General features: G+C 39.7%; 1 protein-coding gene across 1 annotated transcript; it reads left to right on the forward strand.

Moving 5' to 3' along the window:
• The first annotated feature begins 561 nt into the window (after window positions 1–561).
• Window positions 562–41,179, forward strand: LOC128053635 (ceruloplasmin-like). The gene is made up of 18 exons (XM_052646113.1): window positions 562–716; window positions 1,765–2,015; window positions 3,657–3,869; window positions 4,358–4,528; window positions 5,809–6,051; window positions 9,233–9,398; window positions 12,795–12,925; window positions 13,380–13,520; window positions 13,801–14,012; window positions 16,348–16,498; window positions 17,406–17,618; window positions 20,587–20,794; window positions 24,355–24,494; window positions 26,363–26,491; window positions 31,861–31,967; window positions 32,982–33,183; window positions 36,136–36,275; window positions 41,021–41,179. The coding sequence occupies exons 1-18, from the start codon at window positions 562–564 to the stop codon at window positions 41,177–41,179; spliced, it is 3,132 nt and encodes a 1,043-aa protein (XP_052502073.1).
• The last annotated feature ends 10,081 nt before the right edge of the window (window positions 41,180–51,260 follow it).

A 51,260-nucleotide genomic window follows, 5' to 3' on the forward strand; every position in this document is an offset into this window, starting at 1 on the left:
CCATTTCCTTACCTCCAATCACCTTTCCCCGTGCCTCAGACCACTCTGCTTCTTTAACTCACAGAGATCCCAGCTTTGGAACCTGTTCTCCTCTTTGTGTAAAAATCTTTTCTTTGCCACAAACCTTTGCATCTCCGTGTTTGACTTGCTGCCCATTGGACAAATAAACCTGATTCAGTACACAGTAACTTGAGAAAGAGAGGGATATCTGTAGACTAGACTAAACTGGAGGTGATTCCTATCATGCAGAAATAGATAACAATCTTAAGGGGCTGATGAATAATCTGTGTAGCCCATCTACTCAGTAATTCAAGCAAGCTCTTAATTGGTAAGGTGTACTGGGTCAAGAACCAGCATTCTCTGTGTTGTGCAACATTTCACCTCAGCTGACTAGTGAAAACTAAATGCATTTGGAATGGAAATGACATATATGCAGATGTAGCATTTGATGAGCTCTTATGCAACCCTGGCTTATGTAAACAAACATAAATAAAGGAAGAACGTGTAGATTATAAAAGGAAGGGAAACATAACTCAGCCTCTCCAGGTGCAAGGTTTGAAAATGAAGATCCTTATTTCACTGATCTATCTGGTTTTTATTAGTTCTCTAGGTTGGACAATAGATAGGTACTATTACATAGGCATTGAAGAAACTACTTGGAACTATGCTCCTAGTGGTAAAAACCTGCTCAATGGAATGCCTTTTTCAGATGATCAGTAAGTAATACCTTCGCGTTGAAACATTTGCTATTAGACACAAATGTTGGTAATTGTTATTCACTGATAAAATGCTGCTGAAGAAGTTTCCATGATAGACTCTTTAAGGGCACATTTTGCTATTAGAACTGCTTCCTTTGAGTTTTTTAGTATAAGCATAACATGGAAGCTAGCTATTAATATAAATCAGACATTGCTCCTTCCTGGGATTCCTGCCACTCTTGCCTTCACGATACATATTTCAAGGATCATCTCTAATCCTGTATTTATCATCGATTTTGTGTAAGTGGTGGTTGTTGTGGTTGTTCAGTCATGTTTGACTCTTTGTGACCCGATGGACTGCAGCACACCAGGCCTCTCTGTCCCTCATCACCTCCTGAAGTTGACCCAAGCTCATGTCCATTGCATTGGTGATGCCATCCAACTGTCTCATGCTCTGATGCCCTATTCTTCTTTTGCCTTCAGTCTTTCCAGCATCAGGGATGAGTATGAATGGTACGCAAGAGCTAAAACAACGCTTTTCTTTCTGGTATGGAGTCTACGGCAGAGATTGTAAAAGTGCAGCTCTCTGCTTGATTTTTCTGTTCAGATGATTGCGACAAAGAAATCTAAAGGTTATATGCAGGGTTCTGGTTTACTACGTTTGTCTGCCAAAATGCCCCCAATTCTACCAACAAATCCCTGAATCATGGAAATGTGTAAAGAATCTTAAATTGTAACATTGATCTAATGTTTGAGAGCTAAAGTAACCTCAAAGTAGGGTCAGAAACCTTCCATACATGGTTCAGTGCAAAGAATTTCCAAGTCATTTGAACCGAAAGGCCAGGCATATGACTTGATACATTTGCATTTCGTCTCTTCACCAGACTTTCCAGTCTTCTCCTTGCCTACGGTATTGTTTCTGACTCATTCTAGATTTTCACCAGTGTCTGGATTTTCTCTGCGAAATTAGACTGGAAAGATTCTTACTTCTAGTTTCAGTTGATTTGACATTGCTTTCTTTTCAGTAAAAATTTGTTAAAGTTCTTGCTTGTTTGTTTGTTTACAGAGAGTTTCAATCTGAAACATATCTCCAACCAAGCAAAGATAGGATAGGATCTATCTATAAAAAGGCTTTGTATTTTGGGTACACGGATGATACATTTCAAACCACCATTGAAAAACCATCCTGGTTGGGATTTTTAGGTCCAATCGTAAAAGCAGAGACTGGAGACCTCATTCATGTACATGTGAAAAATAATGCTTCCAGAATGTATAGTTTCCATCCTCATGGATTAACCTACACTAAAGATAATGAAGGTAAGTGAATTCCTATTCCTTAGGTTCCTGAGTTTTTGTTAATGAAGAATACAAACCTCAGGAAAAGCAAGGCAATTATGAACTAAAGGAGTAGTTTGGGTGAATACAGACTTTTACTTCAGATGTCTCTAATTTTTATATCCCAGATTGTTCTTCTTCAATTTCTCATTTGAAATGAATGAATGACAATCCCTCTCCCCCATTCAACTTCTGGGAAAGAAAACACACTTTTCTCTCATGTAAATAAATAAATACAGAAGTTTGGAGGGTAGGAGACACTCATGAGCTAAGTGTTATGTTGGCAGAAATATTGTCCTGCCATTTCATATCCATGTCCTGTCATCTCATTTTCTAGAGAATGAGGGTTAGCCTCTTAGAAAACATCAGTGTCAGGTAAAGTCACTATTTTCCAGACAGTATCTTCTCTCTTAAACATCCACACTCACAGCTGCTTGATGGTGTTGGGAAAAGGAAGGGGAGAGAATGCTAACACAAAATAGGGTTGGTCTCAAAAGATGATAAAGGATGAGAGGTTGGTCATGCTTCAAAGTCTCCTATTGAATGAGGGAATGTTATCCATAGTTATTAGATTCCAGCCTCAAACGGTGGAGATCTGAGGCAAAATTCTAGGATAATAAAAACGAAAAGGGCAAGGCCCCAGATTCAGAACAAAGGTAGTAAGTAGCTCAGGGTAATGTCATCCATGCTGAAGACCACTTCCTGACATCAGTGGGCAGCTTGTAGGTAACACAGACGCTTTTTATTTTGTGTTGGGGCATAGCCGGTTAACGTGTTGTGATAGTTTTAGGTGAACAGCGAAAGGACTCAGCCATATGTATACATGTATCCATCCTCCCCTAAACTCGTCTCCCATCCAGGCTGCCACATAATGTTGAGCAGAGGTCCCTGTGCTATGCAGTACATCCTTGCTGGTGATCCACTTTAAATATAGCAGTGTGTGCAGTAACATGGATGCTCTTGATGCCCTCTGGAAGATGTAGCTCAGGTAAAGCCCTGTCATGGGGCTTCCCAGGTGGCTCAATGGTAAAGAATCTGCCTGCCAAGCAGGAGACATTGATCCCTGGGATTGGATCCCTGGGTTAGGAAGATCCCCTGGAGGAGGAAATGGCAACCCACTCCAGTATTCTTGCCTGAAAAATCCCATGGATAGAGGAGCCTGGCGGGCTGCAGTCCATGGGGTGGCAAAGAGTTGGACTTGACTGAGTGGCTAAACAACAACAGTAGCTTGGATGCTCCTGATGCCCTCATTCCCAAATCTGATTTGCAATGATGATGATACAGAGTGCAACTCAGGAACTCTCTGTATCTAAGACCTACATAGATAGTATGTGCACAATGAATAGTTGTGGAATCTATCAATAAAGGTGATGATAGTTTGTTCATATGCTGGCTGACTCCTTTCGATTTAAGTCTGGAAACTGGCCAAGCTGGGCATTCAGGTAGAAACCAACTAAGGGGAATCTAGAGAGACAGGAGGCAGGAGACAGGAAAGGGGAAACACACACTTTCTAAAAATACAAATTAACACACTTTCATGGCTTAATGCAGAAAGCGTGAGTCACGTTAAGAAAAATGTTGTCCACTGGTTGCTGTGACCACAGTGCAAGTTCCATTTTCTAGGCGCTCTCTATCCAGACAACACTACGGGCCTGCAAAAGGAAGACGACCGTCTAGAGCCAGGGGCAGAAGACACTTACAGGTGGTTTGTAGAAGAAAATCAGGGGCCTGGTCCCAATGACAGTAACTGCGTGACACGGATGTACCACTCCCATGTAGACACTCTAAAAGATGTGTCTTCAGGACTTCTCGGACCAATTCTGACTTGTAAAAGAGGTAACATTTTAAAAAATCTCACTGTAGCAAATAGAGCCAGCTAGGATGTGTGGGGTCTCCTTCACTCTCCTAGTGGAATTTTGCTAACAAACTTCCTGTTTTGACCTTGATTCTCCAGTCAGAAAAGTAACGTTGCCATTTGGCCTCTGAGCACCAGATGGCGTTCTTGAGTCCAATGTCTCCATGCAAGTCCAATAGAGCAGGCTGGACACTATACGGTAGTCACACCCAGAAATCGTCATCCTAGTCACCTTCACACAAAATTCCACCACCTTTCTCCTATAGAGAAGTGTTGAACCCACAGGGTGAGGGGAAATAGGGAGAAGAGAAACTGCCTGTTGCTTGCATGCTTAGTTCCTTAGGGTTCTGTCTATGGAGGTGAAAGGTTTTCCTTTTATATTTTGAATATCAGAATCAGAATCACTAGTTTATTTCATAGCAAAAATAATTTTCGCAATGAGTAAGTTTTGCCGTTCTTTTTGTTTTAGGAACCCTGGATGGAGATATGGAAAAATATATCGATGAGTATTTCATTCTGGTGTTTTCTATAATTGATGAAAAACATAGCTGGTATTTCGATGACAACATTCGTACATACACTGAAGCTGGTCAAGTTAATGCTAATGATCCTGACTTCGAGGAGAGCAATGTCATGCACTGTAAGATTATGAAGAGATTTCTCATTCCTTATATCCTATAGTTCTAACTTCTATGACTTTATTTTGTGATTTCCTTTCATTTAAGTTTGCGTCAATGAGTTTCTGTTTCCCAGTTCTTCATTCTGGGTCTAGCAGGCTATGTTTCAAGGGGTCGCAAAGAGTCAGACACGAACATGCCATTTTTGCTGTGAAAGAAAGTGAAAGTGAAAGTCCCTCAATCATGTCAGACTCTTTGCGACCTCATGGACTATACAGTCCATGGAATTACTCCAGGCCAGAATACTGGAGTGTGTAGCCTTTCCTTTCTCCAGGGGATCTTCCCAATCCAGGGATGAACCCAGGTCTCCTCCATTGTGGGCAGTTTCTTTACCTGCTGAGCCACAAGAGAAGCCCAAGAATACTGGAGTAGGTAGCCTATCCCTTCTCCAGCGGATCTTCCCGACCCAGGAATCCAACCGGGGTCTCCCACATTGCGGGCAGATTCCTTACCAACTGAGCTATCAGGGAAGCTCAGTGGTGTTATGAAGACATCTAGAAAATCCTGCTGGTTTCCAAAGTGTCATAGCAAGAGAAGTTAGATAGATGCATTTTTTTTTTCTAACATCTGATATTGATGAAAATAGATGATGACAACAGAGAGATGTGATTTTTTAAATATTCATTTGGCTGTGTCAGATCTCAGTTGCGGCAGGTGGGATCTTTTGTTGTGGTGCGCGGGGCTCGGGAGTTGTGGCACCAGGGTTTAGTTGCTTCATGGCCTGTGGGATCTTAGTTTCTGACCAGGGACCAAAGCCATGTCGCCTACATTGCAAGGCGGATTCTTAAGCCCTGAACCACCGGGGACGTCCCCAAATATTTAATTTTAGGGTAATAAAATATTATGGAAGAACAAAGACATAACTGAGCAGATCTTCTATGGAAATGTGCTTCTACATAGAACTTTTCAGAAAGTTGCTCTTGTTCTCTCAGACCCCCTCACCTTTGTCTCCTTTTTCCACAGACTTAGCTTCTTTCTATTCTTTTCCCCCTTTTCACTGCTTCCTACCTTGCAGCTTAGTTTTCTTCCTCTTGCCTTTAAATTTGTGTTGTCCTCAGTTTTAATCAGAGATAATGTTTATAGCCTCCTTTTGGAGGGAAACAAACCAAATCCTGTTGCATATTTTGCATGAGAACAATGATGGCACTCCCAGATTTACGTGATAAGGAAATGCATAGAATATATACCATGTGGCCTTGAGGTAACATGCTTGCTCGATAGGCTAATTTACTTCTGCTTTCAGCAATAAATGGATACTTGTATGCAAATCTACCTGATCTCACCATGTGTGCAGAAGACAGGGTCATGTGGCATTTTATCAGCATGGGTAGCCTGTTGGACATACACCCCATCTACCTCCATGGACAAACTCTGATCTCTCAGAATCATAGAAAAGACACCATTACCGTCTTCCCTGCCTCCATGCGTGATGCCTTCATGGTGGCCAAAGGTGTTGGAGAGTGGCTGCTGGACTGTCGGATACACGGTAGGGATTTATTCCTTTTACATAATACAGGGTCAGGGGACTCTCAGGGTTATGACCCATAACAAACGCTAAATCTTCCAAATGGGGAAAGATGTCACCATCAGGCAGGTGACAGGATTGCCTTTTGGAAAGTCAGTAATACAGTCAGAACCAGAACTCAGGTCTCTGACACTTTTAACTTTATGGTAATAAACACTTTAGTCATATAGGGATTATTTTTGTTGCTGTTTTTACCAAAAAAAAAAGGTATATATTTGTTAGCCAGTGAGCCTTACAAGAGCCTTGAGTGTCTGACAGAGCACATATAATTACTCTTCTTTTTTAAATTGAGAAGACAACTTCCAAGAGGTTGAAACACTAATCCAAAACCCTGTGAGAGTCAGAAATTATATAGGCCCAAGTGTTATATAAATTCTGAACCAACCCAGTAATGGTTTCCTGGTTTATTTCCCTCTTCAATCACACTTCATATTTAATGATAGAAAGGCCCATTATGAAATTACTGATCTTCTCTATTCTTAAATCTGACTAAACTCTACATGGAATCATGTAAATGTTTTGCATTATTTTTCAGTCAGAAAATACAATTGTTACTTGAACTAAAGAGTTTAACTCTTCTCCCTTTTTCACAAAAATGGGATTTACTTCTCTGATCAAAACCTTTCTTATTTCTAAGTGCAATACTTTGGTTAGCATCATACTTGAATTAATTATTTAAACAACTAAACAACATGTACTTATTGGGATTTCCTGTGTGCTGTGACCCTCCCTCCCAGGGTTGTGAGAAAAGGGAGACCCACACATGGCTATTGTAACTCAAGGACAGAATTTAATGATAATACAAAAGTTCTCACCTAGAAAGGAATGTTGTTTTAAAATATGTTTTAAAGGTTAAAATGTACACCAGATCTACTCCTCCTCTTGACCTCATTTATAGATGTTGCCTTTAAGCCAGGTCTTTCCTCTTCAACTCTGCAGGAAAGATAGGGTCAACTCTGGACACAATGAAAAAACCTTGGCCTAGTGGACTACATAGCTTTTCCCTATGTTTCTTCTCTTCCCATGGTGAAGTTTGGGGTGTTTTTTTGTGTTTGTTTTGGCTTTTTTGTGTTTGTTTGTTTTTGTTTTTTGTTTGTTTTGGTTTTAGTAATTATAAGAATGCATGAATAGACTTGCTGGGAAGAAAGGAAGAAAGCAAAGAGGAAGGAGTGGAGGGAGGGGAGAGTTTGGTGAAGGCAGCAGGCAGAAAGAGCGAAAGTCTAATGGTCTAATGTGGTATATGACAGCCACCTCTTAGGAGCTCCAGGGAGCTGAGAATTAAATAAGACAGGTGATAAACTTGTGGTAGCTTCAAATTTGGCCACAGGAAAGCGTTTACAACACCAAAATTAGCACGCACACACACGCGCGCGCACACACACACACACACACACACACACACACAATCAGATTTAGCATTCATCTTTGGAGAAATAGTTTAAGAATGTGCCATTAGTCCAACCCTACCCCACCAACATCCCAGTTCCCTCTCCAGTGAATAATCCCTGTAAGCCACCTGTGTTTACACAAATGTGTATTTGTGAATACTCACAAAGCTGTTTACTATGCATTTTCATGCAATATACATGAACACTTGGAGATAAAAATGCACAGGTACTGTTTTAAATAAAGAGATTACATCCCATATAATAGGTTTTATTTAACTATTAATTTTAAAACATAGGTTATTATTTGTATATAATAGGTTTTTCTATCTTCTGCTGCTTGCTTTGTTCACTCATCCTTATATCTCAAAATCTTTTCCATGACGTTCCCTGTACTTCTAAGTTACTCTTTTATTTTTTAAGTTTTATTTTTAAAATTTTTATCATATAGTTGCTGTGTTACTTCCACTGTACAGCCAAGTGATTCAGCTGTACATATACATATACATATATGTATATACATATCCCCCCTTTTTTGGGTTCCCTTCCCATTGAGGTCACCACAGAGCACTTGAGTAGAGTTCCCTGTGCTGTCTAGTAGGTTCTCATTAGTTATCTATTTTATACATAGTATCAATAGTGTATATATGTCGGTGGCAATCTTCCAATACCTCCCTCTCCCCTCCTTCCCCACTTAGTCTCCACAGGTTTGTCTAGCTTACTTTTCTAAATAGCTGTATAGTTTTCTGTATTTGTTTGAGATGTAGCCTAATTTATTTAACCATCCAGCTATTGATAGATATCTAAATTGCTTTCACTTTCTTCGTTCACTGTGAGTGTATGTGTGTGTTAGTCGCTCGGTCGTGTCCGACTCTTTGTGACCCCATGGACTATATAGCCCGCTAAGCTCCTCTGTCCATGGAACTCTGCAGGCAAGAATATGTCCATGGAATTCTCCAGGCAAGATCTTTTCCATGATATTCCCAAAATAAAGCTACTCCTTTATTTTTTGTTTTATTTTTAAATTTTTTATTGTATAGTTTATTTACAATGTTGTATTAGTTTTTACTGTACAGCAAAGTGATTCAGCTATACATATACATATATGTATATCCCCTCCCATTTAAGTCACTAACAGTGTTATAGCTAGCCACTTTTTATTTGTATCTTTTTATGTATGTGCAAATTTTTGTCTTGCCTAACTGAAAGAAATGAAAGTTTTTAATGGAAGTGTTCTTAATTTTAACAAAGGCTGCCTAATCACCTTCCAAAAAGTCTGTATGAATTTACACTCCCACCTATGTTGCTCTTAAATCAAAACACAGGACTGATGCTCTTATGGAAATGTACCTGCCTTGGTTTTCTTCCTGCCTGCCAACTAGTTAATCTAGTAATTAATGGTAACAACTTCAGAACCATAAGGGAAGATACTTTTGATTAAACAGACTCAAATCCCTCTCAGTAGGCAGGCACCATATTCCTCAGGAGCTGGTCCAGTGCTGGTTATTAATCTCCACTAATATACACTCCTCAACATTTGCTTTGGCATCCTGAGTCTTGTACTTGCTTCATACATTTCAGGATTTTAACAGATTCCGGAAATAAAATACCTCAAATTTCTCAAAAGAAAGGGAAGTTGCAATGTTGTTGGCTATAGTTTTAAATATATATATATATATATATATATATATATATGGACTAAGAAAAATGTTTTAATGTTTTCATAACATTCTCTACTTGGATTTACTATTTTTCAGAGAGTATGCAGGCTTTCTTCAACGTAAGGGACTGCCAAAAATCTTCAGCAGACGTCACGGGGACACAAGTTGTTCATTATTACATTGCTGCTAAAGAAATTTTTTGGGACTATGCTCCATCTGGCATAAATTTCTTCAGTGGAAATAGTTTAACAGAAGCTGGAAGGTAATGATTCAGTGATTAAAATATTCATGGTTAAATAAAGATAATTGGACTTTTTCATAACCTAGCTATTCCTACAAGGACTTAAGCATTTTATAATAAAAAGATACCAATAAAATAAAGATGGGAAAATAATTATAACAATAATTGGAAACTATTCAGCCAAAGGATCATCGCTATATTACATTTTTCTCTAAATGCCTTGGAAGCCACTGCAAAGAAAAACATGCTTCTCACCTTTTTCTTAGCATTAAAATTTTAAATGGGTTTATAATTATGAGATATTTAAAAAGGATGACCCAGAGGGATGGCATGGGGGTATGGGAGAGGAGTTCAGGATGGGGAACATGTGTACACCTGTGGCGGATTCATGTTGATGTATGGCAAAACCAGTACAATACTGTAAAGTGAAAAATAAATAAATAATAATTTTAACAAAGAAAAAAAAAAGAAGACTGGAAAAATAACAGGTATAAGGGATTTGAGGCACTTAACATAATAGATAAGGAAAAAAAGGATAGAAGAATTGCATCACTAGAGGTCAGGGACTTGGGAAAGATCAAAGCTTCAAAAATTAAGGGTAGGAAGACTTAAATCTGTCCAACATATGTAACCTGTAGGTTATAATTATCACAAAACCTTAACATCAAGTACAAATAAACTATGACACTGTAAAAATAAATAAATAAAAAATAAAAACGTAGTGAATTATGTTATCAATAGCAAAAACTCAAAAATATTTCTCACATGTAATTTGTATTTTCCTGCTAAGATCTGAGGGTATAGTCAATCATTTCTTGTGTCATCCTTAAATCATATTATATATATATATATATATATGTTTACTCAATAACACCTAAGAATATATTACCAATTATTTCTTTGATAACCTAAAACTAAGACTAAAATACATCACTGTGGTATCAGCACTTAGAAGTGCACAAAAAGTTTTTCTATAGTCTGACTGCTAAATATATTTACCAACTTGAAGATTACAGGAGTTGTAATTCTTTTCGTCTATTGAATGAAAGTTTTATGTCAGAAAATGTAAAGTTCTATAACCACCAAAAAATAATATTCCCCATAGTATTTTTTTTTAATTTACTCATAGAAAATTTAAGAAAACTGAGAATGTTCTACCAAATGAATATTTTCTTTTCTTACTTTAAAGCCCATCAACAAATTATTCAATCTGTGTAATGGAAATTTTGTGTTAATTATGAAAAGCCTATCAAAGCTTAGAACAAAAATTAGATTCAACCCTCATTTTATATTGACTAAAATAAGTATGAATTAATAGATTCTTTCAGCTCACATGATTCTCCTGGTTCTGAAATTTGATGCTGTCTCAGCATTGCAAGCCATTATTTCCTCCTAAAACACACTTGTCCTCATTTTATGTTATTACAATAGAATTAAAAAGTTAAGAATGACATCTCTCATCTCAGTACTCTAGCATCTCAGCACAGTTGTTTTAAAAGCAATGTTTATTACTACCTGCCTTAAAAAAAAAATCAGTCTTAATGTTTTAAAATTTTTATTCCAAAAGGAAAATGTATAGATAAACTAATAGGTAGTCTACAGACAGAGACTTGTATACATGTACAGACAAAAGACTGAAAAGATATCCATGGAATGTGTTGATAGTGCTTATAGAGAGATGGTAGAATTATGAGGATCTTAAATTTTTTGTTATATATATATTTTTATTTTCCAAATTCTCTACAATGAGCATGCATTATTTTTATAAATACATTGCTATTGTTCAGCTTCTGTCATGTCTGACTCTTTGCAATACATGGACTGCAGTGCACCAGGCTCCTCTGTCCTTCACTGTCTCCCAGAGTTTGTTCAAATTAAGGTCCATCGAGCTGGTGATGCCATACAACCATTCTCATCCTCTGTTGTCCCCTTCTCCCCCTGCCTTCAATCTTTACCAGCATCCGGGTCATTTCCAATGAGTCAGCTCTTCATATCAGATGGCCAAGTGGAGCTTCATCATCAATCCTTCCAATGAATATTCAGGGTTGATTTCCTTAAGACTGAAGGGTTTGATCTCCTTGCAGTCCAAAAGTGAAAGTGAAAGTCGCTCAGTTGTGTCTGACCCTTTGCGACCCCATGGACTGTAGTCCATGGAATTCTCCAGGCCAGAATACTGAAGTGAGTAGCCTTTCCCTTCTCCAAGGGATCTTCCCAACCCAGGGATCGAACCCACGTCTCCCACGTTGCAGGCAGATTCTTTACCAGCTGAGCCACAAAGCTCTAAAAAGTCTTTCAAGCACCATGATTTGAAAGCATCAATTCTTTTGTGCTCAGCCTTCTTTAGTCCAACTCTCACATCCATATATGACTACTGGAAAAACCATAGCTTTGACTATATGGACCTTCATCGACAAAGCAATGTCTCCGCTTTTTAATATGCTGTCTAGGTGTGTCATAGCTTTCTTTCCAAGGAGCAAGTGTCTTTTAATTTCATGGCTGTAGTCGCCATCCGTAGTGATTTGGGAGCCCAAGAAAAGAAAATCTGTCACTGCTTCCATTTTTTCCCCTTCTATTTGCCATGAAGTGATGCCATGATCTTAGTTTTTGAATGTTGAGTTTTAAGCCAGCTTTTTCACTCTCCTCTTTCACCCTGATCAAGAGGCTTTTTAGTTCCTCTTCACTTCCTGCCATTTGAGTGGTATCATCTACATATCAGAGGTTGTTGATATTTCTCCTAGCAATCTTGATACCAGCTTGTGAGTCATCCAGCCTGGCATTTCACATGATGTAATCTGCGTAGAAGTTAAACAAGAAGGGTGACAATATACAGCCTTGACATACTTCTTTCCCAATTTTGAACCAGTCAGTTGTTCCATGTATGGTTCTAACTGTTGTTTCTTGACATGCATAATGGTTTCTCAGGAGCCAAATAAGATGATCTAGTACTCACATCTCTTTAAGAATTTTCCAGTTTGTTGTGATCCACACAGTCAAAGGTATTAGAGTAATCAATGAAGCAGATGTTTTTCTGGAATTCTCTTGCTTTCTCTATTATCCAGCTAATGCTGGCAATTTGATCTCTGGTTTCTCTGCCTCTTTAAACCCCAGCTTGTACATCTGGAAGTTCTCAATTCAGGTACTACTGAAACCTAGCTTGAAGGATTTTGAGGATAACCTTGCTAGCATGTGGAATGAGTGCAAATATAATGGTAGTTTGAACATTCTTTGGCATTGTCCTTTTTTGAGATTGGAATAAAAACACCTTTGCCTGTCCTGTGGCCACTGCTGAGTTTTCCACAAATAGATTACAAGTACTAGATTACAAGTACCTTAAAACAGAAGGATGTAGCTTCTTGCTTTCTTTTCACATAGTCATTGTAAATTTAAAAGTTCTCTGTTTCTACTTTCTCTGAACAGTGAATCCCACTTCTATTTTGAACAAGACCCAACCAGAATCGGAGGAACTTACAAAAAACTAGTTTACTTTGAATACACAGATGCTTCCTTCCAAACCCAGAAGGCAAAAGCAACACACCTTGGACTCCTTGGTAAAATTATTTTGTAGCTTGTGGGGTTATAAACACAATTTACACATATTCTGTGCCATCAAAAGAGTACTCACCAACTCACAGTTTTGGGGATTCTCTGGTGGTTCAAATGGTAAAGAGCCTGCCTGCAATGTGGAAGACCAGTATCAATCCCTGGGTTGGTAAGATCCCCTAGAGAAGGAAATGGCAACCTACTCCCATATTCCTGCCTGGAGAGTCCCATGGATAGAGGAGTCTGGTGGGATTCATCCAATTTGAAACTACATTTTTTTTGTCCCTGCAAATCCATGAGAGTTTCTAAGATACTGAATCACCTAGACTTCTTTTCGTTGGACACACTCTGGTTCATGGCATCATCCCTTTAATTTGTTCCTAGAAGAACCTCACCCAAGTAACACAACCTGAATGACACTTATAAACACCAAGGACAACTCCTAACTCTGTTGGTTTCCAGGCCCTGTCATTAAGGCAGAAGTGGGGCAGATCATCCAGGTCACTTTCTATAACAATGCTTCCCTGCCACTCAGCATTCATCCCCATGGATTGCTTTACAACAAGAACAACGAGGGCTCCTTCTACAGAACACCAGGAGGAGGCAAGTACCACAGCTCAACCCAGGCACAAGCAAGGCCGACAGCAATACAGTGTGAGCAAGAAAATCAGACTCCTCCTAAAATCTTTGGGGAGCCTGCTTTTCACATCATCACAGATCTGTGTACTCACGGTGGCAGAGGGGGTCCTTTGGCCCTGTTCAGCTGTCACCCAAGGTACCCCAGTGTGAGCAGGACACAGTTCTTGATCTCAGAGATCTCACAGGCTAGACTAGGGTACTTTGGGTCCTAGGTCTTATTTCACAAATATTTCTTTCTTACTAGGTACCCCGTCGCCCTCCTCGCATGTAAATCCTGGTGCAACATTCGTTTATACATGGGAAGTTCCAATAGATGTGGGACCCACTTCCACAGACCCAAACTGCCTGACCTGGTCATACTTCTCCTCAGTAGATTTTAAAACAGACATCAACAGCGGCCTTATAGGGCCTCTTCTCGTGTGCAGAAATGGAAGTCTTGGAGAGGATGGCAAACAGGTTAAGTGATGGGACCTATGTCCGGGTATGCCTTGGTGAGAGGTTGCCTGAAACATCTTCAGGGGAAAGGCAGTGTGCAGTGGGCACCTTCAACTTCTGTGTACCTGTGTCTCTCAGTTTTACTCTTTCCTCAGCTTCAGACCTGTGTCTTCTCATGCCCAGTGAACTCTGGGCATGTTCCAGACACTTTTAATTCTGCTGGACTGTTCTGCTACTTTTTTAAGATTTTTTTTTTTTTAATGTGGACCATTTTAAAAGTCTTTATTGAATTTCTTGCAGTAGTGCTTCTGGTTTTTTATGTTTTGGTGTTTCAGCCACGAGGCATGTGGGATCTCAGCTCCCCTACCAAGGATCAAAAGCACATGCCCTGAATTGGAAGGCAAAGTACCAACCACTGGACCACCAGAGAAGTCCCCACTTGACTGTTTTAACTCATCGTCTCCCTCTAGACAGCCACTGCCTGTCCCACCCTTCTCTGAGTCATCTCTTTTTCCTCTATCCTGTCTCTTAGAGAAGGACACCACCAAGCCCAGGACTTCAATCAACAACTCCTTGTTTCTCCCCTCCAGCACTGGTCACCAGCTCTCTGATCCCATTGCCTTATTTGAGGCAGCATCATCTCTTTCTGAATTCCTGTAACCTCCTAACTCCTATCCCTGCTTCCATTATGCTTCAGTATAGCTCCACATTCCTCCCTTTCTAATCAGATTATAGCACTCTCGACCCTAAAAATCACCCTACAGTCTGTTGGCTCAGAAGGCAACATATCAGACCCCATGGATCCTTCCAGATCCATGCTCCCCCCGCCACCCCCCCCACCCCAGCCCCACCCTGCACACTCCATTCTGGTCTTACTGCAAAGTTAGCCTGTTAGTTCTGAGTAAGGATGGCTAGTTCACATCTTTTTGATTTTGCCCTTCTTCTCTCTGTCTGGAACGGACTTTCCTCACTGTTTTACCTGCTAAAAGGGGGGAATTTTTGATAAAAACTCAGACTGAGGGTCCCTTCATTTTCTTCAAACAATATTCCCAAACTAAATTTAGTTCAAGTTCCTGCAGGTTATTGCGGTTCCGTCTGTAGATTTCTGTCAGAGCACTTGTGCTCAAGTCACTTCAGTCCTGTCTGACTCTTTGGACCTGTCTGACCCCATGGACCGTAGCCCGCCAGGTTCTTCTGTCCATGGGATTTTTCAGGCAAGAATACTGGCATGGATTGCCATTTCCTTCTCCAGGGGATTTTCCTGACCACGAGATTGAACCTGTGTCTCCTGTATTGGCAGGCAGATTCTTGATCACTGAGCCACCTGGAAAGCCCTGTTAAAGCACTTCCCCAGGCAGTTATTTTTACTGGCCTGTCTCTCCCAATAGACTCTAAGTGCCTTGAAACCACAGATAGGGTTTTATTAAATTTTTGGTAACAAACCCAGTCCTTCTGTGGCATGTAGTAGGTGCTCAGTAAATGCTTAATGAGTGAATTTCCCTTGTTTTCACTCACAAGTGAAGTAATAGCCAAGTTCTTTTGTAATTCATGTGTTGGAAAGCCTTATAAGGGCTTCCCAGCTGGCTCAGTTGGTAAAGAATCCTCCTGCAATACAGGAGACACAGGTTTGATCCCTGGGTCGGGAAGATCCCCTGAAGAAGGAAATAGCAACCCACTCCAGCATTTCTGCCTGGGAAATCCTATGGACAGAGCAGCCTGGTGGGCAACGGTCCGTGAGGTCACAAAACAGTCAAACACAATTTAGCAACTAAAGAACAACAACAAAAAAGCCTTATAAATCCCCAGTGTAAACATGTAAAATTGAATGTATATTTTATTTTAAAATATGGCTATGTATTTATAGTCATCTATATAATGAAAATCATATAGCCCCATAATTTTTACAGTACATATAATTTTTCTACTTTATCCAAAAATATAAATATATACGTATATTTCTTCATAAATCCTAAAATACAGACTTTCTAGAATCGAAAACATTTTATTTAACTTACATTTTACAAAGCTTCCAAGAGAAGCCACTATAAACATCTGTTATTATAGCGTTTAGTTTTATGAAGTTAAGATATAGGGGGTCCCTAGAGTAAGAGCTTTACATGAAAACAATGGTAGAGATTTCTCCCAACTTCTTAGTTCTGTGATAAATCTATTCACTGGGATTCATACATTTGTATAAAAAATCCGTAAGTGGGGAAGTTAATTGATCAGTTTTTCCAAGAACATTGCATGGGAAATCCTATATGAGGGCCAACCATTTGAATATGTACTATGCACTACTTTGAATATGTACTATGCATATTTTGTGTCTGTTTATTTTTTCTATTTTCATCCACAGAAAGGAATAGACAAGGAATTTTACCTACTTGCCACAATATTTGATGAAAATCGAAGTTATCTCTTAGATAAAAATATCAGGATATTTACCACAGAGCCTGAAAATGTGGATACAGAGGATCCAAACTTCCAGGAGTCTAACAAGAAGTATTGTAAGAGAACACTTAACTTAAAAGATAAATGTATTAAGCAGTTTAATTTCACTAGGCCTAAAGAATTACAGATTTTTTTAAGAGAAACATATTTTCCCCTCAATTGTTGGCTACTATGTTTCATGTTTTCTGTAAACATAATTTCCCAATAAAAATAGAGCTTACTAGGGTGATTACGGAGAAGGCGATGGCGCCCAACTCCAGTCCTCTTCCCTGGAAAATCCCATGGACGGAGGAGCCTGGTAGGCTGCAGTCCATGGGGTCGCGAAGAGTCAGACACGACTGAGTGACTTCACTTTCACGTTTCACTTTCATGCATTGGAGAAGGAAATGGCAGCCCACTCCAATGTGCTTGCCTGGAGAATCCCAGGGACGGGGGAGCCTGGTGGGTTGCCGTCTATGGGGTCGCACAGAGTCGGACATGACTGAAGTGACTTAGCAGCAGCAGCAGTAGCAGGGTGATTATGTTACATTCTATCAAATGTTTACCAATGCCTTTTTGGTGCAATACATTATTTTAGCTATTGCTAAATATGATACAGAAAAGTCACATATTTCTCTAGTGCCAAAGTAATGGAGTGGATAGGTAGGGTGTTTGTTGAGTTGGTTGGTTGGTTTCTGAAGACTTTAAAGCGTGGTGGGAAAAAAGAATGATCTAGAATGTGGAGACTTGATCTAGAATCTGGAGACTTGGACTCTGGTCTCAACAGTTTCATTCATTAGCTTCATGACACTGAACAAGTCTCTCTGACCTTAGTTTCATCAAATCTAAAAAGAAGGGGTTGGCTTGGGTAATGTTGATATCTTACATGAATGAACTGCTTAATGGATAGTCCTTGGTTGAGTCCAAGAGATGTCAAGTACCAATAAATTAAACAATCTTTTCTTTGTCACAAATGTCTTGCAGCGATAAATGGATACATGTATGGAAATCTGCCTGGACTAGATATGTGCTTAGGAGACAATGTTTCATGGCATGTTCTTAGTGTGGGATCAAGTCAAGACTTTCATGGGATATATTTTTCAGGAAATACCTTCACTTCCTTAGGATCAAGGGATGACACCGTATCTGTGAATCCCCATATCTCACAAACACTTCTTATGACACCTGATTCCATAGGTAAGTTGTGTGTCTTCTCCATCAGCCTGAAATATGCCCAAACTATGAAAAAGCAATGTCTTCATATGCACTGAATATTGTTTGTACAGGAAAAAAGGAAGTTATCCAAATAATGTTTTAAAATACTTTTGCCCTGATCCATTTAATTTATAGGAGTGTAAGTGTATCATTTTCCTGTACACAAAAACCCTTTCAGCCCTTTCCATCTTTCTCTTCCCAGGTATCAGGCTCTAAATCAACCCATACTTTTCAAAAGCAATGAGGATGCTCTGAAGCATTTTAATTTGCTTTCATTCTATTATCTGCTGCATTTCTTACTCTTCTGTCCATTTGCTTCCCAGGTCTTCCTCCTGCATCAACCTTACCATTCTCTTTTCCGCCTTCGTCTCTTATCCCTCTCCTTGCTAGTTTTGCTCCCTTCGGAAATATTTCTTACTTCAATGAGGTTGACTATTTCTGGCAGTTTTTTAAAGGCACCTTGTATCAGAAAATTGTTAAGGGAGTCAGAGGAGCCTCCCCTCTCCTCTGAATCTAATACCCTCATTTATAAAACAGGGATTGTAATAATTTACAATCCATAAAAAGCAATAAACACAATCATATGAGATAGATGCAGTGTAGTAAAGGGCCTGGTATATGTTAGATTTAAAATTTTAATATTTTCTTTCATCCCGCAGATATACCTTAACAAAAAATAAAATAAGCAAACAAAACTCTCTTTGGTCAAAAAGTACTAACACCAGTTGAATACTGGCTATACAATAAACAAGTGAAAGTGAAAGTCGCTCAGTCGTGTCTGACTCTTTGCGACCTTATGGACTATACTATACAGTCCATGGAATTCTCCAGGCCAGAATACTGGAGTGGGTAGCCTTTCCCTTCTCCAGGGGATCTTCCCAACCCAGGGATCAAACCCAGGTCTCCTGCATTGCAGGCTGATTTTTTACCAGCTGAGCCACAAGGGAAGCCCAAGAATACTGGAATGGGTAAACTATCCCTTCTCCAGTGGATCTTCCCGACCCAGGAATCAAACAGGGGTCTACTGCATTGCAGGTGGATTCTTTACCAACTGAGCTATGCAGGAAGCACTACAATAAACAAATTACTCTAAAAATACCATGGATTTGTATCTTAACTTTTTGTGATATCACAAATTCATCCGACTACATATTTACATATTTTTTTATTCTACATTCCAAACAAATAGTGCTGGTGATTATGAGTAATCAGAAGATTACTCAGCCATTTTTTAAAAAAAAGAAATATTGCCATTTGCAGCAACAATGATGGACTTTGTTGTACTAAGTGAAGTAAGTCAGAGAAAGACAAATATCATGTGATATCACTTATACTTGGAATCTAAAAAAATGTTATAAGTGAACTTCTTTACAAAATAGAAGTAGACTCATAGACATAGAAAACAAACTTATGTTTATCAAAGAGGAAAGGGGGATAAATACACAGCACTATGTATAAATAGATTAATAACAAGGACCTACTTACAGCACCGGGAACTATATGCAATATCTTATAATAACCTATAATGGAAAAGATTCTGAAATATATATATATATATATATATAACTGAATCACTTTATTGTATGGCAGAAACATTGCAAATCAACTACACTTTAAAAAATAATATTTTAAAAAGATTATCCAAAAAGAAGTAATCACAAGAAAAAAAGAAAAGTCTTTCTTCACCACTTTCTCTTCTCTGCTATACTCACTCACCTAGTGGCAAGTTATCACCCATTCCCTTCCCACTTCTTCCTCTCCTTTCCCCTGTAGATGTTTCCCTGGTCTTGAAAAAAAAAGTAGTCTGCTTTTCTTCCTCTTTCCTAAACAGTATCCACCACAGTAAACACATGGCAGTGTCACGAAAAGTAACAATAACCACAGAAATACGTACAGAGTTGAAAGAGAATGCTAGTGTCGATGAAGGTGATATCAATATTAATAGAAACGAAGTCAGAACATGAAGGGCATAAAATTACCAAAATAAAAGACAGCTGGAATTTAGGTGGAATTTTCTGGCCTGATCCACGCTGGAGTTTGTTGTTGCGGTGATTTGTTTTCATTGTGGTCACTGTTTGGGGTTCTTATTAGTAACATATTATTCTGATTTCCTTCAACTTCCTTTCACTACCTCCACACTACCCCTCTGCTCCAACCATCATCATCCCTTGTGGGTTATTGTAATAGCCTTCTAACAAGTCTCCTTCCTTCCTCCCTTGCCCTCTCTGGTCTATTCTCAGCACAACTGCCAGAATGTTCTTATGTCACTCATAGACTCAGAGTTAAAGCTACAGATTTTTCAATGGCCTACAAGGGCCTGTGTGACTTTGTCCTCCATTCCCCACCAATCCTGTTTCCTAGTACCCTCAGCCTTGCTCATTCTACTCCAGACCCCCAGGCTTCTTAGATGGCCTTCAAACACACCAAGCAGACCCGCAGGCAGGGAATTTTGCTATCTATTTCCTCTTGCTGGATTGCCCTTCCTCTGGATCCACCATCTATCTCTTATGAATCTGCCCAAATGTCACTCACCCATCAAGGCCTACCCTGATCATCCTATAAAATATTGTTCATTGCCCTCTCTCTCCACACATTCATCCAGAATTCTCAATACTCCTTACACTGTCCTACATTTTCCTTAATCCATAGCACTTATCACCTTCCAACCCACATCAGCTTTACTTACTATGTTGGTCATCTGTCTCTACAACACCCTGCAATATAAACCACAAGGGCAAGAATGTTTAGCTATTTTATTCATTAATGTTTCCCAAGTGCCAAGAAATATGCCTGGCATAAAGAAGATACTAAATAAATACTTGTCAAATTAGTGGAAGAATGAATGAACTATCTTATAGTATTTCTCTGAGGGATTTATATCTTATAGATGATTTAGAGAAAAGAAATCTGAATGCAATGCCGTAAGTATTCTTTTCTTATTTCCCCCTAGGCATTTTTGATGTGGTTTGTATAACCTCAGAGCACTATATTGGAGGCATGAAACATAAATACCAAGTGAGGGAGTGTTCAGAGCCAAACCCGGATCAAACACAGTACCAGGAGGCGAAGGTTATTTATATCGCAGCTGAGGAAATTGTGTGGGATTATTCTCCTAGCAGGGAGTGGGAGAGAGAACTGCATCGTCTCCAAGGACAGAAGTATGGCAGTGACTTCCATCTCTAATTGGGCAGGGTTTATTCTGTAGTCCTCCACGCTTTCCTTTCAGTCTTGTGTGTGTGTGTGTGTGTGTGTGTGTGTGTGTGTGTGTGTGTGTGTGTGTGTGGTGTGTATTTATTTGTGTGCGGTATGTGTGTGGCATGTGTAGTTTAGGACACATTTAATTACAAATAACTTCAAAATGTGTCTGTGATGTCTTCAGTTATAAATACATCTAATCTTTCCAAATATTAACATAACTTAATTCTTCTTTGCTGTTTCTGCTTGTCTCTCTTTTCATTTCTTGTCTTCTCTCTTCCTTATGTGTTTTACTATCCAATCTCACCACTTTAAGGTATAATAAGTATAACTTCAGCTACATTTAACATTTGGAATTAGTCAGAATTTTTTTGACTTCATTTGTTTCCGGCTATTGCTATTCTTCTTTGAACCTCAAATTGAAGACACTAATTTTTCTTTCTGTGTAAAATTTGATATCTTTCTCTGATTTTTCTCTCTTACTATTTATTCATTTGATCAAAACTGAATTTCATCCTAAAAACATGTTTTAAGGTACAGGATGAATATCCAACAATCTTACCGAAATAAATATATATATATTTTTTTAATGAAATGAATTTCTAAGGTAAAATAGACTCTCAGTCAGTCAGTCAGTTCAGTTGCTCAGTCGTGTCCGACTCCTTGTGACCCCATGAATTGCAGCATGTCAGGCCTCCCTGTCCATCACCAACTCCTAGAGTTCACCCAGACTCATGTCCACCGAGTCGGTGATGCCATCCAACCATCTCATCCTCTGTCGTCCCTTTCTCCTCCTGCCCCCAATCCCTCCCAGCATCAGGGTCTTTCCAATGAGTCAACTCTTCGCATGAGGTGGCCCAAGTACTGGAGTTTCAGCTTCAACATCAGTCCTTCCAAAGAACAGCCAGGACTGATCTCCTTTAGGATGGACTGGTTGGATCTCCTTGCAGTCCAAGGGACTCTCAAGAGTCTTCTCCAACACCACAGTTCAAAAGCATCAATTCTTTGGCGCTCAGCCTTCTTCACAGTCCAGCTCTCACATCCATACATGACCACAGGAAAAACCATAGCCTTGACTAGATGGACCTTAGTCGGCAAAGTAATGTCTCTGCTTTTGAATATGCTATCTAGGTTGATCATAACTTTTCTTCCAAGGAGTAAGCGTCTTTTAATTTCATGGCTTCAGTCACCATCTGCAGTGATTTTGGAGCCCAAAAAAATAAAGTCTGACACTGTTTCCACTGTTTCCCCATCTATTTCCCATGAAGTGATGGGACCAGAAGCCATGATCTTCGTTTTCTGAATGTTGAGCTTTCAGCCAACTTTTTCACTCTCCTCTTTCACTTTCATCAAGAGGCTTTTTAGCTCCTCTTCACTTTCTGCCATAAGGGTGGTGTCATCTGCATATCTGAGGTGATTGATATTTCTCCTGGCAATCTTGATTCCAGCTTGTGTTTCTTCCAGTCCAGCATTTCTCATGATGTACTCTGCATATAAGTTAAATAAGCAGGGTGACAATATGCAGCCTTGACGTACTCCTTTTCCTATTTGGAACCAGTCTGTTGTTCCATGTCCAGTTCTAACTGTTGCTTCTTGACCTGCATACAGATTTCTCAAGAGGCAAGTTAGGTGGTCTGGTATTCCCATCTCTTTCAGAATTTTCCACAGTTTATTGTGATCCACACAGTCAAAGGCTTTGGCATAGTCAATAAAGCAGAAATAGATGTTTTTCTGGAACTCTCTTGCTTTTTCCATGATCCAGCAGATCTTGGCAATTTAATCTCTGGTTCCTCTGCCTTTTCTAAAACCAGCTTGAACATCAGGGAGTTCACGGTTCACCTATTGCTGAAGTCTGGCTTGGAGAATTTTGAGCATTACTTTACTAGCATGTGAAATGAGTGCAATTGTGCAGTAGTTTGAGCATTCTTTGGCATTGTCTTTCTTTGGAATTGGAATGAAAACTGACCTTTTCCAGTCCTGTGGCCACTGCTGACTTTTCCAAATTTGCTAGCATATTGAGTGCAGCACTTTCACAGCATCATCTTTCAAGATTTGAAACAGCTCAACTGGAATTCCATCACCTCCACTAGCTTTGTTTGTAGTGATGCTTTCTAAGGCCCACTTGACTTCACATTCCAAGATGTCTGGCTCTAGATTAGTGATCACATCATCATGATTATCTGGGTCGTGAAGATCTTTTTTGTAGAGTTCTTCTGTGTATTCTTGCCACCTCTTCGTAATATCTTCTGCTTCTGTTAGGTCCATACCATTTCTGTCCTTTATTGAGCCCATCTTTGCATGAAATGTTCCCTTGGTATCTCTAATTTTCTTGAAGAGATCTCTAGTCTTTCCCATTCTGTTGCTTTCCTTGATTTCTTTGCATTGATCTCTGAAGAAGGCTTTCTTATCTCTTCTTGCTATTCTTTGGAACTCTGCATTCAGATGCTTATATCTTTCCTTTTCTCCTCTGCTTTTTGCCTCTCTTCTTTTCACAGCTATTTGTAAGGCCTCCCCAGACTGCCATTTTGCTTTTTTGCGTTTCTTTTCCATGGGGATGGTCTTGGTCCCTGTCTCCTGTACCATGTCACGAACCTCATTCCATAGTTCATCAGGCACTCTATCTATCAGATCTAGACCCTTAAATCTATTTTTCACTTCCACTGTATAATCATAAGGGATTTGATTTAGGTCATACCTGAATGGTCTAGCGGTTTTCCCTACTTTCTTCAATTTGAGTCTGATTTTGGCAATAAGGAGTTCATGATCTGAGCCACAGTCAGCTCCCGGTCTTGTTTTTGTTGACTGTATAGAGCTTCTCCATCTTTGGCTGCAAAGAATAGAATCAATCTGATTTCAGTGTTGACCATCTGGTGATGTCCATGTGTAGAGTCTTCTCTTGTGTTGTTGGAAGAGGGTGTTTGCTATGACCAGTGCATTTTCTTGGCAAAACTCTATTTGTCTTTGCCCTGCTTCATTCCGCATTCCAAGGCCAAATCTGCCTGTTACTCCAGGTGTCTTGACTTCCTACTTTTGCATTCCAGTCCCCTATAATTGCATATAAGTTAAATAAGCAGGGTGACAATATACAGCCTTGATGTACTCCTTTTCCTATTCGGAACCAGTCTGTTGTTCCATGTCCAGTTCTAACTGTTGCTTCTTGACCTGCATATAGGTTTCTCAAGAGGTAGGTCAGGGGGTCTGGTATTCCCATCTCTTTCAGAATTTTCCACAGTTTATTGTGATCCACACAGTCAAAGGCTTTGGCATAGTCAATAAAGCAGAAATAGATGTTTTTCTGGAACTCTCTTGCTTTTTCCATGATCCAGCAGATGTTGGCAATTTGATCTCTGGTTCCTCTGCCTTTTCTAAAACCAGCTTGAACATCTGGAAGTTCACCGTTCACAGAATAAACTGTAGATATTAATAAACTGCATTATTCCAATAAGTTATTCCATATGATAATTTGTCTAATTTAATGGTTAAATTAATTAACTTTGTGATTTTTTGTTTTTATTTCTCAAAGCAAAACAAACATATACTTGGATAGAGTTGAGACATATCTTGGGTCCAAATACAAGAAGGTCGTATACCGCCAATATGATGACATCACATTCACAAATCAAACAGTACGAAGTGAAGATGAAATACATCTGGATATACTAGGTATTGATACACTAGAAGATTGGTTTGGGGTTTGTCATCTTGTCCTCAACCACTGGAAATTGTTGCCTATATAAGAATATTGTCAACTTCTACCTCAGTGGAGAAAAGTGCCTATAATTCTAACTTTAATTTGTTTGCTGGTAGACACTTTTATTGGGAAAAGAAGAGTGATTCAAATATTTTTAAATGGACAACAAAGATATCACAGACAATGAATATGGTTAGTTTCAGATTATCTGGCTTCTTGCACACAGAATCCCAAGATTCTGGGAGGGACTTTAGAAATAATATTTAAAGATAATTTCTTTGAAATTAAAACAAATCCCAGAAACCCTCATATAGTTAGGAGGGGGCCTTCGTTGTTTAAATTTAAGTGTTTAAACAGTTAATTGCTTAAGATTTAATTTCACCTTCTGTCTAGGAGTGAGAAAAATATAGCCCATACCCCCACCTTTGACAGATCAGCTAAAAAACTTATAAGTGCCTCCCAGGCACCCACATGTAGCATTTCTATAAGTCACACAGCGTTTCCATAGGTCACACAATGTATTCATTTGTTATGTCAAATGGCATGTCCATACATTGCATAATATTTCCAGAGGTCACAAGGCATATCCATATGCCCAGATCTTATTTCTGTCGTAGTATCTGTGTGTCTATTGGAGGCCATATTCTGGCATGGCACCCTGAGAAGAAGGATGTGCATGCTGACAAGGAGGAATTTGTACTTTTCTTGGCTCCGCATCAGCCTCTTGGGCTTTGCAACCCCTGGAGGGAGGTGTGTGGTATTCAGTTTCCAGTGCTTTTGAATGGACCCTTCAAAAAAAGTAACAGTATTATATTTGTTTTCTCTAGGATTCTGGCCAAATGCACTAAGATAAATAACACAATATGACCCTCTAGATTCCTTTATTTACACACACACACACACACACACACACACACACACTTTTTAGAAAAGGAAAAGCAAGCGTAGTGTTTGAGATGGTAGAATTGCCATGGGAGGCAAAGAGGTGCTTTACTTCATTAGTATCTAGTATCTACCAGGTCTTTTCAGGGTTCTGATACTAATAGTTATAGCATGCGTTTAAGGAGAGTTCTGTCTGCTTTATTGTTGTTTAGTCACTAACTGGTGTCAGACTCTTTGCAACCCCATGGACTGTGGCCCCCAGGCTTCTCTGTCCATGGGATTTCCCAGGCAAGAATACTGGAGTGGGTTGCCATTTCCCCCTCCAGGGGATCATCCCAACCCAGGGATCAAACCTGCCTCTCCTTCATTGGCAGGTGGATTCTTTACCACTGAGCCATCAGGGAAGCCTTAGTTCATCTCAAAACCATCTCTGTTTCAGAATTTTTAGAGCCACAAATTCTATCTGCCTTCAAATAGAAAGAAGTTTTATAATAAATTGTATACCTCCAGCTCTTAGCATGGGATAAAAAAGAGAGTAAAACGAAGGGTCAATTTGTGAGAGATAATAGCCCTGGGTCAATGAAAACACCTTGCAGTTTCTCCCAATCTTCCACTAGGGTAAAGAGGGGGAAAGAATAAAAGGTTTAAATGGTGAGATTGGTCAAGAAAGAAAATGTTCCATTTCTAAATTGTGTGTTTTCATAGGCATTAACTAATGCTCACCGAAGTAAGTTTTCTAGAACTAGAGCTTATAAAAATTCTAGGTGATTTAAATTTTCCAGGCAAAAGCCATGTGTCATAAACCAGCAATGGTCCATTTGTTAAATGTGTTTGTGTTTCATTTGGCTGCATGTTAAGGAATATAATAAGTCACTGTGCATATACTTAACAGGGCAGATGACTCATAATTTAAAATAAATAACAACTATCCATCCATTTTTCTTTTTGTATTTCCTAGGTCCTATAATATTTCTCACTCCTGGTGAGAAAATCTATGTTGTCTTTAAAAATAAAGCCTCAAGACCATATTCTATTCATGCTCATGGAGTGAAAACAGACAACCCCACTGTTGTTACAACACAGCCAGGTACCTGCTTCGGGAGAAATAAAAGTTCCAAAGCTTTTATGCAGGACTGTGAGGATAACGTCTGCTCTTTCTCCCCCCCTTTTTTGTTTGTTTCTTTCTTTTGTGAAATACCTACTATATGCCATGCCTTTTTCTTTATTGAGGTATAGTAACTGATTTACAATACTATACTAGTTTCAGGTGTACAACATAGTGATTCAAAATTTTTATAAATTATACTCCATTTATTATAAAATACTGGCTTTATTCCCTATGCTGTGCAATATATCCTTATAGCTCATTTATTTTATACATAGTGGCTTGCACCTCTTAATCCCCTGCTTCTATCTTGCCTTTCTTCACTTTTTTCTCCCCAGTGGTAACCACTAGTTTGTCCTCTATCACTGTTTCTTTTTTGTTATATTCACTAGTGCTTTATTTTTAGATTGTACATATAAGTGATAGTATAGTATTTGTCTTTCTCTAGTTGACATTCCATTAAACATAATACCCTCCAGGTCCATCTGTGTAGTTGCAAATGGCAAATTTTCATTCTTTGTAATAGCTGAGTGAAGTGACGTCGCTCAGTCGTGTCCGACTCTTTGCGACCCCATGGACTGTAGCCTACCAGTCTCCTCCCTCTATGGGATTCTCCAGGCAAGAATACTGGAGTGGGTTGCCATTTTCCTTCTCCAGGGGATCTTCCCAACCCAGGGATCAAACCTGGGTCTCCCGCATTCTAGGCAGATGCTTTAACCTCTGAGCCACCAGGGAAGCCTGGTGAGTAGTAATATATATATATTCATCTCCTTCATCTATTCATCTGTTGAAGGACACTTAGGTTGCTTCCATATCTTGGCTATTATAAATAATGCTGCTATGAACATTGGGGTCCATGCATCTTTTCAAATTAGTGTTTTCATTTTCTTTGGGTATATATCCGTAAGTGGAATTGCTGGATCATATAGTAGTTCTATTTTTAGTGTTTTGAGGAATTTTCATACTGTTTTCCATAATGGGTTGTTCCAGCTTATAAACAAAATCAAAGTTAGTAGAAGGAAAGAAAACATTAAGATCAGAGCAGAGATAAATGAAATAGAGATTTTAAGAGTAACGTAAAAGATCAATGAAACTAAGAGTTAGCTCTTCAAAAAGATAAAATTGATAAACGTTTAGTCAGATTCATCAAGAAAAAAGAGAGAGAGTGCAAGTAAATAAAATCAAAAATGAAAGAGAATTTACAACCGACACCACAGCAATACAAATTATCATAAGAGCTTACTACAAACAATTATATGCTAATAAAATGGACATCCTAGAATAAATAGATAAACTCCTAGAAATATGCAATCTTCTGAGATTGAATCAGGAAGAAAAATTGAAAACATGAAATGAAACTGAATCAGTTGAAAAAACAACAACAAAGTCCAGCACCAGATGGCTTCATGGGTGAATTCTACCTAACTTTTAGAAAAGAGTTAACACCTATCCTTCTCAAACTCTTTCAAAAAATTGCAGATGAAAGAATGCTTCCAAACTTATCCTATGAGGCCAGCATCACCCTGATACCAAGACCAAACAAAGAAACCACAAAAAAATAAAATTCCAGGCCAATATCACTGAAAAACATAGATACAAAAATCCTCAACAAAATACTAGCAAACTAAATCCAATGATACAATAAAAGGATCATATACCATGACCAGTTGGGATTTATCCCAGGGATGCCTGCTAAGTCACTGCGGTTGTGTCTGACTCTTTGCGACCCCATGGACTGTAGCCTGCCAGCCTATTCCATCCATGGAATTCTCTAGGCAAGAATGCTGGAGTGGGTTGCCATTTCCATCTCCAAAGGATCTTCCTGACCCAGAGATCAAACCTGCATCTCTTATGTCTCCTACCTTGGCAGATGGGTTCTTTACCACTAGCGTCACCTGGGATAGTTTAGTATCCACAGATCAATCAATGTGATACATTACATCAACAAATCATCAACAAATTGAAGACTAAAAGGATAGGATCATCTAAATAGATGCAGAAAAAGCTTTTGAAAAATTCAACAACTATTTATGGTAAAGAGTCTCAACAAAGTGAGTACAGATGGAACATATCTCAACATAATAAAGGCCATATATGACAAGCCCACAGCTAACATCATACTCAACAGTGAAAACCTGAAAGTGTTTCCTCTATGATCAGAAGCAAGACAAGGATGCCCACTCTCACCAGTTTTATTCAACATAGTATTCAAAGTCCTAGTCACAGTAATCAAGCTAGAAAAAGAAATAAAAGGAATCCAAAACTGGAAAAGAAAAAGTGAAACTCTTACTGTTTGCAGGTGACATGATACTGTACATTGGAAATCCTAAAGCCACCACCAAAACACTCCTTGGGCTCATCAACAAATCTGATAAAGTTGAAGGATACAAAATTAATGTACAGAAATGTATTGCATGTCTATACACTGACAACAAGATATCAGAAAGAGAAATTAATGAATAAATTAAGAAATTAATCCCATTCACAATCACATCAAAAAGAATAAACTACCTAGGAACAAACCAACCAAAAGAGGTAAAAGAACTGTACTCAGAAAAGTATAAGACACTGAGAAAGAAATCTGAAGACAACACAAACAGATGGAAAGATATTCCACTCCTGGAATGAAAACAGACTATCCCACTGAAAATAAACAAACACAGCCAAGTAACTGCCTTGGGGAAAAGAAAAGCCCCAAAGCTTTTATGCAAGACTGTGGGGCTAATGTTCTTTCTTAAATAGGGGTATAGTTCCAGGTGAGAGACACTAGTGGACTAGGAAGAAGGGGGCGACGGAAGATGAGATGGTTGGATGACAACACTGACTCACTGGACATGAGTTTGAGCAAATTCTGGGAGATGGTGAAGGACAGGGAAGACTAGTGTGCTGCAGTCCATGGGGTCACAAAGAGTTGGACCTGACTTCGCAATTGAACAACAGCAAGAAGGGCTGAAGAACAAGTTTGACAGAGAAGTTCCTTTTGCAAATGAAGTTTGCTTCCAGGATAGGGCACCATGTGTATACAATCTGTGTGTAGTTCTCTCACCTCTTTACCTGTCCCTGTCAGGTATTTATGCTGTGTTCAATGTCTCCAACTCAAGTGCTAAAGTAGGAGTTGAGTACAAGGTGCAGTGTGTGAGGGAGGAAGCAAGGGAAAGAGTTGAGCAGCTAAGAAAAAGGGAGAAACCTCATGTGCTAATCATCATGACGCCACCCTGTACAGCATGCCACTCAGCATTCTAAACTCAAAGGAAATGAATACTTTCTAATATAAATGCCCAGGAGGCAGACCCTAAAATGAAGATTTGTGTGCAGACAGTGGTCTTGGGATAAACAACTTTGGGGGAATAAAAAAAGAAAGAAGCAAAATTGGACAAGGAAGAAAGGTTTAACAGAGATGCAACCTCAACAGAAGTCACAGCCACAACTCTGAGAAACTTCAAAGACTGGGTAGCCTGAAGCGACTTAGCAGCAGCAGCTCTCCTGTAAGAGAACCGGCACCTTTGTGTCCCTGCCCAGTCACTGGATGCAGGCATGGGGGACATGGCTGTTGACACCTGGTGAAGTATTTTTCAAGGGAGATATAAAAGGGGCATCCAGAATGTTCTTGGAGAAAGAAATGGCAACCCTCTCCAGTGTTCTTGCCTAGAGAATCCTGTGGGCGAGGAGCTTAGTAGGCTGCTGTCCATAGGGTCGCACAGGGTTGGACACGACTACAGCGACTTAGCATGCATGCATGCATTGGAGAAGGAAATGGCAACTCACTCCAGTATTCTTGCCTGGAGAATGCTAGGGACAGGGGAGCCTGGTGGGCCGCGATCTATGGGGTCGCACAGAGTTGGACACGACTGAAGCGACTTAGCAGCAGCGGCAGCGGCAGCAGAATGTCCTCTAAAGGTGCCAGTCAAAATAAGTGGTTCTGGGAATCAAGGGTATCAAAGAAAGGGTCAAATTCAGAAGGAAAAAAAAAAGAATTGTGGGGCAGACAGACTGAAGATAGACTTTGGTGATAGGTGGAACATTCCCTTTTGATTTTAAAAGCAGACAGTCCTACCATGGGACCAAGATGAGTCTCCTGCCAAGGGAGTTTGCAAGTCAGCACTTTGTTCTGATTAGCCAGGAAAGGATCACATTACATGCATTTCACGAACACTTCTGAGTACCTGCTGTGTCCCTGGACCTGTGCAGTGTGCTGGAAGGAGAGGGCTAGTACTAAGATGATTGTTAAAGATTTGGAACTGGGGAGGATGAGGATGGGGTTGGTTAGTGGAGAAGGAAGACTATGTCACAGGTGCTTGGAAACACCTCTGGAAGGGAGAGATGTAGAATGATACAGCAAGGGGTGAGGGTGGGGACCAAAAGAACTTTCCTGCAAAAGTCAAGAAGATTCAACTTAATGCAAACAGCCTTGGGGGTGGGGAGGGAAGGAGGTGCATGTGATCCTCAGATTGGAAGGTTCAGAGCTGTGATTCAAAACAATTCTGTCACATTTCAAAGACTGAGTTATCTTCATTACAATAAGTATTTGTTGAGCAAATTAATTAGATTTAACAATTGATATTTTTCAATGGTAGAATCACTATAAAGGTTTTTATTTTTCAGATTTACTTATTTATTTTTGGCTTTGCTGGGCTTTCTCTAGTTTCAGTGAACAGGGTAGTTGCAGCGCACAGGCTTCTCATTGCGGTGGTTTCTCTCGTTGCTCTAGAGCACTGGCTCAGTATTCGTGGCACATGGACTTTGTTGTCCCTTGGCACATGGGATCTTCCTAGACCGGGGATTGAACCCATGTTCTGCACTGGCAGGCAAATTCTTTACTTCTGAGTCATCAGAGAAGCCCCCGTTATAAAGTTTTGATCCTATAATGCTGAGAACATAACAACCGACACTGACAGTGACATCAACCTTGCTCTGTGGGTCAGATAATGTAACACCAAGGGCTTCCTTTGCACCATCTTGTCTAATCCCTAAATTCCCATTTTATGTACACAAGGAAAAGCAAAGTGAAGTAAAAGTGTTAGTCGCTCAGTCACGTTCAACTCTTTGTGACTCCATGGACTGTAACCTGCCAAGCTCCTCTGTCCATGGGATCACCCAGGCAAGAACCCTGGAGTTGGTTGCATGCCCTCCTCCAGGGGATCTTCCTGACTGAGCCTGAAGAAACAGAAGTCTAAACCACGTAAATACATTGGCTAAGATCACACAGCAAGAAGCTGTGGAGCCAGGAGTGAAAACGAGGACTATGCTGTTTAATATCTGCATAGCTTTAGGGTTTGTTCATTTTCTGGTTTTCCATAAAAAAATGTGATTTAAAAGATTCTGTTTAAACACATTGAATTTACCTATTTCAGGAGAGATCCGAACATATGTTTGGCAGATTCCTGAAAGATCTGGTCCTACCTCAAATGACTTCGAGTGCATACCTTGGTTTTACTATTCGACCGTGGACATGGTTAAGGTAAGCTTCAAATTCCAGCTTTTACACTGTCTCCTCTTAGGAATTATGACGAAAGCAAGGCTTTATTTTTCTTTAAAATCTCAGTTTTATGTAAACTTTCTAAATACTGCTTAGTTTCTAATTTTACACAAGTTTGCATTTTTCAAGAGCAAAAAATTATTATATTATGATTACTTAGATTTAGGATATTTTCCAACATGTTACTGTGGATTGAAGTACATATATATATATATGAGATATACACACATATATATGTATAACTATATGATAATACCGTCTTCTTTGTTTCATTGAATAAGATTTAGTTTCCAGAAAATGAAGGATGAAGTTTTAAAATTCTGTAATTAGTTACAAATTAATGGACACACAGTATTTAGCTTTTAAAAACTCTCAACTCGAGGTCCAGTTCATTTGTATTAAAAAAAAGAAAAAGAGCTCCTTTTTGGCCTTTCAGTTATTTTTGCCCTACTCACCACCAAAACCAAGAGCAGACACAGACATTCAACCCCAAATGAAAATAAATACAAACGAACCAGGGATCCCAACTGAAAGTGGCCGCAGGAACAAATGTATCATGGGTGGAGGAGGATCCAAGACCTTTAAACAAGTCTGTCAACCAACTCCAATGCAAGGGAATTCTGATTAAAACCAAAGTTCTGTTTTTTAATTAAAATTTCAAAGATAAAGCTAAATCCACTCAGGAATGTATCTAAAATCCCTTTCAGGAGTTTGTTGTTCACTTTAGACCTCAACTCTAATGAGTGAGATGATCATTTTTTTTTTCCAATCAAGAATTTAGCAAGTTATTTGTGGAAATTCTGATTTGAAAAAAAAGAAAAAAGGAAGAGAATTTAGCAAGTCAAATATTGTTCTTTATGCTCAGAGTTAGAATCCTAATCATTCAAAACTCAGGATCTAACCTCACTCAAACTAAAACTTTTTCTCACTCTTTTCCTTATCTGGGGGAGTTTTTCAGCTGTGGACACAGTTCATCATCTTGCTTTGTCTCCCCAGGATCTTAATAGTGGACTGCTAGGTCCTTTGATTGTATGTCGAAAAGACACCAAAGAAAACATAGTTCACCGTGTTCTCTTCTTCATGACTTTTGATGAAAATGAATCCTGGTACATTGAAGAAAACATCAATGCCTATGCTCAAGAACCAAACCAAGTAGACAGGAATGATATTACTTTTAAACAAAGCAACAAAATGCATGGTAATGTCCACTCACTAACTCACTGACTGGCAACTACAGGTGGTTCTGCCCAAAGGGAACAGATAAAGGTTTGCATCCGTCACTCTCAGCACAGTCCAAAGAACACAGTCCATAGAGCTGGGGTGCAGAGCACAGCGACCAGGGGCCAGCAAACTTTTCCCATCAGGGGCTGGATAGTAAAGAGTTTAAACTTGTAGACCATAGGGTTTCTGCCTTGAACTCTTCTACTCAACCCTTGTGACACCAAAACACTCCCATGTAAGTGAGTACTTACATGCAAATATAAGTGGCTTCAAGTCAGTAAAACTGCACTGGAAATAGTATTTCACACAATTTTCACATCAGGAAATATATATATTTTTTATTTTGTTCAACTATTTAGAAGTTTAAAAACCAATCTTTGCTCATGAGCCATAGAGAAAAGGACAGTGAGTGAGCTGGAGTTGGCACTCAAGCTTTAGACCACTGTCCTAGCAGCATGGTGAATTCTAATGTCCCTGGAGCCCTGAGGACAATGGAAAACTGAGGATATCAGCTAACATTCCTTGAAGGTCTAACTACACACTCTAAAGCACTGTCCAAGGCCTTGAGGAGATACAAAGGCCATAAGGTGGATCATCTCTCAAGTTGTTCAGCGTGTTGCCACAGTAACAAGCTGACTCAAAGGGATGCTGTGACAGGATTATAAATAGCGCTGTGTTTTACATTTTTATTTGGGAGGTCAAGAATGGTTTCATGAAGGTGAGGAGAACTTTGAGTATTTAAAGATGCCTAGGAGCCTCTCAGAGAAGGCAGTGGCACCCCACTCCAGTACTCTTGCTGGAAAATCCCATGGACAGAGGAGCTTGGTGGGCTGCAGTCCATGGGGTCACTAAGAGTCAAACAACTGAGCGACTTCACTTTCACTTTTCACTTTCACGAATTGGAGAAGGAAATGGCAACCCACTCCAGTGTTCTTGCCTGGAGAATCCCAGGGACAGGGGAGCCTGGTGGGCTGCCGTCTGTGGGGTCACACAGAGTCAGACACAACTGAAGCGACTTAGCAGCAGCAGCAGCAGCAGCAGCAGCAGCAGGAGCCTCTCTAGTAGAAAACGAAGGGAATGACCTCCCAGGTGGATGGAAGAAGGTAAGCTAGGTCACAGAGCACCTGGAAAGAAGAAGCCATCAGGGTGGGGAATGAATACTCTGTTAAGAATTTGAATTTAAACTTGATCTAAACCAGGGTTTCTCAAACTTGACACTATTGACATTTTTGGTTGGACAACTCCTCTTGGGGGAGCTGTCTTGTGCATTGTAGGATGTTTAGCAGGAGCCATACTCCCAACCCCCTAGATGCCAGTAGCCCTTCTCAAGTTGTGAGAACTAAAAAAATGTCTCCAGACACTGCCTCCCTTGGAGGAAAAGCTGTTGAGAACCACTCTGCTAAAGTTTTCAAGAGCACTGAGCTAGAGAACAATAGAAATAGATGTGTTTTCCAAACAATTCTGGCACTTGTGCTCCAAGTGTGGTCCGTGAACCAGCAGTAGTGGCATCCCTTCAGAGTTTGTTAGAAATGCAGTATTTCAGCCTTCACACACCCAGTGGATCACAATCTGTATTTTAACAAGATTCCCAGCCATGCACACACCAAAGTTTGAGAAGCACTGATCTAAAGCAGTGTGTCAGGGTCTCCTAGTTTTTCCTATTACTTCCTCCCATCAGCTAAAAGCATTAGAGCCCAACCTCCACAGATAAATGGTTATTAATTATATATGATATACAGTGTGTGTCTGTGTGCTCAGTCGTGTCTGACTCTTTGCGACTCCATGGAGTGTAGCCCACCAGGCTCTTCTCTCCATGGGATATCCCAGGCAAGAATACTTAAGTGGGTTGCCATTTCCTCTTTCAAGGGATCTTGTTGACTCAGGGATGGAACCCATGTCTCTTGTGTTTTCTGCACTGGCAGGAGTATTCTTTTACCACTGAGCCACCTGGGAAGCCCAAAGAAAGGGCTTTCTGAATTAATTATATATTTGTGTCACTGTAATAATATATTCCATGTATTTCCAAAGACAGACACAAAATAGAAAAGGAAAAAGAAGGATATGTAGTTTTTTATCTTAATATTTTCTTCCTCTTACCCATTGGAAGCCATATCTGGTGAGGATTAAAGCAGGGCCAAGACAAGACCTCAGGCAAATGGCCATTCCTGGAGAAGGAAGTGGCAACCCACTCCAGTATTCTTGCCTGGAGAATCCCATGGACAGCGGAGCCTGGCGGGCTACAGTCCATGGGGTCGCAAAGAGTCAGACAAGACAACTTAGTGACTAAACAACAAATGGCCATTCCAGTCATATTCATGACAGGTCATGGAGGAAATGGGATCACACTGCTAACGTTCTAAGCCTATTAAGATAATTTCAAGTATGCTTTCAATTTATAGACCTACTCAAGTATCCACCAACTTAAGTATCCTTGCTGCTGCTGCTGCTAAGTCACTTCAGTCGTGTCTGACTCTGTGCGACCCCATAGATGGCAGCCCACCAGGCTCCCCCATCCCTGGGATTCTCCAGCCAAGAACACTGGGGTGGGTTGCCATTTCCTTCTCCAATGCATGAAAGTGAAACGTGAAAGTGAAGTCGCTCAGTCGTGTCCAACTCTTAGTGACCCCATAGACAGCAGCCTACCAGGCTCCTCTGCCCATGGGATTTTCCTTAGTTGTGCATTATTCTAGAACAACCCAATTATGTTAAAGTCAGTGCCTCATTTCCTCGGGCAAGGAAAAATTCTCCAGCATCAGACACACCCATGAAAGTGTGGCTTGGTCATGTTTAACAGCGTTCTTAGGCTAGTTTGAAAACCCTCATGGCCTCTAAAAACATCATGGTGCTTTCTATAAGGTGTTTTTAAAAAAACATATTATTTCAGATCCTGGTCGAATATAACAAACTGTGTCCCCCTCTCCCCTCACAGCAATTAATGGAAGAATGTTTGCAAATAACCAAGGCCTGGTATTTCACGTGGGGAGTGAAGTGAATTGGTATCTGATTGGCGTAGGGGATGAGTCTGGCCTGCACACAGTTCACTTTCACGGCCACAGCTTTGTCTTCACGGTAAGCGGCCTGGGCAGCTCCTCTTAATTACTAAAGTACTTTGTTATTGGGACAGCATAGAAAGATAACAGGATGAGAAAGGAAATGACCACGCTAGAACGCAAGTTCATTACATACAATCTGTAGTATGTCTGATGCAAAAGTTGGACATTTAGCTCTTTATATCCCACAGACATTTGATAAATGCTTCTGAATATATGAATTGCATTTCTTACTCTATTCTGATGTTTCTCAATAAGTAAGTAAAACATCTTTAATCATCTTTAGTTTTACCCCTCTTTCCCAACTTATCTTTTTAATTTTCAAACTCTTAGTCACATAAAATAAAAACACCTTGAACACTCCTATATATTTTTGCTGCATTTGCTTTCTGTTTTTTTTTTTTTTTCTGAATCCACCTGAAAATAAATTTCAAACATCATGACTCTTCACTCCTAAATACTAAAGCAGGTATATCCTAAGAATGAAGACAATCTTGCCTCAACCACAATAATATTATCATACCCTTTAAATTAACATTCATTGAATAATGTAATTGAACATGCAGTCCATTCAAATATCACTAGTTGGCCCCAAAATGATAGTTGTAATGGTTTTTCTTTTAATCCTAGATCTAACCATTTATACTTAGCATTTGGTTGTCATTGTCATGGTGGTTTTACTCACTAAGTCATGTCTGAGTCTTGCAACCCCATGAACTATAGCCCACCAGGTTCCTCTGTCCATGGGATTTCCCAGGCAAGAATACTGGAGTGGGGTGCCATTTTCTTTTCCAGGGGATCTTCACAATGCAGGAATCAAACCCAGGTCTCCTGCATTGCAGGCAAATTCTTTACCAATTGAATATCTTTCCTAAAATCAGGATACCATATGACTTTTATTTCCCTGATCTTTCGTGATATTTCATTTTTGAAGAGTCCAGGCCAGTTTTGTAGAATGTGCCATATTCCGTATTGTTCTGATCATTTCCTTGTGATTGGATCCATGTCAAACCCCTTTGGCAAGAACACTACCTAGGCGATGCTGGGTACTTCTCGTATATAACATCAAGAGGTACACAGTGTCAACAGGTCCTAATACTGTGAAGGTTAAATTTTGATAACTTTCTGAAGGTGATGGGTACCATTCTCCCCATTTTGAAAGTATCATTTTCCTATTGTAACTAATAAGTAATCTGTGAGGTGATTTTTATGTAGTTTATTACAACAGTTTTTCATCTTATAGTTCAAAAAGTATCCATTGATGATCCTTGCCTGACTCAGTTTTTCTAATGGGGATTCCAAATGGTGACTTTCCAATTCTATCATTCTTTTAACATTTGCTATAAAATTAAAATATGGAACTAGGTGTGAAGTGGCTTTACAGTATCTTCATTTTATTATTATTATATTGCCATCTTTTTCTACTTTATGATTTCTTAGTTTCCTTATAGCTTCTGTCTGATTTGCTTCCCATCACTCCACCTGTCATACTTCTTTATAATTGTTTTTACTGACCATTCTTGATGGCTATTTCTCTAGGTTATTATAAGTATTGTCAATGTTATCCTTCCTCTGTCTCCAAGTTAGTATCATTTATTTACTTAGAGAGCTTTCTCTTTATTTTCTCATCCTAATCCCTTATATAAACATTAATGTGCAATGGAGGATCAATTATATTTTTTGCATTCGACACCTCAAACTTTTAATCTAACCACTTGGCATGATACAGTCTATCTTTTACACGTTTATAGAAGTCTCACATAAAGCTTTCCTGAATTCTAGATGCATCCCATTCACAGTTTCTTTAATGCTTTGGGTCTATCATAGAAATAAATGATTATGTACAACTGAATTTACACAAAGCTTTATTTGTGTGTTGCTTTTTTTCTTTTAATAAAAAAATTATTCCCTGTAAATATTTTTTGCTTGAAAGCTAATTTAATTATAGGGAATTTTATATAATAAAGTACACAGAATAATATAATGAATCTCTTTATCCATTGCCCAGGTCCAACAGTCTTGACATTTCCATGCTTCCATCCACACTCTTCATATTTGTTAAGGAAAAACCTAGATAACAGGGTTGTTATTAAGTTCTTAGATGTTTATATTAGACTTTAAAAATTAGAATGCTGCTGCTGCTGCTAAGCCTCTTCAGTCGTGTCCGATCTGTGTGACCCCATAGACAGCAGCCCACCAGGCTCCCCTGTCCCTGGGATTCTCCAGGCAAGAACACTGGAGTGGGTTGCCATTTCCTTCTCCAATGCAGGAAAGTGAAAAGTGAAAGTGAAGTCGCTCAGTCGTGTCTGACTCTTGGCGACCCCATGGACTGCAGCCTACCAGGCTCCTCTGTCCATGAGATTTTCCAGGCAAGAGTACTAGACTGGGTCACCATTGCCTTCTCCAAAAAATTAGAATAAAATAGATTAAAACCCAGTTATAGATTTTTACAGTGTATTTATTGTTCAGTTCAGCAATGCCTGTGATATTCCTAGAACCATGCCAAGTGCTATGTGGAGATGAAATCAGAGTTATCTTTTAGCAGCTACATTTACATAAATGATCACAGTATAAGGTGTCGAATTAAGTGGAATTTATGGCAACACTTCTACAGTGACGATTATAGGTAACCTTTAAGTTTTTATGTGCTAGATGATAAGCTTAGTGTTTTGCATGGATTTTTCATTGAACCCACACGACTTTCCCATGAAAGACGTACTATTTTATCACCATTTTATAGGGAATGGAAGGAGGGATAAGATAAAGAACGTTCCTACAAGCAAGAAGTGTTAAACTTAGGATTTGAACCCCTGGCTCTCACTCCAGAGCCCTTCACTCAACCCCTTCACAAAACTGCCTTCCTTTAGAATGACCCTGTTTGTACCATGCAGACTAGTACCACCAGTTATCAGCTCTAGCCGCCCATTCTAAATTCATCACAGATGGATACAAGTAGTCTTTCCCTTCCCTTGAGGCTGAATTTATCTTTATTTTTAAAAAAAATTTTATTGGAAGATAATTGCTTTATAATGTTGTGTTGGTTTCTCCCATACAACAACACGAATCAATCATAATTATATACAGAGTGAAATAAGTCAGAAAGAAAAAAACAAATATATATTAACACATGTATATATGGAATCTAGAAAAATGGTACTGAGGCTGAATTTAACTACTCCAGCAATGATCCAGCTGCTGGGATCTACTCCCTGGGACATTTGGGACAGCAGAGCAGCCCTCTGGGGTTACTAACTGAGTCTTGGGACAAACCAGCCAGTCACCTCTTATTCCCTAAGGCTATGATTTCCTTCGTATATATTTCCAGGTATATATGATACATTTCCCAGTACCTTGTGCATGCCTTGGACATTGTCAATTCATTTAAATTGTTTAATATTGTTCCTTAAATTTTCTGACACCTTAGAAATATATCCATGTCATCCTTATTATTGTCACCTTTGATGCAAAATTAATTTCCCTAAATAGCAATGACTTAAGGCCCTACCCTGCCTCCAGTGGGAGATAGCTCAGCCTTCCTTCTCTCTACCTTCCAGTTTCTCCAGTCTTAAGAGACTAAATTTCTTCTAGTCATTTACAACTCTCACTTCCTGCATCTGCTCAGCTTCCTGCCTGCTCCCCTAACTCCTGTGGCTGGTATTTTCTCATCTCTCTGAGTAGCTCTAAATTGGAACACACCCCCATTACTTAAGATTTACCTGTGCAAGTATAAAATCAAGGACATTGTGGGTCATAGATTTCAAGTGAAATTTTGGGGGTAAGTTAGAGGGGTTTTATTATTATTATTACACAGTGAAAATGTTACTGTTGTTATCAGTTGACATTAAATGTCACTGTTTTTAATTATCCTTCCACCATGAACCTCTGGCTCTCTTGCTTTTTACTGTCACTCTCAATACTTCTTTCTCTGCGTTCTTCCTCTCCTGACTCTCTTCTCTCTTCTCCTCAAATTATTCTGGACCCCATCATGAGCTGCACTCCCCAACACATCCCCCACCCTCCAAACACCTCCCATCTATCAGTATGGTGCAGAGAAATTCAACCCCTCTTACACTTTTTCTAATCCATCCAAGCCAGGCCTTGCCCTTCATTTATCAAAATCAAAGTAGCCTACAGACGAGATAGTCTCCTTAATCTCAGGTTTTCTGTTTAGGGGAGAAATTAGCCATTAAGCCCTCAGCCTTTGGGCTCAACCCCAGAGAGCAGAGATGTGGTTCCCCTCTTTCCTGAAACTGTGAGTTTTCCTGATTAGTTACATCTTGAGAAATGATCATATTCATGTCACCAACATCCCTCGTTAGAAATATTTCAGTTAGAACATTTGGGATTTGTGAAACTGATGTTCTCTTAAATCTGTAGCACTCTGTATGAGACTCCGACAAGGTATCTAAAACCTGTACTGACACAAGCACCCTTTTCGAGCGAGATGCTTTTCCTGTGGCCTATCGCTAAAAAGCCCTGGGACTTCCTTCGCCAACCTCTCAGTTGTATTCAGAGGAGAGGTTCAGTGGCACCTAATGCTTTCCAATCATCATCTGATAAAGTATATACAAGAGAGGAGTTATAGCAAACGGTAAGTTGGGTAAACCAGGAAAGAGTGAAGGACAGGGAAACCTGGTGTCCTTGGGGCTGCAGTCCTTGGGGTTGCACAGTCGGACATGCTTTAGAGACTGAATGACAACAAAAGGTGTAAATGACAGATATCTCTTAAAAGCTATTTAAGTGTGTTTTGTCTTTTTTGTTGAGGACATGGGAGCGTTTCACTCTGATGTGTATGACCTTCCTCCTGGGAGCTACCAAACTGTAAAAATGTATCCAAGAGATGTTGGAATATGGTTATTTCATTGCCATGTCCACGTTCACATCGAGGCAGGGATGGAAAGCGTTTACACTGTAATCGAGTGAAAAGGTATGCCAAATTCATTAGAAGTGATGAATTTATATAAGGATATCTGATCTACTGAATATTTACATTTACAGTAATCAAAGATTACTGTTTTGATGTGACCAAGATAATCTAGCTAATTTTCTTTATAAATTTAGGTAAATTGTATCTAATCCGATAAAAGATATTTTAGAGTTAAATGTAATTTCTAGATTCCTATAATATCTGCATCCGGATTTGAACAGATAGTTCATGAAGATGAAATACAAGTGACTACTGAACTTATAAAGATATATAAACTTGCTTATAATCAAATCACTTAAAATGGTATTTAGACAACAATAAGATACTTTTGAATAAGAAAGCAATCGATTTGGCAAGGTTTTTTTTCACTGATCGGAGAAGGCGACGGCACCCCACTCCAGTACTCTTGCCTGGAAAATCCCATGGACAGAGGAGCTATCAATAACAGTGTGGTAAGAGGGTCATTGCACATTTGGTGGAAGTATATACTGTTTCCACAGTTCTGGAAAGAAACTATTAATAAATAACAATTCTAATAATTTCAGTTTCACATTCAAGTGACATTTTATTTTCTCTCATTCCCATCTCCTCCTTCTCTGATACATTTTATTAGCAACTTTTTATGAAAATAGTGTCTTTGTTACTGAGATTTTTATCAGTTCCTTGGTGACTTAGACTATTCATGAGGTCATTATCCTTTGGTCTTTTGACAGAATTATTCTAACATTTTGACTCAGTAATTTTATGTGGCAGTTGATCTCAGAAAATTATCAGCAATACTGAAAAATATTTGTCACTATGTTATTTTGTGCTGGTGGAAAACTAAACATTAGGAAATGATCTACTATAAGTTTTGCTACATTTATTATCTGAAGTATTATCCCATTTTAAAAATCATGCCTTAAAATTTTAATGGAAAAATGCTTATAATACAATACTAAGTAGTTAAAAGCAGTCTACAAAATAATACTCGAAATACAATCCAAATTATATATATATATATATATGTAATAGATACATGTACATGAACAGAAATATTAATGGTAACTATCTCTAGGTGGTTAAATTCTGAGTAAGGTTTATTTTCTTCTTGTATGTTTCTGCTTCTGCTGAGATTGCTTTTAAAATCAGGAAGACTATTGAACATATATGTCATACACTATTTAAAATATGCTGTGCCACTCTTGAGTTCTATGGGACCCTTTTTGAATATAAAGGACCACATTTCTTACAAAATCAAAGATGTATTAGCTCCAAATATAATTTTACCTACAATAAAACATTAATATCAAGAATAATATTATTAACATAGTAAGAGCAATTATTACTCTTATTACTCTTATTCTTGTAATCATTCATATTCATTCTTTTTTAGTTGAAGTATTGTTGATTTACAATGTTGTGATAGTTTCAGGTATACAGCAAAGTGATTCAGATATACATATATTTAATACATATATTTTATATAAACATAATATATATATATTCTTTTCCATATTCTTTTCCCTTATAGGTTATTACAAAAATTGAATATAGTCCTCTGTTATTCAGTAGGTCCTTGTTGGTTACCTATTTTATTTTATTTTACTTTTGGCTATATTGCATGGCTTATGGGATCTTAGTTCCCTGACCAGGCATCAAACTCATGTCCCCTGCAGTGGAAGTGCTGAGTCTTAAACACTGGACCACCAGGGAAATCCCAATGATGTATTTTATGTATAGTAGTGTATATATGTTAATTCCAAACTCCCAACATATTCATCCTTAATAAACGATATTTTGGTGTGCTGTCCGAGAAACAAACCCCCCACTTTTAACATGGTTTCTCTGGGAAACTAGGTTTTTGTGTTACAAATACTCTAAAGCAAAACTTGGTTGGGTCCTCAGGTCTTTCTGTCCACATGGCAGAGTGACAGTGATGTTGCTATTGATTTAGTAAGTAAACTTTTCTTGCAAAAGCACTGGTAGCCATTTTAAGGATGTTCTTAAGACTTATTCAAACTTAATATTTTTTCCTTAAATTTATGTAACCATTTTAGTTTAATATTCCAACCTGAAACTGTATGAAACTTTCTTTTCTATAGCACAAATATCTGCCTGCTATGAATGCTGACAAGTCCAGGAACAGAGTTAAAGTTGATGAAGAAGAAAAACTTCAGGAATGAAGGAGTATAGGAGGGGCTGTCTAAAGATGTTCATGGCAATGTGCCAGGAAAACTAGCTAAAAATAAAAGTTTTCTTGGTAAATTTTGTGTATGAGCTGCTTCATCTTTCTGTCCATGGAATAGCATCTGTAGGGCTGTAACAAGGCTTTTAATAAATAGCAGTAGAAGTGGGCAAGTGGGACAAAAAGAGTAGGAGCAAATAAAAGTCTAGCTCAGTTAGAAAAAAAAAAAAAGCATACCATCCAAGATTTTACCCTAAATTGCAACATTTGCAAACACTTAGAAAATTAAATTCTCAAATCATGGGTAAGTGTTTGAATCAGTCTTTAAAATGGAAATCCATATACTGTACAGTGCCTTATGCTTGGAAGACTACAGTTTTCAGAATCTATAAGCTCCAGTTTTCCAGAACCAAAAATAAGGACTCATGCTCTGTCTTTGTATCTAGCAATATTAACAGTAGTGATGCCTACTGCTTCCCTGGTGGCTCAGAGGGTAAAAACCTGCCTGCAATGCAGGAGATCCAGATTCAATCCCTGGGTCAGACGATTCCCTGGAGAAGGGAATGGTACCCACTCCAGTATTCTTGCTTGGAGAATTCCATGGAAAGAGACTACAGTGCATGGGATCATAAAGAGTTGGACATGACTGAGTGACTAACTTTCACACTTTTCACTTTCCATGGCTCCTGCTATAAGAAACAGAAACCTCAGCTAACAGGGGTTATCACGGTGTTTGCTCAAATTTATAAAGAAAAAGTTAGGAGGTAGATGGCTATTAGGGTTTGTTGAGAAACTTGATGATATGAAGGACAGTTTGTTTAATGCGCTTGGTCTTTTTCCTCATGAGTGTTGCCTCATGGTTGCAAGATGGTTGCTATAACTCCATACATTACTTCTAGGTTGAAGGCAGAGAGGAAGTAAAGCTCACCACACCTTTTCCTTTTATCAACAAAGCAAAAATCTTCCAAAGAGACCCAGCCAATTTCTGCTTATATCTCATTGGTCAGACAGCTATTATCTGGCTACTCTTAACTGCAAAAAAGGCTGGAAACAAGCCTTTGTAGCCTCTATAATGTAAATAACAGGGAAAGAGTGAGTGAGAGTGAAGTCGCTCAGTCGTGTCCGACCCTCAGCGACCCCATGGACTGCAGCCTTCCAGGCTCCTCCATCCATGGGATTTTCCAGGCAAGAGTACTGGAGTGGGGTGCCATTGCCTTCTCACAAATGTCTTGTGGTTTGGCTAACAAGTCTTTGCCTTAGAAAATAAGTAAGAATATTTGCAAGCAGGAATTAGTTAAACAAAAGCATTCAACATGAGAATTGAAACCAAAATCAGGCTTTTCATTCTTTTTACTTTTTTGCTTCTGAATTTCATAAGTAATGCATGAATACTTGAAATATTATCAAGTAAATCCAAGACATGATATCATTTCACCACAAAGTACTCCAATATGTGTCTCCAGAAGAGGACTTTAAAAATTAATATACTAATAAAGTGATTGTAACATGAAACAAAATTAACAATACTGTTTTACTCTTTGATACTGAAACTAATAAGAACATGTAAAATTTAGAGGCAACTAGTTTTAGAAAAGGCAGAGGAACCAGAGATCAAATTGCCAACATCCGCTGGATCATGGAAAAAGCAAGAGAGTTCCAGAAAAACATCTATTTCTGCTTTATTGACTATGCCAAAGCCTTTGACTGTGTAGATCACAATAAACTGTGGAAAATTCTGAAAGAGATAGGAATACCAGACCACCTTACCTGCCTCTTGAGAAATCTGTATGCAGGTCAGTAAGCAACAGTTAGAACTGGACATGGAACAACAGACTGGTTCCAAATAGGAAAAGGAGTGCATCAAGGCTGTATATTGTCACCCTGCTTATTTAACTTCTATGCAGAGTACATCATGAGAAACGCTGGGCTGGAAGAAACACAAGCTGGAATCAAGATTGCCGGGAGAAATATCAATCACCTCAGATATGCAGATGACACCACCCTTATGGCAGAAAGTGAAGAGGAACTAAAAAGCCTCTTGATGAAAGTGAAAGAGGAGAGTGAAAATGTTGGCTGAAAGCTCAACATTCAGAAAATGAAGATCATGGCATCTGGTCCCATCACTTCGTGGGAAATAGATGGGAAAACAGTGGAAACAGTGGCTGACTTTATTTTGGGGGGCTGCAAAATCACTGCAGATGGTGACTGCAGCCATGAAATTAAAAGACGCTTACTCCTTGGAAGAAAAGTTATGACCAACCTAGATAGTATATTCAAAAGCAGAGACATTACTTTGCTGACTAAGGTCCGTCAAGGCTATGGTTTTTCCTGTGGTCACGTATGGATGTGAGAGTTGGACTATGAAGAAGGCTGACTGCCAAAGAATTGATGCTTTTGAACTGTGGTGTTGGAGAAGCCTCTTGAGAGTCCCTTGGACTGCAAGGAGATCCAACCAGTCCATTCTGAAGCAGATCAGCCCTGGGATTTCTTTGGAAGGAATGATGCTAAAGCTGAAACTCCACTACTTTGGCCACCTCATGTGAAGAGTTGACTCATTGGAAAAGACTCTGATGCTGGGAGGGATTGGGGGCTAGGAGGAGAAGGGGATGACAGAGGATGAGATGGCTGGATGGCATCACGGACTCGATGGACGGGAGTCTGAGTGAACTCCGGGAGTTGGTGATGGACAGGAAGGCCTGGTGTGCTGCGATTCATGGGGTCACAAAGAGTCGGACATGACTGAGCGACTGAACTGAACTGAACTGAGGAAACAAGATCCTGCAAGCCACGTGCTAAGGCCCAAAAAAGGAAATACACCTTTTTGCTCAAATTCTATATTTACCAAGACAACTATGTTCCAAAATATTTTCTGAGTAAGTCTATAAACAAAGTTTTTCAGAAGCCAATAATATATGCCCATCTTGCTTTACTTTTCAATGTATAAATTACTATATTGATATATTCTCCAAGTTTGTTTAAAATCAATTAGCCCTCTGAACCTGGTCATCTTTATGTAAACCGACAAAAAGAAGGTTTTGAATCCATCAATTGCCAATTAAAACCCTGACGAGAATTCTTCTTAAGGGCACAGCGACTTGGAGGCCCAGCCTGACACAGTCTGGAGCCATGCTCTCATGCCCTTAGGTCCACTGTGTAGCTCTGGGAGGCAGGCCTGTAATTGCATTCCAGCTATGCCACTCACTAGCTATGGAATCTTGGACAAAGTAGAAAATCTCTCTCATCCATTGTTTCTGTATCTTTAAAGTGAAGATGTTCTTGATGTTTAAAAAAAGAAAAAGAGAATAGGCTCCAAACTGACTCACATATGCTAAGCCTCATGACACCAAACTGGGACCTAATACTGAAAATTACAGTATTGGCTTCTCCCAAGAATGGAACTTTAATCCAGTTGATCTGTAATTAACTGGTTCACACTACTTGCAATTCAGTTCTAGAGGGCTTTAAAACCATGGTGCTGGAGAAGGCACCTGGAGTTTGAGCAAGCTCTGGAAGTTGGTGATAGACAGGGAAGCCTGATGTGCTTGCAAAGAGTCGGACACAACTGAGCGACTGAACTGACTGACTGATGGCTGATTCATGTTGGCGTACAGCAGAAACCAACACAATATTGTAAAGCAATTATCCTCCAATTAAAAATTAATAAATTTTCTTAAGAAAAAAAGAAAGAAAGACACTCCTGCCCCTGTTGAAGATGGGAGGGGGCCTTTAGCCAAGGACTGTGGGCAGCCTCTAGAAACTGGAACAGACTGGAAATAGCTTCTCCCCTAGAACTTCCTAAAGGAAACAGGCCCACTGACACCTTGATTTTAATCCAGTGACACATATGTCAGGTTTTCAGCATACAAAACTATAAGATAATAAATGTATGTTGTTTAAAGTCACTAAGTTTATGGCCATTTGGGACAGCAGCAATAAAAAAACTTATACATCTATCTAACTGGCTGCTATGAAAATTAAATGAGATAAAATTTATAAGGCGTTTTACACTGTGTTGGCCTACAGTAACCATCTAATAATTATGAGTAGACTATAGGCTTCCCAGGTGGCTCAGTGGTAAAGAATCCACCTTCATACAGGAGATGAGGTCCAATCCCTGGGTCAGAAAGATTCCCTGCAGAAGGAAATGGCAATCCACTCCAGCATTCTTGCTTGGAAAATCCCATGGACAGAGGAGCCTGCCGGTTTACAGTCCATGGGTTCACAGAAGAGTCAGACATGCCTTAGTGACTAAACAACACCAACATTATTAGAGTTAACATTCTTTCATTCTTTCAATATTTATTAAACTATGTATCAAGCACCATGCTAGGTTCTTGAGATTCAATATAAAACAGAGCATAGTTATTTGTACCAAGGAGGCCATCTGAGGAGACAGTCACATAAACAGATCATTCTGATATAAAACATGTACAAATTATGTTTTTAAATTTTAATATTTTATGATATGTGACATCTTTGGGGGACCTTGCTACCTGGGGAGGGACTGCTGCTCCCAGAGCTAGTTAATTCCTCGAATTTGTAACAACTTGTTGGTGAGCCAGACTTTAATATACAAAACACCCCCCCCAATCCAAAGTCCATATCCCTAGTTGCCTCCTTGTGGTTCTCTTTCATTGTTAATAAATGAAACCCTTTGATTTCTATATTATTCAAGGGAGTGAAAGAACCAGGATGAAAGAACAATTGAAAACCTTATGCCATTTAAAAAAAAATCCCATTTCCCTTAATGCTATAGACATCAATACCATAGATTAGAGTTTTTGCTAGATTAGAGTTTTGGCTTTCTCTCTTCCTCTGCCTATGACCCCTTAACCTGACAGAAGGTGATGAGCGAGACCTTGACCTACTAATGGGCAGCCAAAGGAGATGAAGTCATCAAGGACCTATCTGCCGATCATTCCCTAAGCAGTCCTGAATTGATCCATAGCAGAGAAGAGGCTAGGCCGTGCTCGCCCTGCACTGAGCCGGTCAGGGACTCATCATCAAAGTTCTGTGTGTGACCCACTCACTGATGAAATTCCAGAGTCATGCAATTTCCTGTGAAAAAGACAACACTGTGGGGAGTCTGACTGGTCAAGGCTGGAATGACCCGCTATTTATATTCACTGCCTCCTGCTGTCACAGTGGTGGTTGCTTTGTTAATAATTCTGGAGACACAGAGTAGAGGTTAAGAGCCAGTTCTCACGAGTCAGCAAGAAACAAATTAGAGGACTTCCCTATGGTCCAGTGGTTAAGAATCTGCTTGCCAATGCAGGGGACATGGACATGGGTTCAACCTCTGGTATTCCACATGCAGAGGGGCAGCTAAGCCCACACACCACAACTATTGAAACTGTGCTAGAGCCCGAGAACCACAGCTACTGAGCCTGCACTCCCTAGAGCCTATGTTCCCCAACAAGAGAAGCCACATCAATGGGAAGCCTGCACACTGCATCTAGCGAGTAGCCCCTGTTCCCTGCAACTAGAGAAAGCCGGTGAACAGCAACAAAGACCCAGCACAGCCAAAAATAATTAATTATTTTTTTTTAAAAGAAACAAATTAGGGTATAAGCACAAATAGATGGTTGGATGTCATCACCAACTCGACGGACATGAGTTTGAGCAAGCTCCGGGAGTTGGTGATGGACAGGGAAGCCTGGCATGCTGCAGCCCATGGAGTCGCAAAGAGTTGGACATGAATGAGCCACTGAACTGAATGAATACTGGAGGTAACAAAAAGACTGTGTCTTGCCAGACAGATACAGCTGGAGCGATATTCTGCAGCCATTCAGAATTTTGACTGCTAAATGCAGAGAAGAACCACCCAGTCCAGAAGTCTTTATGTTGACAAGAAAAGAAATTGTGGAAAATAATGAAAACGTGATATGTGGGGATTCCCTGGTGGTCAAGTGGTTAGGACCCTGGACTTTCACTGTTGAAGGCCTGGATTCAATCCCTGGTTGGGGAACTAAGATCCCACAAGCTGAGGCCTTCATTCCTCCCACTCGCAAAAATACCCCCCAAATTTATATATAACTCTACTTGGGTTGCTGCTGCTGCTGCTGCTGCTAAGTCGCTTCAGTCGTGTCCAACTCTGTGCGACCCCATAGATGGCAGCCCACTAGGCTCCTCTGTCCCTGGGATTCTCCAGGCAAGAATACTGGAGTGGGTTGCCATTTCCTTCTCCAATGCATGAAAGTGAAAAGTGAAAGTGAAGTTGCTCAGTTGTGCCCGACTCTTAGCGACCCCATGGACTGCAGCCTACCAGGCTCCTCCGTACATGGGATTTTCCAGGCAAGAGTGCTGGAGTGGGTTGCCATTGCCTTCTGTGTAACTCGGGAATACAGTAACTAACTACAACAAGCTACAAAGTTATACCTTGTAGTTCTGAGGTAAAAATCTGACAGGGACTTCCCTGGCAGTCCAGTGGTTAAGACTTGGCCTTCCAATACAGGGGTTGTGGGAAAATATAAAACAGAAACAATATTATAACAAATTCAATAAAGACATCAAAAAAAAAATCTAAAGAAAAAAAAAACTTCTGACATACACAGCTAAGAGAATGGGTGTTTGATCCAGTTTAGATTTCTCTCTTCTCTTTTTCAAAAATGCCCTAGGTCAGCTAAGCCTCTCCTGTTGGCTCCTCTGTGTTCTTGCATCATCCTAGTCTACGCAGAGTGCAGAAATTCTCAATTGCAACATTATTCAAAGTTCACTTTTGAGTACCAACTCTGGAATCACTGTAAGGAGGTTTTTTAGGGTTAATTGCCCACAACTGGCTACTTATTAGGGCCCAGTGACCTCGCCTCTTACTGAGACAACCCTGAGGTTCACAGCTATCTCCCCACTTCCTGAAAGCAGCTACTTGCGTTTTAACTGGAAGGTCATCTGTCTCAAAACAGGACAGAAATATGACTTCCTGACCCTTCCTGTATTACACCATAAAATGTTTACTTGCACTGGTCAGGGGTGTTCCTGTTTAACCATTTCATTTCACCACAGATATGAGTGCTATGGGCTTCCCTGAGGGCTCAGATGGTAAAGAATCTGCCTGCCATGCAGGGTACCTGGGTTTGATCCCTGGGTTGGGAAGATCCCCTGGAGAAGAGAACGGCTACCTGACTCCAGTATTCTTGCCTGGAGAATCCCTTGGACAGAGGAGCCTGTCGGGTTATATAGTCCATGGCTTCACAGAGTCAGACACAGCTGAGCGACTAACACTTGATGAGTGCTATCAGGATATATTCTGGAGCCTTCAGCTCAGTAACTCTCTGAGCATGGGTGGAGGGGGAGGGTAGAAGTTTCTGGAAGAAGTGACTTTGGGACTTGTTGTAGTGCTCTGAGCACCATCCTTCCATCCTACAAGGCTGAGTTTGAACATAGAGTGGAAAATGAGTAAGAAGAAAATGCCTGGAAACTCAGATGACAGGGAACGAAAAGGGCTCACCTAAACTGGAAGATATCTTGAAACTAAAAAATGAGACAGGCAGCTCCAAATAATCAGTGAATCCATTTGCTACAGGATAATTTACTCATTGAGTAGGATTAGGTGGACAATGACCCAGAGCATTTATAGCTGCACTCCACATCACTGAGGGGCCACTGAGGCAATTTTATAGTCAACCTAGAATATGGAAGGGCTTCCCTGGTGGCTCACACGGTAAAGAATCTTCCTACAATTCAGGAGACCCAGGTTCAATCCCTGGGTTGGGAAAATCCCCTGAAGAAGGGAATGGTTACCTCTCGAGTATTCTTGCCTGGGAAATCCATGGACAGAAGGGCCTGCTGGGCTACAGTCCATGGGGTCACAAAGAGTCAGACATGACTGAGTGGCTAAGCATGCATGCATGCAACTGGTCTCATGGTTCACCAGGAATATGTCAGAAAAGGTCTTCATCATTGGAGGCTAA

The sequence above is a fragment of the Budorcas taxicolor genome, chromosome 1 (assembly GCF_023091745.1).
Source record: "Budorcas taxicolor isolate Tak-1 chromosome 1, Takin1.1, whole genome shotgun sequence".
Taxonomy (NCBI): Eukaryota; Metazoa; Chordata; class Mammalia; order Artiodactyla; family Bovidae; genus Budorcas; species Budorcas taxicolor.

Coding starts and splice junctions, on each gene's coding strand:
- LOC128053635 (XM_052646113.1), top strand. CDS start 562: ATGAAGATCCTTATTTCACTGATCTATCTGGTTTTTATTAGTTCTCTA. Junction 717..1,764: donor ATGCCTTTTTCAGATGATCA/GTAAGTAATACC, acceptor GTTTGTTTACAG/AGAGTTTCAATCTGAAACAT. Junction 20,795..24,354: donor CATCGTCTCCAAGGACAGAA/GTATGGCAGTGA, acceptor TATTTCTCAAAG/CAAAACAAACATATACTTGG.